We start from the raw sequence: 72089 nt of genomic DNA, 5'->3' as shown, positions 1-72089 counted from the left end.
AGCCAATCAGAATCGAGTATTCACACAGACCGTGGTATAATTTGTGTTAATCTATCTAATGTAACTACTGTGGCTGACATTTATTGTTTCTGTGTTGCTGTTTCTGTTGCAGTTTCACTAAAGTACTTCAACTATAGATACCTAAATTATCCTTATTGCGTCGGGGTCTTTATTGGAGTGTTTAGCTCACTGTCTGACTGAGGACATTTTGAGTTTGTACAGAATGCATTAAACACACCATCGGTAATCTCAAGGATTTTCTATAAACAAGTTATGATTTTTTTTCTGAGGGTGGGTAACTTTAGCCCTTCACACTTTTGTTTTGACATATTGAGATGTTTTATCTGAATGTTTCTGGCTGTCAAGAGCCATTGATAACAGAAAATGCTTAACATAGCACTCAGACATAAAACGTCATTGTTTCACTGCGAACATGACAGACGGCACTTGACTTGAACTGAAAAAGGATTTGTCCGGTCAGCAAACAACAGGATCTAAGTCTTTTTCTCTTTCCTTACAGAAAGTCCTCACCACTTCACCAGGTCTGAAGGTCCAAAAGAGGATTACTGAAGAGAAGCCGTACAGCTGTGAACAGTGTGGGTTAGCTTTTACCAAACCAAGTATTTTAAAGTGTCATCAGCGTATCCACACTGGAGAAAAGCCGTACAAATGTGATCAGTGTGGGATAGCTTTTACCCGAAAAGGGGATCTAAGGAGTCATCAGCGTATTCACACTGGAGAGAAGCCTTACAGATGTGATCAGTGTGGGGCAGCTTTTACCTTTTCAGGTCATCTATGGAGTCATCAGCGTATCCACACTGGAGAAAAGCCACACAAATGTGATCAGTGTGGTGTGGCTTTTACCCGACAACGTGATCTAAGGCGTCATCAGCGTATTCACACTGGAGAAAAGCCGTACAAATGTGATCAGTGTGGGGCAGATTTTAACACGTCAGGTAATCTAAGGAGTCATCAGCGTGTTCACAGTGGGTTTAAGCCTTTCAGATGTGATCAGTGTGAGGCAACTTTTAAAACGTCGGATAATCTAAGGAGTCATCAGCGTATTCACACTAGATAAAAAATTGTCTGTGATCAGTTTGGGGCATATGGGCAGAAATATGTGCCACTAGAAACTGAATTTGAATAATTTATATTTGAATTTGAATTGCTCAACTTGAATAATTTAATCAAAAAACTGAATCTGAATCACATAATCTGTATTTGTATTGTTTAATTTGAATCATTGCATTGGAAAAACTGAATCTACATTCAGTTCTCACAATTCAAATTCAGTTCTTGCAATTCAATTTCAAATTTACTGTGCCAGACATCCGTGTCTTCCGCAGGAACAGCAATCGAGTGCAGATACATAGAACTCCTTTTCACGTAGCCTACTATAACCTATTTTCTTTCAACCATATAAACGACCAATGCGAGCTAGATATTTCGAACCCTTTTGTGTTTTCTCCATTCTGTGTAAAAAGTGTAGATTTATATCTTGCCGTTTTGTAGAAAAAATTCTGCTGAGGAGTGTGTGACCAACTATACCTTTTAAGCAAAACATTAATTATTACTTTATTTGCTGGATATGGGATTTGGCCAAGAAAGTCAGAGAAAACTCAGGGATGTTCCCCTTGCACTGAGGGTGGGAACTTAATAGTGTCAGACTGTATGTGCTGTGTATTGGCAGCAATATTTTGATTCAATACATGTCATGTTACAGGGTTCCTGATTCAATGAGCTGTGGTGCTTTAAACATCAATATATATATATATATATATATATATATATATATATATATATATATATATATATATATATATATTTATTTATTTATTTACAGTTAGGGCTGAGCAAAATATCACTATTACACCAATATTGTGATATGAGAATAGATATGGGCTGTGATGGATATCTTAATGTGATATAGTGTTGTCTTTTCCTGGATTTAAATACTGTATCATAGTAAAGGAATGCAATTTTCTGAACTTAGCAAACTGTTTTCGCTGAAAATTTCCTCAATCAGTTCAGTCATTGTAGCTTCTGTGGCCGACTTAACCTTTAAAAAGCAGAGGTGTCAAGTAACAAAGTACAAATACTCTGTTACCTTACTTAAGTAGAAATTTTTGTTATCTATACTTCACTGGAGTAATTATTTTTCAAATGACTTTTTACTTTTACTCCTTACATTTTCACACAATTATCTGTACTTTTTACTCCTTACATTTTAAAAACAGCCTTGTTACTCTATTTCATTTCGGCCTTTTAAAAAAAACTAGCCAGAGGTTCTTGTCCAGTTTTGTTCTTACATCCGTTCCCTCAGATTCCTGCAACTAAACTTGGATGTACATTCCAATAAAGGTTAGGATAAATGATAACATGTCTCTGAAGTTTGACTTTTTGCACCATTACAATACTTATAGGCAACTAGTCATCATATCTCCTGCTCTCTGAAACACATGTTAATGCTCAATAGTACACATATATGGTTCTTTAATATATTTGCATTATACTAAGATGCATTCATTTTCAATGGCTTTTTTCCCCCTTACATTACTTTTACTTTTATACTTTAAGTAGTTTTGAAACCAGTACTTTTATACTTTTACTCGAGTAAAAAACTTGAGTTTAGGCCTGGGACGATAACAAATTTTGCTGGACGATATATTGTCCCACAAATTATTGACGATAAACGATATTATTGTCGACATTGTCGAGACCAAAATAAGCACTTATGTAATGTTAATATATCATAATAATGCAAGTACACCCTTTCAAATGTAATAATTAAACCTTTATTTGACATTGGAGAACTTTTAAATATGCAAAACAAATAAAACAAGCAAACGGGCCATTCGGGCCTTCATGCCCCCAAGTGCAGACCGTCGGGACGCCCAGTCGCGACGTGCGGGACCCGCCCGGGGACCTCCGCACCCCTCGCAGAAACCGCCACCCCCCCAAACAGCAGCTCTCACCCGCGGGGGTGAGAGGTAAAGGGAGTGCCGTCTCCGTAGAGCCCCCCGCTTGCGCGGTGGGCGCGGCTGCCGGTGGACTCAGGTCTCCACGCTGCCCGCGTACCACTGCGCCTGCGAAGGCCGGCGGAGGCGGACGCACGCTCCCATCCACTTGGGGGATCTTGGCGACGGACGCGTGGGGTGACGGAGCTCGGCTCGTCCCGTCGCCGCGCCCGGCAATCACCCGAGCACTGAGCCGCGGGCTGGAGGGAGAGAGACGGCCGGCCTCCGGGCCGCCACCGCCCCTCTCCTCTCCACCCGCGCTCTCCTTTTTTTTTCGCCTACGACCTCAGATCAGACGAGACAACCCGCTGAATTTAAGCATATTACTAAGCGGAGGAAAAGAAACTGTAAACAGGTGGGGTCCGCGCAGTCTGCCCGGGGGATTCAACTCGGGGGATTCAACCCGAGGTGCCGCCTCCCCCCACAGATACAAAGAGTCTGAATGATTGACAAGATGGTTCACTCCGTTCATTTTTTTCCGCTAAGGAACAAACGCGCCTAAGGGCTAAGACCGATGCACAGAGTGAGCCCTCTTGTCATCCAGTGTGTTTGGAGGCCGGAGACGAAGAAAACAAATATGCGTGCATATGGCCATTTATCGAGGCCGGAAAAATTATCGAGTCCATTTTCATTTATCGTGCGATTAATTGATTTATTGATTATCGTCCTAGGCCTACTTGAGTTGATACTTCAACTTCTACAGGAGTATTTTTTAACTCTAGTATCTATACTTCTACCTGAGTAATGAATGTGAATACTGAAGACACCTCTGTTAAAAAGACACACACACACACACAGAAAAAAACACTGCTTTAATAAGATATTTAAACATGGGATTTCTGATAAACACTTATTAGTAATGTGAATATGATGACAAAGGAGGTAGAGCCAAAAATAGATCAGCGAAAACAGTTGCGGTGCGACCTTGATGCTCCTCCCCCTCCCCCCTCTGTCCCCCTCTCCTCCCTGCGTGCACTCGTCACGTGTCAAGGCTGATTTATGGTTCCGCGTTACACCAACCGTACCGCGCGCGTAGGCTACGCCGTAGCTCTGCGTCGATTTAACGCAGAACCATAATTCCGGCTTCACCCGTTACCGCAAATCTTCACACACTCCTCAGCAGAAATTTTTCTACAAAACGGCTAGATATAAATCTACACTTTTTACACAGAATGGAGAAAACACAATAGGTTTGGAAATATCTAGCTCCCATTGGTCGTTTATATGGTTGAAAGAAAATAGAGGTTATAGTAGGCTACGTGAAAAGGAGTTCTATGTATCTGCACTCGATTGCTGTTCCTGCGGAAGACCCGGATGTCTGGCACAGTAAAATTGAAATTGAATTGCAAGAACTGAATTTGAATTGTGAGAACTGAATGTAGATTCAGTTTTTCAATGCAATGATTCAAATTAAACAATACAAATTCAGATTATGTGATTCAGATTCAGTTTTTTGCAGTTTTTTTATTCAAGTTGAGCCATTAAAATTCAAATATAAATTATTCAAATTCAGTTTCTAGTGGCACATATTTCTGCCCATAGGGGCAACTTTTACTTGGAGAGCTCAGTTAAAGGAACAAATTAGACGTGTTGTTTTGAGAAAAAAAGAAATCTGGAGTTTTGTTTGAAGTTTCAACTGAAAAATGTGTTTATCCTAAATTTGATTTTTCACCAAGTTTATGTTTCATTGTTCTGCGTCTATAATGACTTGGATTTATATAGCGCCCTTCAAGGCACACAGAGCGCTTTACAGAGATCATTATTCATCCATACACATTCTCTCTGGTGGTGGTAGCTACGTTTGTAGCCACAGCTTCCCTGGGGCAGACTGACGAAAGCGTGGCTGCCATGTCACGCCAAACGGCCCCTCCGACCACCACCAACATTCATACACATTCACACAGGGCAAGGTGGGTAAGGTGTCTTGCCCAAGGACACTACGACAGCAACGGGGATGGAGCGGGATTCGAACCGCCGACCTTCCGATCATTGGACGACCCGCTCTGCCACCCGAGCTACTGCCGCCCCTAGAAAAACATTTAAATAAAAAAGTTTGTTTTTTGCCTGCTGGATTTCAGTTTCTTGCTCACTGCAAACTCACAACAAGACATCAGTGTCAGAATATTAGAAAAGAGACACAGTAGTGCGTTCACCGCGTTGCCGCTCTGACGGCCCGACGGCCACGCCCAAACGAACAAAGAAAGATTAGCGCAGATGACGCAACTTACCGGTTGAGGCTCATGGAACAGTCCAGGCAAAGATATTACCGCAAAAATGCTCTGGTTACCTTCACAAAGGTCCATTAGATCCAATCCAGTAAAGTATTTAGTCCAAAATGTCTTATTATACCAGTAAATATCCACAAACAGCCGCTCTTCATCTCGAGCGTTGTGGTCGGACCGCATGTTTACTGTAACTCCGTCCTGCACGTTTTCAGACGGGAGACCGCGATGGTAAAATGGAGCGTACACTCTACATTGATTGACAGCTCATTCATCCATAAAGGAGCAACCCTTGTCCCCTCCACCGACCACATAGCGAACGAGCGCCTGTATTGGGAATGATGCGCACGTCCGGCTTTTGTCATGAGAAAAACTTAAGCAATTGTAGCAATCGTCCAGAAGATGGTGCAATTGTATAGCTAATGAAATGCTGAAAAGAACGATAGGCCTATAGGGTTTGTATTGTATGTTATTGTATGTAAGATTTCTGCCCATGGGACATAATTGTTATAATAAAAGTCTTTGTAAGGCATTGTGGTATTGTTATCAAATTTGAACTTGCACTAGATAAGGCTTCAGGCTGTGGTCTCAATGTGTTTTGCAGCTTAAGGGTTACAGATTCACTCATCTGCAGACATCTGATTACAAAAGAAATTTCCGGCTGAAATAAAAACCTATTTCAGTGTGTTCAAACTGAGATTACTGAATTATAGTAGTAGTTACAGTGATTCTGACAGTTGGGGGAAGAACTTCAGAGTGTTACCTTTTCAAAAGAGACTTAAACCTTCTCTGTACTTCAACGGTTTAAGAATAGCTTTCAATTTACTTTGGGTATGCCTTGGATAGGCGTTTTGGGCAACTTTTACAGGAGTGGAATAAAAAAGTTCCACGTTTGCCTGCTGGATTATAGATAGATAGATAGAACATTATTCATCCCCAAAGGGAAATTCAACTGTCCAGCAGCTCATCAAAACATAAAAAACAACCACACTTAGCTCTCAGTTTGTTCAGTGTGCCCCTCTCCACCACAGATCTTAGCGGGTCCAGACCCCAGCCCAACACTGAGCCCTCTTTTTTGACCAGTCGCTTGGTGTTTTTGTTTGCAAGGCTGCCTCTCCAACACACAGCAGCAGAAAAGAGTGCACTGGCCACCACCGTGTGGTAGAACATGGTCATCATCTCCACACACACATCAAAAGACCTCAGTGTGCGCAGGAAGAACAGGTGGCTCTGCCCCTTCCTGTAGAGGGCGTCGGTGTTGGGGGACCAGTCAAGCTTGTTTTCCAAGAGGACCCCGAGGTATTTGTACCTGACAGGAGAAGTTAGAGCTCAGTTCTCTCACTGAACGACAGAAAGTGGGGGCATAAGATTATAAGAAGGGAAGAAAGAAAAACTGCAAAACTGTTAAATTGTTACGGTGTGTTCATATAAATTTAGTATAAAAATGTGTTGAGACAATTAAAAAAGAAAAGGGGAAATTCAAACTGCTGGTAGAGAAATAAAATAAGCTTTTGAGCTTTTGAAAAATAAAATAAGATGAATTTTTTTTAATTGCAGTCCTTTAACTTAATAAGAGAAAAAAACATGTTCCTGAAGGAATCCACAAGATCCCTGTACTCCTGCTCCTGACCACCCCTGATACAAGCCACAATGGCTGTATCGTTAGAATATTTTTGCATGTGACAGGACTCAGTGTTGTATTGGAAAACAAAATCAAAAAGGACATAAGTCAATAAATAAAACAAACTGGTGTAGTGTAGTGCACAGTGACTGGTTAAAGTGAGTGAGCGAGTTTAAACAGGTGAGTTTTGAGTTGGTATTTGAATGTTGTGATGGAGTCTGTCTGTTTTTTGTGTGGGGGGAGGGAGTTCCAGAGTCTGGGTGCTGAGCAACTGAAGGCTCGGGCACCCATGGGGCACCCATGGTGCTGAGATGTGAAGTGGGAATGATGAGAAGTCCAGCCGAGGTTGAGGAGGGTGTGGGAGGGAGTATATTCATGTAGGAGGTCACAGAGGTCAGTGGGAGCTAGGTTGTGAAGGGCTTTGTAGGTGAGGAGGAGGTTTTTGTAGATGATGCGGTAGGACTGAGTGGACTGGGAGCCAGTGGAGTTGGATAAGAAGGGGGGTGATGTGGTCAGATAACTTGGTGCGGGTAATGATCCGGGCGGCACGAGTTCTGAATGAGTTGTAATCTGTCGGTGAGTTTGGTAGGGAGGCCAGTGAGGAGAGCGTTGCAGTGATCGATACGGGATGTGACGAAAGAGTGGACCAGGATTTCAGTGCTGGACTGGGACAGTGCTGGACGGAGTCTGGAGATGTTGCAGAGGTGGACAAATGCAGTCCGGGTGATGTTGTAAATATGAGGTGCAAATGAAAGGGTGCTCTCCAGGATAATGCCAAGGCTCTTGACTTGGGAGAAGAAGGGTACTGGGAAGCCGTCGATGATGATGGGTGGAGCAGGAGAGAGTTACGACTTGATGAGGGTGGATTTGGAACCGATTAGAAGAGCCTCAGTTTTATTGCCGTTGAGTCTTAGAAAATGTTTGCTAATCCAGGTATTGATTTCATCCAGACAGTTGGTTAGGGAAGTGGGAGGAATAGTACAGTGGGTTTGGAGGAGATATAGATCTGTGTGTCTGCGTAGCAGTGGAAATGGACCCCATGGTGACAGAGGATTGAGCCCAAGGGTAATAGGTAGATGGTGAAAAGAAACGGACCCAATACTGACCCCTGGGGGACACCCAGTGTGACACCCGTGCACCCAGATTTGTGGTTCTTTAGTTATACGAAGGAGTTCTCGCGAGAGGTGCTGAGTTCTCGCGAGATGTGGTAGGAGCACGAGGAAGAACAGAGGCAGCAGCATTCAATGTCGAGCTGAAAAAAAAATTTCGGTTATCAAACAAATACTTTAGCAAAATTAATTAAGAATACATTAGCGAAAACTTATTTGACAGATAGGTTATATAAGTATAAATAATCCGGAGCAGAACGAAACCTTAGAATCTCTGGAGGAGTATATGGAAGAAAACTACAACAGGATTGTCATGGGAAAAAATGACGGAGCTACCTCGAGCGCATCATCGTCCAAAAGATCCCGAGATGAAAAATCACCTGTAGCCATATCACCTCCAGGTAACAGCAATGTCGACGTCTTGCTGTCCATCGACAGCCGTTTGAATGGCTTTGAGTCCCGTCTGTCCCTCCTTGAGGTTCTGGACAGGGATATACAAGCAATCCAAAACTCCCTGGAATTCAGCCAACGGCAGGTAGAATCGCTCGCGGCGGAAAACCGGGATTTAAAGAAGTCGGTAAAATCTCTGACAGAGGGGATGAGCCAGCTTGAAAGGGAAAATAAATCTATGAAAGAGGCCATTTTAGATCTACAGGCCCGCAGCATGAGGGACAACTTACTGTTTTCAGGGATTCCGGAGAAGCCTGATGAAGATCCTGAAGCAACTGTCCAGGAGTTCATCAAAACACACCTGAAACTTCCAGAAGACCTGGCGAATTCCATCACGTTTCACCGCGTCCATCGCCTAGGAGGAAGAAGATCAGAAGCCCACAGACCTAGGCCCCAAGGGCGTAGGTTTGCATAGGGACGGTAGGGACATAACACTACCAACTTTTCAGGGGGCTCAAATTGTCCCCACCAACTTTTAAGCAACCTTATCATGCCGCCCCCTTGAAGAGGAGTGATATTCAGAGTTTTTGTCAGCCAGCAGCAACAGCAGCAGCCACTGTAAGTAATGTAAAAAGACGTCAGAGCAGTGTTGTGGAGGTGGAACACACCACTAATTTTGCCACTGAAAGTCCGACATGCTGCATCAGAGTTAACATAACATTAAACTGTGTGAACTTGCTAACCTGCAAAACTCGAGTAGGAAGCTGCTTAGAGAGAACAGGCCCGGTTCTACGAGGGTGCATAAGCATTGCACCCTTAGTTTATGTGTTTGCATGCTCAGTTGAAAAGACGATAAAAAAACTGACAAGTGCGCGCGTTAAGGCTGATTTATGGTTCTGCGTTATATCGACGCAGAGCCTACGGCGTAGGGTACGCGGCGACGCGCACCTACGCCGTAGGCTCTGCGTTGGTGTAACGCGGAACCATAAATCAGCCTTCAGTGTACGTCACTCATCTGCGTCCAGCGCGCAGTTACAGTGGGGCCTCATGTACTAAGAGTGGGTGGATTTCAACGTGAAACCGTGCGTGGAATTTACAAGTACGCAAAAAAAAATTCAGATGTACAAAACCCTGTGTATGCCCAAATCCATGCAGGTTGCTCTGTACATCCCAATTAGCGTGGATTTGAGTGCACATGCGGGAGCAAAACACTCCGCCCTGTCTCCTCCCTAAAATACATGTTTGAATATGATAATGAAGATAATTATCCATTAAAAACCGCTCATCTTAACAAGAAATTTGCAAAAACAGGTAAAACAAATTAAAAAAAAACATCGGCTGTGAGCTGGAGATAGTCCTGTCAAAAGTTGAGGCCTGGAAAAAATAAAAAATTTAGGGCATTTCTTCCGATTTCAGATGCCATGCTTTATGGATAATGTTGATCTTTGCCGCCCAAACGAGCTTTCATTTTTTGTGGAGTTTGGCTGTGCTTGTGGACAAAAGCAGTAGTGTTTAACCTGAAGGAAGGTTCCATTTTTATTTATTTTTGTTTTTTTCAGTTATATTTAATTTATTTATTTAGACAGACAATGTTTGGGTGGTCTTAAGACAAATGTTTATTTTTTGCATTCTGGATAGTTAAGAGATTATTAATAAGTTTGTATTTATTGTGTATGTTATTATAATTTAAGTTATGTTCAAATATTGCAATTTAAATTGCTAATAAAATCCTGGAATATTCTGGAAGTTTTCAAAATGTTTCTTTAGTAGTTTTTGAAAACAAAGGTTTGAATCGAACCGTGTATCAGGTGAACCAATACACATGAAAGTTAGTTTAAGTCAATACAGATTTATTTTGCATTGATCAATTTAGCCTATCAATTAATTAGGTTCATATTTGTGACAAATGTAGCCCTGACCCCCGTTCACCCAATCTGTTTGGTCTTATTAATGTCCCGTCCCCAGCAAAAAGTGAACATGCAGTTTATGCCGTTATATCGTCCCTACCAATGTTGAGACCAAACCTACGCCCTTGTCTGAACTACAGTCAGAGCTGCAGCCACGACTAACAAAATCACTGGAATATTGTCTGTATCTGATTTTTTTTTGCGTTCTTTTGCTTCAGTGTTATCACATATTAAATCTTTACTGTGGTTGATATAAACACACCTTTTAGTGGCAAATCCTGGGTCTGGGTGGTGACAATGCGGACGGCTGGATCCCAATGAGCAGCTTCCACTTGAGCTGGATCTGTCTGCCCTGGACGTCTCCCAACTAAATTTCTACAATTAAAGTACACAAACAAAGATTTAGAACACAATGCACATTGTGGATAAATTCTCAAATAAATTGTGAATAGACAATAAATCTGATGAGGTGGTGGTAACAGCCAGTACATTATGTCACAGTGTTTGATTTCCCTACAGACGGCAATGAGTAAAAACACACTGCAACAAAGCTGTGTTGGGTTAAAGGGGCCTCTTTGTCGGGCTGTTACCTTGTTGAGCCGAGCGGCAGCTTCAGCTAAGATGCTTGTGAAGATCCTGTCAGGATCGTGATGCAGTGTGGAGAAGGTCATGCAGGTGTGCACAGCATTTCTTAAAGTCACAGTTAAACACTTCAACAAATAAGTGTTCTCAAGAGATGGCTCAAAGGGTTTTTTGAATTTTTGTTGTGGTGGATAGAAGTGGGCAGCGAAAGAGGTGTTAAGTCTTACCACCGTTTTGGGAGATTTATTCAGAAACACAAAGCACAGATGCTTCAAACATCAGCAAACGGAATCCCAGAATCCTTTTCCTGCTTCATTGCTTCATCTAGAGTTCTCACACCTCATCTACTTTTTCTGGGATATTTCTTGTAATGTGTCAGCAAAGCAGGAGGTCAGGGCTCATTTCTGCTTGCCCACCAGCTGCACTCACATTTCTCACAATGTCAGTCAGCAGGGCTGAATCTTTCTTTGGTTCCTCATCAACACACGCTTCTTTCAGTTACTCTCCTATGTGCTTTCCTCTGTGGGATTCACTTGGTCTGTAAAAAGGGACTCTTTAACGCCCCAGTCTGGAGAAATGTGGAGGAAACGTCATCGTCACACATAAATCTGTTGCCTGTGACATCCAGGCATCAGTTGCTAATGCTGGTCACTCTGTATTTTTATAGCTGTTTCTTACAGTTTTTCTCAGTCGCTTTGGTACATTTCTCAGATCAGAATTGAAATTCTCAAAACTACTTGTTCAATCTTCACATCATTGTGTCACTTGTGCACATCAAAAAAGCAGTTTCTCATTTCTTTGAACAAGTTGCAAATGCATTTGTCATCCATGCAAATGATAATGTACAATTTTCTGCTGTTTCCTACATTATCAGTTGTTTATGTCATGTTGATCAAAATGTATTATAATTGGTCTCTGTTGAATAGTCTCACCCCCCACAACATTTAGGCATTAGTTCATCACATAAGTCTTTACATGCAAAATGGTTGAACAAGTTGTCATAATATGTCAGCATATTTCTATACATTTCCATTAGACTTTGTTTCTAAATCTGGCCTAAATTGGTAAATTGATCCCAGGTGAATCTTGACTTTCTGTAATGAAGGGAAATATGTCAAGCATTAGATCAACCAATGATCAACCAGTTTTCTGAAATAGCTCAAAGGTGCATCTCATGAACTATCAGCTGGCAAGTATACATATAGCCGGAGCACAACACAATGTTACGATGTCTGACAATGGAAGGACAAGGAATTGGACGGGGTCAACAGCCAGAGAGAAGAAGAAGAGGAAGAGGAGTGAGGCTGCGTGGCGGAGGAGGAGTTGGGAGGCAAAACAGAGGAAGAGGCAGAAGAGGCCGAGGACATATGCACGTTCCTGATGAGATAAGAGCTACACTTGTAGACCATGTTCTCAATCATGGGCTTACAATGGCCGAGGCTGGTCGAAGGGTGCAGCCAAATGTTGGGAGAACAACTGTGTCCTCAATCGTTCAGACTTTTCGTCGACAGAACAGGTATGTAATCTAACAATAGGCACTGTACTGTAATACTGTATACTTTCTGTAATGCTTCATACAATATGACAGCATTCTACTTTCATTTTACAATATACAGTAAGTATACTATGTACAGTGACATTTTATCTTACTCAATTTTGTGTTTTGCATTACTATATTTTTTCTACATACAGTAGGACTGCAAGACAACTTCACAGGGGTGCCAGAGGGCCCATTTTCACACCTGAACAGGAGGAGGATATTTTCACCATGGTTGTACAAAACAATGCCATAAGACTAAGGGAGATAAAGAGTGCCATTATAGAGGACAACAACATCTTTGCAAACATCCAAACAGTCAGCATCTCAACTATTGACAGGGTGCTGAAAAGACATCAAATGAATATGAAGCAGCTGTACACTGTTCCTTTTGAAAGAAATGGTGAAAGAGTGAAGGAGCTGCGCTACCAATATGTACAGGTAAAACATGTATGAACATCTTTGCAAACATGACTAAGCAATTTGACTGTCTTATCCGTACACAATGACACAAGCACTTGTGATTCTGATGCACTGACACGTTCATTGACACAGATATTTAATTTTGAGGGATGAACTAAGGATTTTGAGCAAGAGACTGGCTTTTGCAGGTAATCCATGGTGTTTTGCTATTTGTACGAACTGTTTTGAGAAATGCACTTACTGTTTTGCAAATGTCGAGGATGATCTGAGAAATGTACCAAAGCGACTGAGAAAAACTGTAACATCATATTTTATTTTGTTGTACAACTCTGGTAAACAAATGCTGTTGTTTTGGTATCTCCTACCTTTGCTCCAACATCTTTATCTTGTCCCGATAGAGAAGCTATTGGCCTTTGCTGAGTTGTGGCCAAGATGAGGCTGGAACATTTTCTTTCTACTTTTGCATTTTCTGTTTCCTTACTTGTGCTAGCTGAAGCTTCCAAAGCCTCCTCATGTCCCGTGCAGTGTTTGTCATGCCGGCTCAGGGAGTGATGAAATTTGTAGTTTCATCAAAATACTTTGTAGCAGTTCTCCAGACCATTGAAAAGGACAAAGTTTTCTCCAGTTTTCCATTCATGTTGAAAAATCCAAATTGCTTCAGAGAGTCAAATTAAAGGTTAGTGCTGCTCTGTGGTATGAAGTTTGTAGAATGTAGTGGCTTTCCTGTCCAGAACGGCAGGCTGCGCTCCACAGTCAGCTGATGGGATGTGGATGCAGATATACAACGTCTGCTGCAAACACTGAACTACATGAACTTTGTCAAGCTGAAAAGTCTGCTCTGTCCAGTCTTATACACATCAGATAGATAGATAGATAGATAGATGCTGCTCACATTAACTACAAGATACATCAGTTGAAATAATGTATATCATTGATCAATTATAGAAAACAATAATTTAATTAGTCAAATTGTTTAAAATTGTTTGAAGACAAAGTTTTTTTTGTTGTTTTTTTTTGCAAGAGGGAGAAAAAGTATCGATTTACTTTGTCAAATTGTTTAAAGTATCAAAAAGAAGGATTATTTCAGTACTAAAATTCATACATGACCTGCAGTAAATAACAGCTGGATAGAATATTGTCAGCAGACCCTCCTAAAGCTCTGTATTTTTTTTACTTTAAAGTAATCTACAGTCCTAATCAAATTCATCGACAATCATTCCCTTACCTTCATACAATCACAACATTACTGAAGACGTTTTTTTGTTGTTTTTTTTGAAAGAGAAAGAAACAGTAGTTTAAAAAAGGAAAGAAATCAACATTTGTCCCAGTTTTAAGGAATAAAATGTCTTTAGGAGGGTCAGCCCTCCCTAACCCGCCCTCTGACAATGATCCATCCAGCTATGTTTACTACTGCTCACATTCACTACAAGATACATCAGTTGAAATAATGTATACAATTGTTCAATTATAGAAAACAATAATTTAATTAGTCAAACTGATTAAAGTATCAAAAAGAAGGATTATTTCAGTAGTAAAATTCATACATGAACTGCAGTAAATAACAGCTGGATAGAATATTGTCAGCAGACCCTCCTAAAGCTCTGTATTTTTTTACTTTAAAGTAATCTACAGTCCTAATCAAATTCATCTACAATCATTCCCTAACCTTTAAACAATCTTAACATTACTAAAGGCAAAGTTTTTTTTTTGTTTTTTTGTTTTGAAAGAGAAAGAAAAAGTAGTTTAAAAAAAAATATGTATATATATATATATATGGAAAAAAGCAAAGCACATCTACAATCTAACAAGTTATTATATATATATATTATATATATATAATATTTTTTAACTCTGTAAGATAGAAACTATGTACATACCTAAACAACTTATCAATGGTAGAAGTTTTTTTTTTTTTTTTTTTTTTTTAGAAAGAGCAGAAGAAAGGAAAGTTTTCCACTCCACCAAATAAAGAAGAAAAGACTGAACAACAAATGGAAGACTTACAGGCATTAGCGTGTGTGTTTGTGTGCATGAGTGTGTGTTGGTGTGTTCAGGTGGACAGCTCACATCTCCCGCGTGTACGGAGAGTCAGTAATCCACTGCAATGTTGCTGCCCTCATCTCCTCAACCACAGAAGATGGCATATCACGAAGGCTGTGAAAGACTAGAAGCGAGGACGGATCGGGGTGATGAGGAACCTTCAGGGACAAAGAGGGAAAAAGAGAAAACTTCATCCACGCCGTTCACACTGATGCACTATGATAAGATACACTTGTGTGCGATCAATCAAACAGATGCAGTTTGTGACCAACAGAAGGGCGTGGAGCAGGTGCAAGCTAACATTTACACATCCAGATAGAGAACCCACCAGCACAGGTCCGGTCTGTGTCCCAGACGTGGACGGCTGAGGGTCGTCATCACTCTCGTACACTCTGCTTTCTGAAAGCTCTTGTGAGTCCGTCGAGCTGCTCTCCTCATCCCAGAGTCTCTGGAACAGACACACATTACAAGATCTGATTTAGTTCAGACTGGTTCTCTACCAGAGGTAAATCAAACTGGGATATATTGTTTCTGTTTAACAGGAGAGCATAAAGCAGGTGAAAGGTAACATTTAAACATCCAGATAGAGACGTCACCTCCACAGGTGTGGTCTGTGTACCAGAGGTGGACGGCTGGGGGTCGTCATCACTCTCATAGACTCTGCTGTCTGGAGGCTCCTCTGAGTCTGAGCTGCTCTCCTCATCCAGTCTCTACAACAAACACCAACAAAGGCACAGATTCAAAGATCTGATTCACTTCCTTCATTCAGGGTTCTTTCAGAGAGCTTCTGTGCTCTACAATGTGTGAATTAAATCAAACCGGGAATGTTTTGTTTCTGCCCAACAGGAGAATGTGAAGCTGCTGAAAAGCAGCACCTGCACCTACAAATGGAGCACTCACCACCAGTCCGGCCTGTGGAGCAGAGGTGGACGGCTGGGAGTCATCAACACTCTGAAAAGCAAAGCCAAAACCCAGCGGCACCGCCACCGAGTCAATATCGCTACGTGACGTCTGATGCGGGTCGTAAAAGTAGAAATGCAGCTCTGGCAGATCCACATCAGGGTCAGTGGTAGCCTTAAGAAACAAAGAGGGGAAAAGACAGAATAACAGAACGGTTCAGCTACACCATTAGACCGATACACTAAACACAATACGCGTGTGAGAGCCGTCACATTGATGCAATGTTTTGGACTAAAAGAAGAGCATGAAGCTGTTGAAAACTACCATTTTCACATAAAGATGGAGCATTCCCCTCCAACTAAATGACTTTGCTGCACTCCTATCACATCTGTCTTTACCTCTACTAATACAATACTCATGGTGGATTTTAACTTTTATATGGACAATACCAACGACATCCTACCTCGTCACTGTGGAAGCCTATCAAATCAGAGGGATGGTAGATGTGGTAAAACATCTCCGGCAGATGAGGGTGGGCAGAAATCTAAAGAAACCAAAAGAGGAAAGGACAGATCATTCAGAATGGTTTAGCTACATCATTTAGGCATTAAGATATGGCAGAATACAACATGTAACTGATCAATGTAATTGATTTGAGAGCAACAGAAGAGCATGAAGCTGCTGAAAACACTCATGGCCGTAGTGATGGAGCACTCACCTCCACTAGTGTGGCATGTGGAGCAGAAGGGGAGGACTCGGGGTCCTCACCACTCTGATAGGGACTCTGCTCTTCATACTCCTCTGACTCTGCAGAGCTGCTGTCCTCATCCCACAATCCCTCCATTGATGCCAGATCAGGGAGGGGGATGAAGGACAAGGTATCACCATCACTCTGACGGGGTCCTTGCTCTTGAGACTCTGACTCTGGGGAGATGATCTCCTGAACCCAGAGTGCCTAGAACAGAGAAGAATAAAGGCACATATTAACAGCTCTACTTCACCTGCTGCATTTAAGCTCCTTTCAGGCGGTTTCTCTGCTGTACATATGTGAGGGTAAACTAACTGGGATATTTTGTTTCTGCTTCTACCATCCGTACAAATAAATGCTGCACTCACACTGCATTCCCCTCCAACTAAATGACTTTGCTGCACTCCTATCGCATCCGTCTACACCCTCTACTAATACAATACTCATGGTGGATTTTAACTTTTATGTGGACAATACCAACGACATCCTACCTCGTCACTGTGGAAGCCTATCAAATCAGAGGGATGGTAGATGTGGTAAAACATCTCCGGCTCTTGCAGATGAGGGTGGGCAGAAGTCTAAAGAAACCAAGAGAGGAAAGGACAGATCATTCAGAATGGTTTAGCTACATCATTTAGGCATTAAGATATGGCAGAATACAACATGTAACTGATCAATGTCATTGATTTGAGAGCAACAGAAGAGCATGAAGCTGCTGAAAACACTCATGGCCGTAGTGATGGAGCACTCACCTCCACTAGTGTGGCATGTGGAGCAGAAGGGGAGGACTCGGGGTCCTCATCACTCTGATAGGGACTCTGCTCTTCATACTCCTCTGACTCTGCAGAGCTGCTGTCCTCATCCCACAATCCCTCCATTGATGCCAGATCAGGGAGGGGGATGAAGGACAAGGTGTCACCATCACTCTGACGGGGTCCTTGCTCTTGAGACTCTGACTCTGGGGAGATGATCTCCTGAACCCAGAGTGCCTAGAACAGAGAAGAATAAAGGCACATATTAACAGCTCTACTTCACCTGCTGCATTTAAGGTCCTTTCAGGCGGTTTCTCTGCTGTACAGATGTGAGGTTAAACTAACTGGGATATTTTGTTTCTGCTTCTACCATCCGTACACATAAATGGTGCACTCACGTCTACTGGTCCAGCCTGTGGAGCAGAGGTGGACGGCTGGGACTGGTCAGCAGTAGCACCCTGGCAGAGTCTTCTCCTTGGAGGCTCCGGAGCGTCGGAGCTGCTCTCCTCCTCCCTGGATCTCTGGAACAGGGACAAATAAAGCACAGTGTCCAAAACTTCACAACTTTTTCAACTAGACATTATGTAACTTAAACTGTATGATAGCTAATTGTACCATTATTTTGATTTAAATTACTTCCAAAAAGAAAGAAAGAACAAATTGAGCACTGCATATATATGTGTGTGTATATAAAAGATTATCTTTAATAATACCCTAATTTGGTTTATGCAAATTAGCATAGCTAATTAAATCAAATGTATCAAGCAGAATGCCTCTCAAGATTAAAGAGCAAAAATCCGGTGTTTTACCTTTCTCTGACTCATACTGGTCTTCACTGGTAAAACGATGTGATCAGACAGGTGAACTGGATTATCACAAATCTGTAATGATGACAAACACACAAATCAGGATGAGAAAACTTCATTCAGAAGACCTTCATTTGACCATTTGATAAATTCAATCATTCTTTATGCATTTCATTTAAATCATCTATCCTTTAGTACATTTTATTTCTTTGCTGTATAAACATTTTTGCTTGAAAGATTTTCATTGACCTCTGATGCAAATAAGTTTTGAAAACTGCAGTCAGTGAGCTCTAATTCAAACAGGAGTCAATCTCCAAACCCTCTTACTTCAAAACACTCAGTTGCAAAACAGAAATAATTATGTTTGCACCTTTACAAATATGCGTGAGCCACCCAGATATATGTGTAGTTATATAATTATTACCATTCAACAGTAGTTAACAGAGAGACAAATTCACTGTAAACATTATGTTAATGCTATTAGCCTACGTGCATGTATAAACTTGAACGTCATCCCGGTTTACCCTCTAACAATCCTAACACTTCCTTTAAAAATATGGTTATGTTGGAACAAATTAAAGTTCTTTGAAAGACATAACATTGTTTCAGGTAAAACTGTGTAGTTTAGCCTTATGTGTCCTTTTTTTCTACAATAGAAAATTAAAAAAAGAGCCAGGATGATGTTAAAAGGCTGTGCACCCACACAGTAGATTTGGATTGTTTCAGTTTTGTTTCTTAGCAACGCTTTCAAAAAAATACACAAACGCACACTCTACACACTTCTATGGCAAAGTACTGAAATGAATAATCCATAAATTAAATGAAAAATAAATGTGCAACACGTTATTGAAAAAAAGCATGTAATACCCTAAACAAGAGTTGTTTGAAAGTTAAATCTTTCATATTAACATCTTTGGATATGTGTAATTGTACTGTACATGTACATGCCAGCTTAGTATCAATGCTGCTAGTTAACGTACTACTTTTTATTAGTTAGCAACAAACTAAAAATTATTTGATAAAAAGTTCAAGTACTTTTATTCTTACATTTGGCGTGATGGACGATCGTGAATAAGTGAATAACAGGTAGTTTTCTCTTGAAACTGTCTCAGGAGTTTTCAGAAACCACAAGTCAAGCACCTTCCTCTTGCACTCATAGAATGAAAAGGGCAGAATGGAGCATTTTCTGAAATATATAGATTCTCCTTAGCAACCGCAAAGGTCAACACAGAGAAAGTTCTACTGCTTCTGATTGGCTGTTTATTTTCCTTTGAATGTAAACAGGAATTTCATATATTTGACTTGATGTTGCATAGTAACATTGTATCTTCCTACAGATACCTAGAATGAACTTAACAGCATTTAAAGGAAAGAAAAGGCTGATATAATTACAATTGTCTCTCTTTAGTTGAGCACATGTATTGGTAATAATTTAGCTTATATTTTGCAATGTCAAATTTAAATAATTTAGATCATTGATTGTAAAAGTGACATTGTTTTACATCATGGAACATGATGACATCACAGCAGTGACCTCATAATAGAGTAAGTTCCATTTTCATTCACAGCATCACTGGTCACACATCAGTCTGGGCACAGAGATCCTGCAAGACAAACTAAAAAACTAGTTGAACTACACAGTTAACAGGTTTCTCTTACAAGCACTGAAGAAACAACCAGACCATATAGTTTGAAACAAAGTCTTGAAACATCCCAATAATGTAATCAGAGGCTCTGGAAATCATTTAGAGGTGTTGTTGTCAAAGTTCATGCATCCACAATAAGAGTTTGCACAAATTTCACCAGCATGGGAGGGTCAATTGCAGTCCTGACAGCCGCAGAAATGTTTTGTTTCCAAATGGGAAGACTGGCTGCGCACATTTACGCACGTGTCTAAGCAGATATTTGATCAATAAACCCTTTAAGAAAGACCATTTAAATATTAAAATATTGAGTTTTGTTTACAGCAGAGTAAGTGAGGACATGTTTAACTTTTTTTTATTTTATTTTTATTTTTATTTCACTTTTATTTAACCAGATAAGACCCATGGAGATCAAGGGTGACCTGGCCAAAGATGCAGCAGCACACGTCCACAAATAACACACAAATAACAGCAATCACAAAATAAACATTATAATGAGAAAGCAAACTGTTTTCAAACTTTTCTTCTTGTTTGTACAGATGTTAATAACATAGTAGTAGAGAAGGGTTATAACTGCACAATATTATTTGAGCTTTTTAGCGTTTATGAATTAGCATCCTTCTTTGTTTAATTATAAATTAAATAATAATAATAATAATAATAAATTAAATAATTAGTGCACAGTAGTATCCCATAAAACAGTCTGTGAGGAGCCATTGGCTTCTTCCTTCCCATCAGGACGGATCTTCAAATGAGCTTTAACGTTGATGAGCTCAACATTGAGGCATTTAAATGGTTTGAGCAAGTCTCAAGTTTCTAAAAACGTTTTTCTTACAGTCATCTCTGATCACCGACGTACACGGTGTATTGTACTCTGTCACTTTTTATGTTATTTTTTCTGTACTTTGATTTTGATTTGCAGTCCTGACAGCTGCAGAAATGTTTTGTTTCCAAATGGGAAGACTGGCTGCGCACATTTACGCACGTGTCTAAGCAGATATTTGATCAATAAACCCTTTAAGAAAGCCAGTTTAAATATTAAAATATAGATTTTTGTTTACAGCAGAGTAAGTGAGGACATGTTTAACTTTTCTTCTTGTTTGTACAGATGTAAATAACATTGCAGTGCGTAAAAGATATCAGCGCTTCATTTGTTCGCGCCCACTTCTTTGCAGTATAAAGGTGTTTTTACATAAACATCATCTCTGATCACAATAAAAGTAGGTTGAAGGTCTGATTGCAGTACAGTTGTGTTCGTTATGTTTTCTATTGTATGTGTATAGGCATTCTTTCTTTTTTTTAGCTGCTATGTGTTCATGTTCATTTACAGCCTTATAGCTGCACACTCCCACTCAATATATTTTCTTTACTGGGAGATTAATTGACATTATAGGCTACCTTCCAACCAGAGATATTATAGTTAAAGAAAACTGAAATGAAGTGAGTTGCTACAGTATAAGGCCACTAGAGGGCATTGTTATTAGAGGCAGAGTTGTAGATGACCATAACTAGAAGATCATGTTCCCCACTCCTAAAAGGCTCCTGGCCATTGTTCTCTGTGGGGGACGCGGGGGCGGCCGATTCGGGGAAATGTCGCCATCTGCTGGACGAATAATTGCACTGCAACAACAAACGGAGGTGAAACGCGTTGGAGATAAAACCATATTAAATGTGTTTCTCTTTCAGATACCTGGACCTGGAGAACAACTAGACGACGTACCTGCCAAGAATTTGTCCTCTCTGAATAGTAAAGCTGTAAAAATAAATAATATATATAAATAAACCGGATCCTGCTTCCACTCAGTCTTCCTGGTTTGGTTTTGTTGCCTTCCTGTTTTGGCTACTTACTCCAGTTCTTCTTGTTATTTATAATTAAAAGGTATTCCCTGAGGTTTTTTTCAATGGGATCTTATCTGTTCCAGTCATATAATGAAAAATCATTTCAAGTGGATAATCAAACTATATATATATATATATATATATATATATATATATATATATATATATATATATATATATATATATATATATATATATATATATATATATTATATATATATATATATATATATAATATATATATATATATATTATATATATATATATATATATATATAATATATATATATATATATATATATATATATATATATATAAGGAGATAAAGCTTCAAAGTTGAAAGAGAAACAAGCCACATTTATTCATTCAAAAATAAAAACAATACACACATGATAAACAAATATATACATGTATATACAAAATAAAAGACTATACAAATTATAAAAAAAAACTATATACCTTTTATATACAAAACCTTATTTCTTTTGTCTTTTCATCTCCTCCTTCCACTCTGCCACAGACTTGCCACCAACAGCAGCTCTCACCACTGGGACAGAGTCCTCTGATTCAGCTCAAAGAGCTAAAAAAATAAATAAATCCATGTCTCTCTAGAGACTCTAGACCTAAGAGACATATTCAGCCACCTACGAGGTTGATTGAGAGTTGCTGAATAAGAATGGACTGTTTAGTATTATAAGTTGCTGAAAAGGAGGAACATGGACTGTTTATAGTTTAATACTTACTGGGAAAAAAGAGACTTTCAGGATTTCTATTCCTACCTCTGTTTTAAATCACAGTCTTGTTTATTAAAAAAAAAAAGAATATTGTTGACACGATTCTAAGTTGTTGTTTTGAATACTTGAAGTTTGCACTTTAATATTTTCTTATGGCAGAATCAAGTATATTTAAAAAAAAAAGTTAAATAGAGTTTAATAAGTAAAGTCACTATGTTAGGGAGAAGCTAGTCAAAACACACTTGTTTTGTTGTAAGGGGTAAATATTATTTTTTTTATAGGGGGAAAGATGGGACGTTACGAATGTGACATGAAAACCACATTTCCCAGCATGCCACAGTAGTCAGGGGCATGCGCAGTAGCCCCGCGGCAGTCGGACGCGGGAGGTCCGCGGACAAATGAATGTTGTGGCTGTTTATTAAAATAAAGGCTTCGGACCAAGATAACGCCTCGTCTGCTGATTAAAAAGACAAAACAGACAACACGCACAGGTCGCCATCTTGGCTACCGGCCCAGTGTTTTCCAATCCTGCTTTACTAGGCTGCGAGTGACGTCAATGCGTTTTCTCAAAACAACGACTCTGATTGGCTGAAACGAAACAACGACTCTGATTGGCTGAAACGAAACGCTCCTCCCGAGAGATGCGGAAGTCGAGCGAGGAAAAAAAATTAAACAGTAAAAGAAGGTGGTTCCGTGAATCCAGTCCATACCGACGCTACCAAGAGGTGAGTTACTGTTAGACTCTATTAAACACTAGAGTGAATACAGCGCTGTCGGGGGGAGAACATTTCCCTCAAAATAGACAATTATGTCTCCGGTACGATAATCCTACATTTACCAGCAGGAAACACTCGAGTGGTGGTCACGTGTTTGGAGGAGATGGACCAGGATCAGAACCAGGATCAGATCCAGGACCGGGGTCAGATCCAGGATCAGATCCAGGATCAGAACCAGGACCAGGACCAGGAGTCCAGCAGGACCAAAGCGGACTCTTCCTCCGCTGGTCTGCAGGTCAGTGTTCAGGTCCACGTTCCTCCTCGGTCTTTCTGTCTTTGATTTGATTTTGCACAAGCATGAAACAAACGGTACATACAACAATATAAAAAAGAGCAAATTACGATGCAGTGCAAGTTCGAGAAGGAGCTGAAGGAAGCAAAGCTTATCTTAAGTTCAGCTCCCCCTTACATCGACACACAGCATACAATACAATTATAGATAAAATACAATTACATAAACATATATATAAATATATAAATACGCACATATATATACATATTACACACACACATATATATGCACATATACATGCACATATATTCACACATTCGTACATATATACATACATACACGCACACACAGTTACAGACACCCATACAAATTTCAATTCCATAAGAATATTTATAATCTATGAGTCAATGCAATACGAATGAATATAAATAAAACCCACATTACAAACATGATAACTAAATAAAGTCCTGTCTAAAAAAAAAAAAATAATAATAAAATTAGCTGTCCAGTCCTTTGTAGCTGGCCAAGAGTGTTTTTTTTATACTTATTTTTAAATTGTTTTGAGTTAATGCACATTTTCATGTCCTCATCTAGTTTGTTCCACAACTTTACACCACAAACAGATATGCACATACTTTGAGTTGAATGGATGGTAAGCTGTTTAAAATTACAATTCCCTCTTAAATTGTATGTTCCCTCTCTAACCACGAACATTATTTGGATGCTGCTTGGTAACAATTTATTCCAGACTTTAAACATAATCTGACCCTTTTTTCATTTTAACTAAGTCCCATAATTTTAAAATACCCAATTTTAAAAACAAGGGATTCGTATGAGTAAGGTACCCAGCATGATGAACAATCCTTATGACTCTTTTTTGTAAAGTGCAAATCTTTTGTAAAGGGCTTTTATATGTATTCCCCCATACCTCAACAGAATAGGACAGATATGGATCAATAAGTGCCTAGTACAATATTTGAAGTGATTTCTGATCTAAAACATGTTTAGCTTTGCCCAGTATCCCAATACTTCTGGATAATTTAGAGCACAAATATTTTACATGAGGCTTCCAGCAGAGCTTATGATCAATTAAAACACCAAGAAACTTAATTTCATAAACTCTTGCAATTTTCAATTTCCAGACATACCTTTTGCTTAATTGGATGATTTCCAAATATCAGGAACGTAGTTTTATTCATGTTTAATGATAATTTGTTTTCATCAAACCAACACTTTAGTTTTAGCAATTCACTTTTGACCATCAATAACAGTTGCTGCAAATCTCCCCGGAGCATACAATATTTGTGTCATCTGCAAAAAATCACAGTTTTTAAAATATTAGACACTTTCAATATATCATTAATGTATGAAATAAATAATTTGGGTCTCAAGATAGATCCCTGTGGGACACCGCAGGCAATGTTCAAGCACATTTATTTGTAAATACCTAATTGGACAAACTGCTTCCTATTACTGATGTAGCTTTGTAACCAAGTGATTGCTACCCCTCTGACACCATACCGCTCCATTTTTTTGAGCAATATTCCATGATCAATTGTGTCAAAAGCCTTTTTTAGGTCAATGAAAACACCCACTGCATATTTTCTTTTATCAATGCATCCTGTTATCTCGTCCACTAGCTCCATTAGAGCCATGGAAGTTGATCTAGATCAGGGGTTTTCAATTCCAGTCCTCAGGCCCCCCTGTCCTGCATGTTTGAGATGCCACCCTGCTTCAGCACACCGTGATACAAGGAGCTGTGTCATCAACAGAGATGTAAAGACCTTGATGACAAGCTAATTAGAATCAGGTGTGTTGATGCAAGGCAACATCTAAAACATGCAGGGCAGGGAGGCCCGAGGACCGGAATTGAAAACCCCTGATCTAGATGATCTAAAACCGTACTGACTGTCATTTAGTAAGTTACCGTATGTTTGTCAATAAAATCATCCAATCTTTGCACAAATAACTTCTCCAGTATCTTTGAGAACTGTGACAGTAAGGAAACGGGTATATAATTTGTGAATAAATGTTTATTGCCAGCTTTGTATAATGGAATCACTTTGGCCAGTTTCATTTTTTCTGGGAAGGTGCCTGTTTTAAATGATAGATTACACATATGAGTAAGTGGATCAGCTATTCCCTCAATTATTTTCTTTATGAGTGACATTTTAGAGTTTAGAGTTTATTTTTATTTATTACAGGGACAATGCATATTAATGAACATATACATGTAAATATGCAAGATTATAGCCAACGGCTAATTTTCATCTTTAGTCCCTTCGGCAGGTTAATGTCAACAACATAAAATAATAAAATCAATAAAACAACAGTAACGACAAGTAGAACAGTTAGCTTCCATGGCCAGTAGGCAGGAGGAGCAATTACAAGAGAGAAAACGTGTCCTTAAAAACACAATAGGACAGAAAAGGAAAAGAAAAGCAAAAACAATGAAAAGTATAGTGGATCATGAAACATACAGGCCAAGGGTCAGGGGACCATACGAATTTCAGTAATATTTAAATGCTAAAATTAGATATCAAAGGGCTGATTAAAGTGCAGAGTGCTGAAGTGTTAAAGTGTTAGGTGCGTAATTATATTTGCAGATTGCCCAATTGCACAGTAAATATAAAGTGCTATTTTAAATGCACAATACTCAATACATATTACATTAATTACCGATAAATACCAGCAATGACAGTTTTATGGTACTGGGAGTACCCATTTTAGGAATATAAAGTGCGTCCTGCCTTGCACATAGCCCTAATACTTAAAAAGTCAATGAAGATATAAAAAATAGCGAAAATATTAATGGAGGAAGAGGGAGTTGTAGTAATGATAATAGAGCAGTGATGTTTATGTATGTACTCAGTAGAAGTTACAGATGGTACCCCAACAATTAGCTGACATTAAACAAATATACATGTTTAGGCACGGTTGTGGCAACAGTGTTGTTCTTCCAATAGCCAAGCTTTAAGATGTTTGGTAAAAGAGAACAGATTCGGGAGTTCACGTATTGTGTTTGGTATTGAATTCCAGGTGTGGGAAGCACGAACAGAAAAAGTGGCTTGGCTAAAGGCACTCTTTCTAAAAGGAACTACACAGTCACCTCTAGAACCAGCTCTTGTTGATCTGTTTGAATTTTTTTTCACAAAATCTTGTAATGGAGGAGGTGCTTTGCCATGGAGGATTTTGTAAATCAGGATAGCGTCGGTGTGTTTAACAGTGTTGTCCCAGCTTAAGCGCTCATGTTTTTTTTAATATCTGACAGTGATGGTACGTTTTTGGTTTTTTATCCAATACTTTCAGAGCTTGTTTATAAACTGTTTGAATCGGCTTTAGTCTCGTCTTACAGGCCGATGCCCAACTTGTTACGCAATAGGACATGTGTGACATGATCATGTCGATGTCATTCCAATCTGTGGAAGTTTTGTTGGTACTTCTACAATAGCAATAATTTCCATTTTATCAACAATTCCCAAAGATATTGAATCTGCATTTCTCTCGCCACATTCCATTTCAGCTAGTTTCTTTCCAGTATCTATTAAAACCATCAACCACCTCCTTCATTGTAACAATTTCCCTTCTCTTATCTGTAAAGTGATCAGACCATGTTTGATTTATTTGTTTATTTCTAATAATACTATTTAATATATTCCATATACCTTTTAATGTTGTTTTTATTCTTTTCTAATAATTTGGTATAATAATCCTTTTTGCATGTTCTCATAATAGTTAATAATTTATTCTTATATTTCATATATTTGAACTCTTCCACTTTCGTTTTATTTTTTATAAACAGTCTATACAAGCTATTCTTTTTTTGACATACATTTTGAAGCCCCTTGGACATCCATGGGTTTCCTGCATATCGGTTCTTGGTGCATAATGTTTCAGAGGGCAGTGCGTAGCATATAGATCTGTGAATGTATCTAAAAATAAGTTATAAGCCGTATCTACCTCCTCTTCATTATATACATTGGTCAAATTGTAATTGATTAGATCATTTTTTAAAGCAGCTATAGATTCTTCAGTCCTTATTCTCTTATATTTAATTTCCTTTTAATTCCCTCTTTTTTTTATATAATTACATTCATAGATAAGAAAGACAGGCAGGTGATCACTGTCATTCATCCAAATTCCACTTATACCTTTTACTTTCCATATTATTTGTAAAAAATATCAATTAGGGAGGCACAATGGGATGTTATTCTGGTTTGTTTAGTTATTGTTGGGAAAAGACTCGTACTATACATTATTTCAATAAATTCATCTATTGATTTATCCTTGTTTGGATTCAGCAAATCAATGTTATAATCCCCACAAATATAAACGTTTTTTTGTTTTGTTGAGATAAACAATCTTTCCATGATTGTGATAAAAGTGTCAATGTTGGAACCTGGTTTTCTGTAGACACAGCTGATGATTACATTTTTCCTTCTCACTAATTCTATTTCAATCGTAATACTTTCCATTGTATCATCAATAGTTACTGACAAGTCATCAAGAACCTTGTAAGAGAGACTTTCTTCAAATGAAACCAAGAGTGGAATAAGCGAAAGTACTTACTACAGCTGTACCAAAGTTTTACAACTTCAACAAAAACAGTAGGAATCCGGGTACAGAAAAAAAGTGGTAATCTTGTTGTTCCTATGTTTAACGCTGGATCCCCGGGGAACAAAGGGATCAGAACACAAAAAAAAAACGGCAATTAAAACTACAGATAACTAACATTAGAAATAAAACCGTGGGACCTAGTCCCTAGCCACTAAAATCAAGCAGCAAAAGTGCACAGTCTAGGTTGGATGTGACTGTGCTTGGAGTGTGCTAAGTATTCAGGCTCCTGCAGGTCCTGATACAGGTCAAACAGCTCCTCATGATAAAATAGCCATCTAAATTACACATCAAATTAAATTCAGTAAGAATATTAATAGTCTTTTATTAGAGTAGCTACTAGTGAGGTAGATATAATAGAAAAACATAATAGAGATAGAAATAGCAACAATATGGCATCAAAACTTGTGGCCACAAGAGGGAGGCAAATATGATCAATTAGGTATGAAGCGGAACATATTCCAATTATGTTTAAAGCACCAGGTGAAATAGAGAATAAACAGGTAACATCAGTATATTAGCCATATATAAGAGTATACGGGTCGCTCGTCATACTCAGTCCACTTACTGTCAGTACAGGTAAGGATACACTCAGTCTTCAGACTCCGTGGATGGTACAACAACCTTCTGAACATACTTCATAGCCTTTTTGGGATCAAGAAACTCCCTGTCCTCATCCTTATGAGAGATCCGGAGTCTGGCTGGGTATAGCAGACCGTAACGGACTCCTTTTCGTCCCCGCAACGCCTTCCGTGCGTCCGTGAATGCGGCTCTGGCTTTGGCAACGCTGGGGGTGTAATCGGGAAATATGGCAATCCGGTTCCCGTTGTAGATCAGGGGGACTCTGTCCCGGGCTGTCCTCAGGATCTCTGCAGCGTCTCCATCGTAGTGTAATTTGTCGATGATCTCTCGTGGCTTCTCCCGGCTTCCTGGGGGCAAGGGTGCTGTGCGAGCGGCCGATCTTAATGTCCTGGTCCATCTGCAGGACTTCGCTGATAACTTTAGAGACCGCTTCAGGGGAACTGGAGTCCGGTCGCTCAGCAATGCCGACTATCCGGATATTACCCCGTCTCATTCTCCCCTCCATGTCCTCGCATCGATCTTTTAGAGTTACCACCTGACTTTGAAGGCTGGTTACCGTGGTTTTTTAGCGAAACCACTTCATCAGACCACGTTGATAATCCACCCTTCATGTCCTGAATGTCTGCCTCCATATGATCCATTTCTCAGATTGCAGTCATATTGTTTGCGATTTCGGACCGCATTGCTTGAAGTTCTGCTTTGAAGGCATTAAAATCCTCGGCCAGTGCGCTTTTAAGTTCCTCCCTTTTATAGTTTTAGAAATCTCTCCCCTCAGGGAGGACAGGATGTCCGCTTTAATTTCTTCAGCGGTCATACCTGAACTTTTGGTCGGGGTGGGCGAGGATTGAGCCGAGTTACCTGGAGTCTGCGTACTCTGCCTCGTGGTTCTGGCAGACCGTGAAGCGTTACGGCCGTATTTATATTTTTGGAGCTTTTCCGCCATTCAGATCGACGTTAATCGCATAATTCACCGTTTGGTATCTTTATGGTGTCGTCAGTGAGCTTTTACGCAGGTCTTCATATAAAAATAGGTGTTTTAATAAGAAAATGTAATTGATTCTGCAGGAGCCCTGGACATGGCGTCTCACTCCATACCTTGCTCACTAGCGCCCCCGTTTATCGCTTTTTTAAGTCTATTAGCATATACATGTGATAAAAGCTTGTAATCCACACAGAGAAGAGTAATGGCCCTTTTCCACTAGTATCTACTCAGCTCGCTTCTACCCGCCACACCCCCGTCTTGTGCTTTTCCACTACGGGCCAAGGCGGGTGGAGCCGTGCCAAGCAGATACTTTTTCTGTAACCATTCTGCCGAGGTTCTAACCGGGCTGAGCCGGCACTATATCTGACGTCATCACCCTCCTCACCACTGATTGGTCGGGGGGCGGGGCCGTCATCACCCTCCTCACCACTGATTGGTCGGAGGGCGGGCCGTCAGACGTTTGAATCAGGAAGCGGGAGTCAGCGCGAGAACGGCTCGCCGCAATTTTATTATACAGCACAAACGTCTGTTTGGTGATCCAACTCTGAGGTGCAGATGTTCATAAACCTGGTGGCTGACGAGAGAATTAAAAAAGGGATCTAGAAAGACGATAAGGAACGATCAGATCCACAGGCGCTCTGTTTTACTCTCAGCCGCTCGTTGATTTATCATCTGCGCCGACACGAACAAAGGGGTTGCGCAATCGAGTACGTCACAGCAGCGTCACCCCAACCCACCCACTTCTCACCTGGCTGTGGAAAAACAAACGGGGACAAAGCGGGTGGAGGCGAGACGAGGCGTGACGAGCCGAGTCGGGCTGAGAAGTTACTAGTGGAAAAGCGCCATAATAGGCCTCCAATTATCTAAAGATAGTTTGTCTTTGTTAGGTTTGGGTATAAGTGTGATTATGCCCCGTTTCATAGTTGGAGACATAGTCGAGTTGCTTATACATTCCTTAAAGGCATCATGAATCAAATCTTTAATTTCAGTCCAAAAATGTTTTAGAAATTCCGTTGTAAGACCATCTGGGCCCGGTGACTTTCCAACAGGCATCTGTGAGAAAGCTGTGTCTAGCTCTGCTAAAGTGATTTCAGGTTCTGTTGTCATTTTCAAGTTATCGTCATTTTTTTTGGGGTCCAGCCTTTTATCGAGTCCAAGAAAGTGTTTGAATCTTGATCAGAAAACTTGGAGCAATATAAATCTGTTTTGCCATTCATCTGGAACTACATTGAAGTCTCCAGCCACAACAACTCTGTCTGTTGAAAAAACACTCTTCCAGTTATCAATCATGGTACCTAAATTTGTAAACAATCTCTTATTTTTGGCCCGGTTGTTAAACCCATATATGTTTACCAACATTTTTTTTATAATTACAGTCATTAAGTTCAATAATAATCATAATCATGAGCCAGTGGCCATCCGTGTCATGAACGTGATCGGAGAGAGAGGGGGGGGAAAGATTGCAGGTCGCGTACCGAGTGACTTGGTGTCAAAAAAGAAAACGACCTCGAACTAACAAAGTCAATAAAAACTGCAATTCTAAAAAAGCTGGAGGCCAAGTATGAATCTGATTCAGTGCGCAAATTAATGCGAAAGTGCACTTTCCTCGACCCTCGTTACCATGAGACTGACGATAATGCACTGGCTGAAATCAAGGCTGAATTACAGGCTGAGATCGTGAGCTTAGAGGGGCAAGCACCTGAAGCAGTGGAATCAGAATCCAAGAGACAGAGGCCCAACCCCAGCCCCCCGAAAAAACATGTCTCTGGGAACCCTCCTGCAAAAACGGCCCGCTGCAGCGGCAGGTCTACTTTTAAACGGTCTACGAGTAAAGCCTGATTTACGGTTCCGTGTTACACCAACGCAGAGCCTACGCCATCGATTTAATGTGTAACCATAAATCAGTTTTTAAGGTAATGTGAAGTGCGCCTGCCAAATCCTGTCGGCGCCGACATGATCTTAATTGATTTGTGCTGTTGTATTTGCACTTTTTTATAAGCTGCATTTTTTTGTTAATAAAAGTTGTTAATATTAAGCATGTTATGTTGCTATTGTTCAGTAATAGTGTTTGGTATACAGTTTCTGAACGGTGAAGGCTCAAGCCAACAGTTTGGTAATACCAATTGAGGCTTACGTCATCATTTTTAATTAGTCACGGTAATACCGTATACCGGGGTAAAATGTGGAGGAAGTTTGACGGTATCAAAATTTGGATACCGCCCAAGCCTACTCTCCATACACCTGGTGAATGTCCGCTCCCTCGCGAACAAGATGGATGAGCTACTTATACTCATCACTAAAACCTGGACTTTAGCAGATCTGCTGCCATTTGTTTCACTGAAACTTGGCTCAGTGATCTCGTCCCGGACAGCGCGGTGCAGCTGCCGGAATTTCAGCTCCTCCGAGCGGATCACAGCAAGGAACTTTCAGGCAAGACAAAGGGCGGTGGAATCTTCTTCTACATAAACAAAGGTTAGTGTAGGGATGTCACAGTGTTAAAAGACTCACTTATGGTGCTTTTTCTACTAGTACCTACTCAGCGCGACTCGACTCGCCGCGCCCCCGTTTTGCGCTTTTACACTACTGGAGGCGTGCCGAGTAGATACTTTTTCTGTATCTATTCTGCCGAGGTTCTAAGCGTGCTGAGTCGGCCCTGTATCTGACATCATAACACTACATGCCACCGATTGGTCGGGGGGCAGGCCCGTCAGACGTTTGAATCAGGAAGCGGGAATCAGAGCGGCTCCCTGCAATTTTATTCAACAGTTAATGGCAGCACAAATGTCTGTTTCCTGATCCAACTATGAGGTGGTTCATAAACCTGGTGGCTGAGGAAAGAATTAAAAAGGGATCTAGACAGGCGATAAGGAACGACCAGATCTACCAGGCATTTGGTCAATCTTCAGCCGCTCGCAGTTACCAGCTGACTTTTCATCAGCGCCGACACAAACAAACAAAAAAAAAAGCATCGCCGCTTGAAGCTTCTTTCACTCTCATTTTTGAACTTGATATCCAACACAAGTCACAGACCAAGCAGCACATATATCTCTTCCAGGTTCTACATCTTTAGTGTTGTGGTCTTCTCTGTTTAGATCACACAATCAAATACGCCACAGCAGCTTCGCTCCAACCCCGCCTACTTCTCATCTGGGTGTCTAGAAACAAACGAGGACAAGGTGAGCGGAGGCGAGACGAGGCGTGTCGAGTCGTGCTGCGCTGAGTAGGTACTAGTATAAAAGCGCCATTAGAGACACTTTTTGTGAACTGCAGGAATTTTCCTCCTTTGTTCTGGTCGCCGTTTACATCCAGCCGCACGCATGTGACTAAAGCCATTCAGCTGCTGGCCGGCCAGATAATGGACTTGGAGAAAAAACTCCCAAACTCACTGTTCATTGTTTTGGGGGATTTCAACAGAGCAAACCTCACCCACGAACTTCCTAAATACAGGCAGCACGCAGACTCTGGACCACTGTTACACTGTAAGTAAGGACGCATACCGCTCTGTTCCCCACACAGCTTTAGGACACTCTGACCCCTGTCTGGTTCATCTGATCCCGACCTACAGGCAGAAACTAAAAATCTCTAAGCTTGTAGTGAGGACTGTAAAGAAGTGACAGAGGATTCAAAGCGGAAACTTCAGGCCTGCTTTGCCTGCACGGACTGGAGTGTTTTTGAAGCTGCTACCACAGACTTGCATGAACTTACGGACACTGTGACGTCCTACATCAGTATTTGTGAGGACATGTGTGTGCAGACTAAGACCTTCTGCACATACAATAACAAGCCCTGGTTCACACCGAGACTCGGGAAGCTGCACCAAGCCAAGGAGGAGGCCTACAGGAGCGGTGATCGAGCCCTGTTAAAGCAGGCCAGGAACACTCTGACGAGGGAGACCAGGAGAGCAAAGAGGCGGTGCGGAGAAAGACTGCAGAGTCGCCTCTCTGCCAACCCTGACCCCTCTTCTGTGTGGAGAGGTCTGCAGAACATCACCGGGTTCAGAAGAACAACTCCACGCCCTGCAGGCAGCCTCAGGCTTGCGAACCAGCATAACAATTTTTACTGCAGGTTCGACGAACAGGACAGCAGCACAGCACTCTGTACACCACCATCACCCCTCACCCCCCCAGCTGCACCACCATCACCCCCTACACCTTCCCCGGCTGCCCGCATATTCACACTTCACCACAGCCAAACCCCCTACCTCAGCCACCCACCCAACCTCATGCCTCAAAAGCTCCACCATCATCCCAGTCCCCAAGAAACCCACGATCACAGGACTAAATGACTACAGGCCTGTCGCCCTGAAATCTGTGGTCATGAAATCCTTTGAGCGGCTGGTGTTGAGCCTCCTGAAGGACATCACAGGCTCCCTGCTCGACCCCCTGCAGTTAGCCTACCGGGCAAACAGGTCGGTGAATGACGCAGTCAACATTCGGACTGCACCACATCCTGCGTCACCTCGACACCCCAGGGACGCATGCGAGGATCCATTTCGTGGACTTCAGCTCGGCGTTCAACACCATCGATCCTGAAATCCTCCACCAGAAGCTCACCCAGCTCACAGTGCCTTCCTCCACCTGTCAGTGGATCACCAGCTTCCTGAGTGAGAGGGGGCAGCAGGTGAGGCTGGGGAGCATCACATCCAGCACCCGGACCATCAGCACTGGCACCCCCCAGGGTTGCGTCCTCTCGCCTCTCTACACCAACGACTGACCTGTCATTGTCTGACCTGACCTGCCCAAATAAACATAATCCTGATTCAGATTACTTTTATTTGCCATTTGTGTTAAACACATAGGAATTTCTCACGGTGGTAACAGTGTGCGCATTCAGAATATTATTTTGACATATAAATAACAGACGCATAACACCACCGTGAAGGAATAAACAAAAAATAAAGTGGAGGCATATACAATAAGTTATAGTCCAGTTGTAGTTTTTTTAAGTGACAGCGTGGCGAGGGGAAGAGGCTGAGTCTATGGCGGGCTTTGACAGCCTTAGATAGCCTCAGCCTCCTTCCAGAGGGGAGGACAGTGAAGATTCTGATTCTCAGGGGCAGAGTTGGATGGTTCCTAGACCCCCCCCACAGGTAAAATGAAGTTGGTATGTCCCACACCCCTGTTAATTAGTTTGAGCTTCCATCTTACTCAGATGACAAAGCAGTGGAGAGTCAAATTGTATCCTCTACCATCCTTCTGATTACACCTTTTGATTTGGCACAGTCTGTGAGTATTGTAATATTGAAATGTTTTTCTATACAGTACACTGATCATTTTGATTAGTATGTTTGTTCGATTGTCACTACATGGTGTATGATGTTGCTGTTTCTGTTGCCGTTTCACAAAAGTACTTCAACTATAGATACCTAAATTATCCTTATTGCGTCGGGGTCTTTATTGGAGTGTGTTTAGCTCGCTGTCTACACTGTGTACCGCACACACAAGGTCAGGGTAGAATAAGTGCTGACTTATGACATTTTGAGTTTGTACAGAATACATTAAACACACTATCAGTCATCTCAAGGAATTTCTATTAAAAAAATGATGATTTTGTTCTGAGGGTGGGTAGCTTTAGCCCTTCACACTTTTGTTTTGACATATTGGGATGTTTTATCTGAATGTTTCTGGCTGTCAAGAGCCGTTGATAACAGAACATGCTTAACATAGCACTCAGACATTAAACTTCATTGTTTCACTGCAAACATGACAGACAGCACTTGATTTGAACTGAAAAAGGATTTGTCCAGTCAGCAAACAGGATCTAAGTATTTTTCTCTTTCCTACAGAAACATAAAGCCAAAGAGACAAGTTACTGCTGTGATAGGAAGGATAAAGTCCTCACCACTTCACCAGGTCTGAAGGTCCAAAAGAGGATTCATACTGAAAAGAAGCTGTACACCTGTGAACAGTGTGGGGCAGCTTTTACCACATCAACTATTTTAAAGGGTCATCAGCGTATCCACACTGGAGAAAAGCCGTACAAATGTGATGAGTGTGGGATAGCTTTTGCCCGACAATGTAATCTAAGGTGTCATCAGCGTATTCACACTGGAGAGAAACCTTACAGATGTGATCAGTGTGGGGCAGCTTTTACCCAACAAGGTCATCTAAGGAGTCATCAGCGTATTCACACTGGAAATAAGCCTTACAGATGTGATCAGTGTGGGGCAGCTTTTACCCAACAAGGTGATCTAAGGAGTCATCAGCGTATTCACACTGGCGAGAAGCCTTACAGATGTGATCAGTGTGGGGCAGCTTTTACCCAACAATGTAATCTAAGGAGTCATCAGCGTATTCACACTGGAGATAAGCATTACAAATGTGATCAGTGTGGGGAAGCTTTTACCCAACAAGGTAGTCTAAGGAGTCATCAGCATATTCACACTGGACTTAAGCCTTTCAGATGTGATCAGTGTGGGGCAGCTTTCACCCGACAAAGTGATCTAAAGAGTCATCAGCGTATTCACACTGGAGAGAAGCCGTACAGATGTGATCAGTGTGGTGCAGCTTTTACCCGACAAGGTGATGTAAGGCGCCATCAGCGTATTCACACTGGATTTAAGCCTTACAGATGTGATCAGTGTGAGTCCTCTTTTACCCAACAATGTGATCTAAGACGTCATCAGCGTATTCACACTGGAGAGAAGCCGTACAGATGTGATCAGTGTGGGGCAGCTTTTACCCGACAAGGTGATCTAAGGCGTCATCAGCGTATTCACACTGGATTTAAGCCTTACAGATGTGATCAGTGTGGGGCAGCTTTTACCCAACAATGTGATCTAAGGCGTCATCAGTGTATTCACACTGGATAAAAAATTGCGATAGCTCAGTTAAAGGAACAAATTAGACATGTTGTGTTGTTCTGAGAAAAAAAGAAATCTGGAGTTTTGTTTTCAGTTTCAACTAAAAAATGTGTTTATCCTAAATTAGATTTTTCACCAGGTTTATGTTTCATGGTTATGCGTCTTGTTGCCGCCCGCAGCCCGCCCGCAGTCCATATTCAGTCCACACTCCACAAATCTTGTACAAACCTTACAAATCTTATTTAGAAAGCTGAGATTCTTGTGATTCCAGCAATATAAACCATTTCAGGATATAATCATAGCAGCTGGTACACATCGACACGACAAACAAACAAAGAAAGATTAGCGCAGATGACGCAACTTACCGGTTGAGACTCATGGAACAGTCCAGGCAAAAATATTCCCTCAAAAATGCTCTGGTTAGCTTCACAAAGGTCCATTAGATCAAATCCAGTAAAGTATTTAGTCCAAAATACCTTTTCTTATACCAGTAAATATCCACAAACAGCCGCTCTTCATCTCGAGCATCGTGGTCGGACCGCATGTTTACATCTGTAACTCCGTCCTGCACGTTTTCAGACAGGAGACCGCGATGGTAAAATGGAGCGTACACTCTACATTGATTGACAGCTCATTCCGCCATAGAGGAGCAGCCCCTGTCCCCTCCACCGACAACATAGCGAATGAGCGCCTGTATTGGGAATGACTCGCACGTCCGGCTTTTGTCATTAGAAAAACTTAGGCAATTGTAGCAATCGTCCAGAAGATGGTGCAATTCTATAGCCAGTGAAATGCTGAAAAGAACGATATAGGGTTTGTATTGTATGTTATTGTATGTAAGATTTCTGCCCATGGGACATAATTGTTATAATAAAAGTCTTTGCAAGACATAGTCTTACATGTGTAAAATACTCATTTTTTGTGGTATTGTTATCAAATTTGAACTTGCACTAGATAAGGCTTCAGGCTGTGGTCTCAATGTGTTTTGCAGCTAAAAGGTCACAGATTCACTCATCTGCAGACATCTGATTACAAAAGAAATTTCCCGGCTGAAATAAAAACCTTCTATTTCAGTGTGTTCAAACTGAGATTACTGAATTATAGTAGTAGTTACAGTGATTCTGACCGGGGGAAGGACTTCAGAGTGTTACCTTCCAAAAGAGACCCAAACCTTCTCTGTACTTCAAACGGTTCAAGAATAGCTTTCAATTTACATTGGGTATGCCTTGGATAGGTGTTTTGGGCGACTTTTACAGGAGTGGGAACAAGTAAAAAAGTTTCTTGTTTGGCTTGCCATTTTTTTTTTTTTTTTTTTTTTTTTATTTATTTATTTATGTATTTTTTTCATCATTACATTACAACTTTTGGTTATTTTTTGTTTATCCCCAAAAAAGGTTTGTTTTGTTGGACACGAGAATAACTGGTGCCATGTTTTTGCCTTTAAATATGTTTAAAGGTATGAAAACATTAAAGTGTTATAATTGCATACATTGTCTATATTTCATTACTTTATATACTATCTATGTATATATATATATATATATATATATGTGTGTGTGTATATATATATATATATATATATATATATACATATACATTTGCAAAAAATGCTAAAAACCAAATGCTCAAAAATTTAAAACCAAAATAGACCGAAAATGGAACAAATAAAAACGGAATGTGGGAAAAAATAAAACCGATTTCATCCGTCTCTGTTTGCTGCCCTGGATCTGTTTGGTAATTCTGCCACACATGATGTTTCTGAAAGCAGTTCTATCAGCATTCTGGGATCTTATTGGTCCTTACAGCATCATTAAAACAAATCTGATGAGTCACAGGATTATTTGTCTCACAAAAAAATGCTTGCTCCCTTGGTCACAATCTGAGACGAGTCTGCAAATGATGTTTGCCCTCGGTCGGCGAGGCAAATCGACGCAGAGCCTACGGCGTAGGTTACGTAGCCTACGGCGTAGGTTACGTAGCCTACGGCGTAACCTAACAGCCTTTACTCAGGCGCGATCTTCGCGAACAACGGACAAAAAAGGGATTATGTACATTCACTGAGTGAATATTATGAAAGTAAAATATATATTTCTCGCTAGAAATGTAATCAAAACGCATTTTTATGCAGAAACTAACTCCAAAATATTGATTTATTCACTAAAAAATAAGAAATGTCCGCCATGTTTTTTTTTTTTTTGATTCAGTCCGCAAATGACGACGAAAAGCATTCTGGGAAATTTTTATAACTCCTCGCTCGCGAAGTCAGCATCTGAAATCCCTCGCTGTGAAGGGGCTATTCTCAGCCCCTAGCCCTCGTTATGCCCACTCCCCCTAGGTGGAAAGAGGAATTGGGACACCATTACCCTTGCGCAAAATTTAGGGGGAGGGATCAAAACGAGGGCGAGGGTATTGGGACGCACCCTAAGAATCGGAATCGAATCGATTCTTGACATCAAGCTACCAGCACCTTCCCCTGACATGACCCACAACGGGTTCAACATAGAAATGGATCCAGTACAATCAAACATTGAATATTTGCTGCCCAGTAATACTAGTGGAAATTAGGCAGAGCCATTCCCCCCACCTGCTTAGGTCTTTGGAGAAACGCTTCTTGTATCTGTGGGTGTTTACCATTCCAAATAGGGACGAAATCAAAAAGGAAGAAAAATCCAAGGCACTCTTCTGCAAATATAAAAAGCCTTTATTTAAATTGGCTATGTAGAAAAAGATTAAAAAAGTGGGTTACAGCCCACACGTTTCGGCCACAGCCTTCCTCAGGGTGTAACACTCAATGCATTGATTCTCCTTAAATGGGATGATTGAAAACACCTGGGCAGGTGGGAGGACAAATACAAAACAGATAATGGCCCGGTTTCCCAGATCAGTTAAGTAGCTCTTAACAGCAAAAGACTTCTTTCAAACCTTCTTAAGGAGCCTGTGAAAGAAAAACGCGTTTCCCAGAGTCGCTCTTAGCTTAAGTATCTCTTTCATTAAGAAGGAAATGTAAGATGCTGCTGACCCAGTCTTTACAACCATCTTAGTGAACAAAGACTCACAGATCCAGGCGCGTCAGGCAAATCAATATCACACCAAGGAATGAGATATTAAAACAATGCACACCGCACAAACTTTGATCTATTTTATACTTTAGATTTATATTGTTTAGCATTCATTGGTGACAACAAAGGAAAAAAAAAGAAAAATAAGGAATAACAAGTGTGTTCCTGTATATGCTTTATGCATTACGCACAAATAAAACAATTATCATGACTATCATTTATCACACGTGTGAGATACCATGGCTGCTATACAGCATATTCTTGCTGCAAATCAACCGCGTCGCCGTGCGCGAAGCAGAGCGGTTTATATGTGCGTCAGCACTTCAATCCCCTGGACGTGCTGTCGGACCGGGCTGTCCAGATGAGGTACCGGCTTCCACGGGCTGAGATACAACGCCTCATCACGTTGGTGTCTCCACATATCCGGAGGGAAACCCGGTGCAATTTGGCTCTGAGCCCGGAGGTCCAGTTACTGGCTGCACTGCGTTTTTACGCAGTGGGGAGCTTCCTGGAGGTGGTGGGGGACGGCACTGGACTGAGCAAGGCATCGGTGTCACGGAGTGTGGCAGCCGTGACACCGATCCTCCTGCCATGCCCGAGCGCACCTACATGTGTGATGACAGGGAATTAGTGCATTGACGAGCAGCGCTGCGTGTCTCCACCAGTGTTGTGCTAGTTACTGAGAAATAGTAACTAGTTACCATTACTAGTTACTTCATTAAAAAGTAACTCAGTTACTTAGACCAAAAAGTAATGCGTTACTATGAAAAGTAACTTTTTAGTTACTTTAAATAAAAACATTATTTTAAATGCTCCCATTTCATGGCTCTCTAGCCTTCATTTCAGCAGGTACTGTATAGATTTGCATTGTGCATCGTGTTCTGCATTTTAAACAGTCTCCCCGCTTCTTCACTTCCTGTGTCAATAACGTTGGTTGCTTAGCAACAAGCTGAGAACGGCCAATGAGCTTCAGCAGCAGCAGCTCAAGAACAGGAGCCTTTGATGAAACGTTCATTACAGTCTCAAATATAACCAATGGTGGCATGTCGGTTTATAAGAATCTTTTTGCCCAGAAGAAAAAAGAGAGAAAACAACGACCCATAACTATTTTCTTCTCTCGAAAAAACACACCTGCACCGCGGCTTTAGGAGAAAAAGACGCTGCAGAGTAGAGATGCAGCGGCTCAGAAGAGCAGTGGAATACGTGCGAGGCGGTGCTGATCTCTGCTATTTGAAGCCTTCTATAATAATTGTAAAAAGAATTTCACTTATCACGGGTTCTTTTTGGAACATAACCCCTGCGAAAAACCAGGGATTGCTGTAAATCCACATTGTGAAACTTGCCTTCTCTTGGCTCATGACCAGGGGCGGAGCAGGGGTCCCAGCCTAGGGGGGGCGAAGCATTCTAGATGGGCCCTTGTGGCCTAAACATCCCTGTTAGAACATAATCGCTAAAAATGCCACAGATCAGGCCCAACCAACCACAATTCCAACAGCAGCAGCGACACGGTCAGAACCATTCAAATGAGGTTTCAGCACCATGGATTTACCAGTCATTATGTCAAACCTAATTATAAGCCTAATGCAGACTTTAAGATATAACTATCAAACTGGAGATAAAAATCTAATGACATCCAGTGATGTCTATGGAAGCTCATTTCCGCCAGTAAAACAAAAAAATAAGATGAAATCTTAGCCTTAAAAATAAAAATATCCCCACGGTAAGTCATAATTATGAGAAAAAGTCATCATTTCGACTTTCTATCTCATAATTTCGACTTTTTCATCTCATCAGCCGGTTCTTCACCTTATTTGCACTTATCAACGGCGAAGTCCCTCTGGATTGAGAGCAAGGTGAGGTTGCCAGGTTGGGCAGGTTTCAGCCCAATTGGGCTAAAAAAATATATATTTGGGCTGCTTTTCCTGGGTTTTACTAAATATTTAGGAGAAATTATTAACAAAAAAAAGTTTCCATTATGGCAGAGAAAAGTAGAAACTTACACAATAAACTCACTGATATATTTGCTTTAATCTGCTCCATTTTATTGTAGTTTTTGTTTGGAGCCTGAACTTTTTTTGGGGTTATTTAGTAATGTGAAGATGAAATGTAGGTATTACGAATTTAATAATTTATGGTTTTAACAAGAGAATGTAAGATTCGGGCTGGTTTTTCATTATTTCGGTGGGTTTTACGTTGCATTTGGGCTGGAACCTGTCAGATGTGGCAACCTCAACCGCAGCACTGGATTTAATGACTCGTCTTTTTGGTCACAATAAACTTGCTCTCATCAACGGCGATGTCCCTCTGGATTGAGAGGAAGGTGAGGTTTGGTAGTCTGGCCCCATCCATGCAGCCCGGAGAGAGTTTTTAATCAACTTCAGCTGCTGAAACTCAGCATGAGTTTAGGCTCTGATGCGACAACTGGCTCGACGCATTGCTACGGCGTAGGGTACGCGACGACGCGCACCCTACGCCGTAGGTTCTGTGTTGTTGTAACGCGGAACCATAAATCAGCCTTAAACAGATGCGTCTGCGAACCCGTGCATGACAGGCAGACACACACGGGGAGAAGGGACTATTTGTTTCATTTTTATTTTTTAAACAACTTTATCCTTATGAACGCAAGTGTTATACAGTCCAACTTTCCTTATTTTATTCAGAACACTTTTTTTTTTTTTTCCTCTTCGGAGTGGGCCCCCCCGGAGCAGTGGGCCCGGGGCGGCCGCCCCCCCTGCCCCCCCGCCTGCTCCGCTACAGCTCATGACCATCATGTTTTTGAACGCACACACACTACGTTTCCACCGGTCTCCGCATGCGGGGGGAAAAAAAGCTTCACTGTAGCCAGAAATAACGCACCGTTTGGTAACGGTAATTGCGTGACTGAATTTAAAAAGTAATGCGTTAGAGTATTAGTTACCGCAAAGCTAACGGCGTTACTGTAACCCGTTACTAAATAACGTGTTAGTCCCAACACTGGTCTCCACACCCGCTGTGTCTCCAAACATCCGCAAATACAACGTTGATGAATGCAAGATTCTAGTCAGATACTAGTCAGGAGGCTACAATGTGGTCCTATATGCTGAATGATCGTTAAGTTAATTTCTCCTTTTTTCCGTCTTTGACATTTAATAAAAACAATACATTTCCTCATTATTCTCTTACCAAGACTACTTCTTATTTAGTTGCAGTCTTGTTTTCATCATGAAAAAGGGTCATTGAAGTATATTTATCATCTTAGTTTTTCATTATAACACACATAACGCGCAGGCAGCAGGGAATTAGTGCGTTAGGTAGCAGTGCTGCGTGTGAAAATGCGCTGATGGTGATCGGTGATCGATTTGCCTGGCATCGATTGATTTGGTTTCAGAACCGTGGTGGTGGACAGCTCCTCCAAAGAGCTTCTAAAAGAGCGAAACTAAAGAGCTGTCCTGAGAACGGTGTTAAGAAGTCATCTGGGAAACACCCGTATCTTAGGGTCCCTTCTTAGTTAAAACCTTCTTTGAACCTTAAATCCTTAAAGGGGACATATTATGGCATTAAGGGCCTGATTTACTAAAGGTTTTCGTGTGTAAAATCGTGTGCAAACTTGACAGCACCCGCAAACCAAAGTGCGAGCTGATCTACTAACAGCGTGCAAAGAGGACTGCGCCTCTCAAATGCGCAAAATAGCACACGCAATTCATTTAGTACTTTTGCCCTGATGAATAATCAATATGGGGCGTACCCGCCAGAAATCGCTAAATACTGGGAGGGGAAAATGCAAATAGGTCCATTTACCACACGCAATGAGATTTACCAAGCCTGAAAGTAATTGCGGGGATTGTGATTGCGTCTGTATTTAATACGTTCGAAAGGAAGGTGCTAATCTCCACATGCAAAAGGAGAAATATTTTATTTGAATGTTAAATCGAGTATTATTCAGCAAAAGGTTGCCACAGGAGGCACATTCATTTTTTTATTTGTGATAATAAATAAATCGCGTGTTTTCATGGAGAAAAAAGTGTTTCTCATTGTGCGCCTATACTTGTTCTGCAGTTGTCAGACCCCGGTGTTGTGCCGTATTCAGCACCCCTGCCATGAAAAGCACCCCCTCGTCTGACAAAAATGATATTCACATTCCGTGTCACGTTCTGTTTAGCGTCCAGTTTTGTGTTAATGATTCATGTTTAAATGCGCTCATGGATTCCACAATAGTCATACTTTCCCACAATCACAGTCACAGATAACAAAAATCGGGTAAATGTATATTGATGTCATTAATTAATAGCCTGCTTACTGTGTTGTCTTCCATAATATTTGTAAATATATATAATATAAACTCCTAAGTATGTGTTTGTGTGAGTGTGTATATATAAATATATTGAAGTGTCAGTGTGTTGTTTTTTTTCTTGGTCTACTTATCATTGAATATACGAGGGGGTGCTTTTCACGGCAGGGGTGCTGAATACGGCACAATAATTTGCCTCTTCCACTAATATCTCTAACTCCAACTCGTCAAATTTCATTTTGCGCTTGCGACTATATCCTGCTTTCCATCCAGATTCTCCATGGCGCAAAGTTTGCGCCGCAAACCGTAAGACACGCAACACCTCATTTAAATACTGAGGTTTGCACCTGTTATCAATTGCGCACGCAATCTTAGTTGATCACCCGCAAAACACACAACAGCAGCACGCGCAAACTTTTTCAGTGCACACGCAATTTAGTACTCTTTATTTAGGATCTTAGTAAATCGGGCCCTAAATGTATATTTTAAACAGGCCTTGAATGTCTTAAAAACAATCTAAAGCTTGTTTTTTCTACATAAATCAGAAATTCAGTCTCTGGGCCATGTTTTTATTTTTTCCGCTTCTAAAGCCTTTTTCTGTGCTTCATTTTCAGGGCGGGGGGGGCTATGATAATGAGTCTCTGCGCTGATTGGCTGCTTGAATGACGTGTAGGAGGGGAGGAGAATAAGCCTTGCTCCGGCCAGAGCCGGCCATGGTACACAAAATGTGTCCCATGCGAGAAGCTTCTGCGACAAAATCAATTCCATGGCTTTATTTTTTTTGTATTAGACTGTCCTAACTGGCCGCGAGTTTAACAGTTTCAGTGTGGACAGAGAGCGTCCGATGTCACGCAGCTCGACCTGATAGTCGGATGCTCTCATTCAGTTACACGCTGTAAACGGATCTTAAAGCCTGATTTACGGTTCTGCGTTCTGTAGGGCGGGGGTCATAGACCTTGCAGAAATTCATGGGATTTTGTCTCCCCTCTGCTGGCAGGGTGAGGGGAGACCACTTTATATATGTTAAAACAAGAAAAAACGTGTTTTTCATAATATGTCCCCTTTAAGAGAGGTTGGATCTGGGAAACCCGGCCAATGTCCTGAGTGCTACGCGCGGACTAGTGGTGTGAAGGCTGTATTGCTACTGTAGCCTGGCGTGAGCCTGTGAGCCTGAGCTCAGGGCAAAGGAAACGTGATGATACAGACAAACCTTTTTACCCACAGATCCATTTACAGATTTGCCACGGCAGAAGTGTGTCAAAATCCACGTGTACAAAGACAGCCAATCGAGAGCTCCCGCCTGAGTTGTAACTGTAGACAGACATTTACAGATCTCAGTACGCATTTTTTTACACACACATAAATGTGAATACAGACACACAAATCTTTTTACACACACACAAATGTGAATACAGACACACAAATCTTTTTACACTCACACAAATGTGAATACAGACACACAAATCTTTTTACGCACACACAAATGTGAATACACACAAATCTTTTTACGCACACACAAATGTGAATACAGACAAATGTGAATACACACAAATCTTATTACACACACACAGATTGAGATACGCACACACAAATAATATTGGAACAATAATACCCCCATAGCGTAATTCCAGAAGGCATTGTGGGAAGGGCAAAAAGATACCTTTTACAAATATTACTGACAGCTGCACTTAAATGCATTACAATCAAATGGTTAAATTCAGACCCCCCAACATATAGCATGTGGATCTTGAAGGTCTGGGAAATTGATCAGATGGAACAAATAACCTATTCTCTGAGACTTTGAAAAGATACATTTATTAAGAGGTGGAGCCCTGCTGTGCCGGTACTGATGCAGTGAGGTGTTTGAAAGGCACATTCTGAATCTCACATACAGTACTCTTGTTCCTCTACCTTCCACCTCATAGATCCATACACGTTAACATCCGCATCATTACATATATCCACACTACTCCCTTCCCTGACTCTATTCCCTCCCCTAACACTTAGTTATGTAACTATCTTTATTTTCATATCTTAGCTTATTACTTGCTTTTTTCGGCTCCTATATTTTTTTTTTCTATTTCGTTAATTACCATTTATTCTGATTATTTAACACTTTTTTCTAGCATTTTTTTTTTTTAATCAAGCTGTGTATAACATGGTTACAGATGTAAAACTGAAAACAGTAAGCAAACGATATATTTGATTGTATTATGTTGCCGATACTGAAATAAAAACTAAGTTAAAAAAAAATAAAATAAACCCACAACCCTTTTCACTGAAAGCAACACAAAGCAAAGAACAACAATACCCATAATGCAAAGCAGCTTAAATCGGAAGAAATTCTCCCAAATAAATAATTTTTTCCAGGCCTCAACTTCTGACAGGAGTGGTTTTTTTTATTTGTTTTACTTGTTTTTGCAAGTTCCTTGTTAAGATGAGCGGTTTTTAATGGATAATTATCCTCATTATCATATTCAAATATATCTATTGAGGGAGGAGATAGCGGGTAGTGTTATGCTCAGCTTGTTAACAGAAGTCACGGGACAGACCATTTCCTGAGGGTATTTAGGGGGGGTTGTCCGCTCTGTTAAAACAGTTGACTATTGTCCAGTTGTCCAATAGTTCCTGTTGTCCAGAGGGGGCCTCATTTGACCCCTTTGACCTTCGTGGTTCTTAAGACTTTACCCTGACTGTTGGTTATCACATGTTAACAGATGAAAGGGCAGCCCTTCCTGATTTTGGGCTGTCCAAACAACTATCCCATTGTTAGTTGACCATCTGATGACAACAATAACACCTTGACCATTTAAGGATTCTTAAAAGGATGTCTGTTGCTCTGCACAACACAGATAAGTTACTTACTAACTGAAAAGTCATAAGGTGTGACTTTTCAACGATCATCTGATCTGTGTGACCATCTGTTTCCTGTTTTTGTTCATTGTCCATCTATACATTCACTGTTCCAAATATGGTAATTTTCCTGTTTTAAATCTCAATAAAAGGGCAAATGCACTGAGGGAATGTCGAAGCACTATCAGCAGCATTCACTAGAGAGTCTTCGTTGCTCTGAAGGCTGTGACTTTGCTTCCCTCTTGCAAGAGCGCATTTTAAAAACTCATTTCCAAGTCTTTGGTGTTTTTCTTTGTTAAAAGCTGGGTTTGATGTTGATTAAGACCTAACACATTCAAAATCATTTAACTTCTTTTCACATATGCCTATCAATACTGGAACAAATGAATAATATAATAAATAATCAAGTCCTGCGAAAACACATTCATTAATATAGTAGATGATTCAGATCATTAATCAAATAAAGGCAAAAAATCCAAAAAGGGTCCCCAGATAAGGTCAAAGTTTCTAGGTTTTTTTCTAACGGAATACAGTGTTTTTTCAATTCAATTTTTCAATTCAATTTTATTCATATAGCGTCTAATACAACAGATGTTGTCTCTAGACGCTTTCCAGAGATCCAGAACATGAACATAAACATAAACCCCCGAGCAATTATTACATAAACAATGGCAGGAAAAAACTCCCATAGTGGGAGAAAAGCCTTAAGCCAAACAGTGGCAAGGAAAAACTCCCCTTTAGGAGGGAAGAATCGTTGAGCAGGACCAGGCTCATAAGGGGGGACCCTCCTGCCGACGGCCAGACTGGGGGAGTCGGGGACGTCAGCAGCACACAGCAGGCATGTGGAAGCAGCAGCGGGATGACCAGAGGTGGGGGGGCGCAGGCAGGTGGAAGCAGCAACGGGATGATCAGAGGGGGGGGGGGGGGCGTCAGCAGCAGACAGCAGACATCCACGTAGGCAGGTGGAAGCAGCAATGGGATGACTGGGGACGGGGGACTGGGACCGCAGCTCCCGAGGCTCCGGCCTGCAAACATGCACAAAAGAGAAAAAGGCGGGGCCGGCACAAGAAACTACAGGAGCGATGGACAAAAACGATAGCTATGAGATATTTATAATAAATAAAAATGGAAATGGAGAAGAGAGAAAGGGAAAAGGAGAGGAGAAGAAGGGTGAGAGGCACCGCCCAGCGGATCATGTCGGTGCCCCCCTGCAGCATAGGCCTATAGCAGCATATCTACCACGCAGCTATATTTGAGACTAACTATTATAGTCTTGTACGTGTTTCACGTGATCAGTTCAGGTAAAAACGGCAGTCAAACCAGCAAAATCTCATTTTGCTGGATGAAATATATTAATTCCTGATAAAATAAGTTTGTTAGTGCACAGCTCTGCTCCTGTATGCATGTGAATCAGTGTACGTGTCTACATGAAAGTACAATTGAGAGTTCTCGCTTCGGGGAATCCCGGTGTGTGATTGGACGACGCCTCGGCGTCGCCGCTGCTCATTTGCATAAAGTTCAGATTTTTCAACTTTAAATTGACGCGCCGCGCCCGCCGCTCCGCCGCCTCTCGACGCCCGTTTTTCATAGACAATGAATGGCAGCCAGACGCCTATGACGCCTGTGACGCTTTCAGTGTGAACGCAGGGTAACACACTAGAGTTTTTTGTTTTTTTCTGGAGTACTATATGATGCAAGTTCATTGATCCACTGTTTGGGTGCTGGGGTTTTTTCTGATTTCCAGTTTTTTAGAATACAATTTTTTGTAACGGTGCGTGATTGTGTGTCTGTGTCGGTGAGAATGCGGTATGGAAGGGTCCTGCCATGGAGGATTCGGGCCTCCATTGGCAGGACATCAAAACTTAATAATTTATCATTATTATATTATACAAAGATGGTTATTATTATTATTATTATTATTATTATTATTATTATTATTGGTAGTAGTAGTGTTAGTATTATTAGTATTATTATTATGTATAGTATATCATATTATTATTAGTATAGATATCGGATAGGTGAATGGATGAATGAATGGGATGCCTGGGTCTGGGGCCCTCCGTTGTCGGGCCTGCACGGGTTCCCTCTCTCCGGGCCCGTCTCCGGTCCCCCCCGCTGCCTCTGCGGCGGGGCGCCCCTCTGGTCTTGGAGGGCCACTTCATGGGGGGCGGGTGCGGCTCTGTCTCTCCGGGCAGGCTGGCCCCCTGCCGGGTGGGGGTCGTTGGCCTGAAGGTTGAGGGCCTCCTGGCCGCGTGTCCGGCCCGGACCGGGTGGCCGGGGATTGCCTGGGTCGCGATCCGCTGCCGCGGGATCCCTGGCTGCTTCTTCCCGCGCCGTGGGGACCCCCCCCCCCCCCCCCTCGGCCGCCGCTGGGGGGGGGTCCTCGCAGGCGGTGGGTTGCCTCCCTCCTACTTCTCCCCTCTGTGGGGTTGCCGGTGGCCTGGGTTCCGGGCTCTTCCGTGTCGGCCTCTGGTCTCGCGGGTGGCGGGGGTTGCTCCCCCCCCTCCCCCACTGTAGATACACTTCAGGTGGAACTTTGTTTGGTTTATTACACACACACACACACACACACACACACACACACACACACACATAGTCACTTAGTCACACGCATATACACAAACACACACACACACACACACACACACACACATGATCATATACATACACACACACACACATAGACATACACACTGGCTTGTTCACCTGCATGCTGGCTCTCTAGTTTTTGGGTTTAGGTAGCGGTAGTGATAGCTTAGCTCAGACTGCAATCAGATCTCAAGATTTAGGTCGATTGCTGTTATTGTTCTGGTTGGCTCCGTGCCGGTTTCGTGCTTTGTTTGTGTTTTTTGTTGCAGATTTCCAGTGCTTGACGTGTGTTTCCGTGTGTTCCTGCTTCCTGGATTGGCAGTGGATGTCGTCCTGAAAATCACATTGTATGATTTTTAAGTAATTCATTTGCATTTTAATGCATGACATAAGTATTTGATACATCAGAAAAACAGAACTTAATATTTGGTACAGAAACCTTTGTTTGCAATTACAGAGATCAGACGTTTCCTGTAGTTCTTGACCAGGTTTGCACACACTGCAGCAGGGATTTTGGCCCACTCCTCCATACAGATCTTCTCCAGATCCTTCAGGTTTCGGGGCTGTCGCTGGGCAAGACGGACTTTCAGCTCCCTCCAAAGATTTTCTATTGGGTTCAGGTCTGGAGACTGGCTAGGCCACTCCAGGACCTTGAAATGCTTCTTACGGAGCCACTCCTTAGTTGCCCTGGCTGTGTGTTTCGGGTCGTTGTCATGCTGGAAGACCCAGCCACGACCCATCTTCAATGCTCTTACTGAGGGAAGGAGGTTGTTGGCCAAGATCTCGCGATACATGGCCCCATCCATCCTCCCCTCAATACGGTGCAGTCGTCCTGTCCCCTTTGCAGAAAAGCATCCCCAAAGAATGATGTTTCCACCTCCATGCTTCACGGTTGGGATGGTGTTCTTGGGGTTGTACTCATTCTTCTTCTTCCTCCAAACACGGCGAATGGAGTTTAGACCAAAAAGCTCTATTTTAGTCTCATCAGACCACATGACCTTCTCCCATTCCTCCTCTGGATCATCCAGATGGTCATTGGCAAACTTCAGACGGGCCTTGACATGCACTGGCTTGAGCAGGGGGACCTTGCGTGCGCTGCAGGATTTTAATCCATGACGGCGTAGTGTGTTACTAATGGTTTTCTTTGAGACTGTGGTCCCAGCTCTCTTCAGGTCATTGACCAGGTCCTGCCGTGTAGTTCTGGGCTGATCCCTCACCTTCCTCATGATCATTGATGCCCCACGAGGTGAGATTTTGCATGGAGCCCCAGACCGAGGGAGATGGACCGTCATCTTGAACTTCTTCCATTTTCTAATAATTGCGCCAACAGTTGTTGCCTTCTCAACAAGCTGCTTGCCTATTGTCCTGTAGCCCATCCCAGCCTTGTGCAGGTCTACAATTTTTTCCCGTATGTCCTTACACAGCTCTCTGGTCTTGGCCATTGTGGAGAGGTTGGAGTTTGTTTGATTGAGTGTGTGGACAGGTGTCTTTTATACAGGTAACGAGTTCAAACAGGTGCAGTTAATACAGGTAATGAGTGGAGAACAGGAGGGCTTCTTAAAGAAGAACTAACAGGTCTGTGAGAGCCGGAAGTCTTACTGGTTGACAGGTGATCAAATACTTATGTCATGCAATAAAATGCAAATTAATTACTTAAAAATCATACAATGTGATTTTCTGGATTTTTTTTTTTAGATTCCATCACTCACAGTTGAAGAGTACCTATGATAAAAATTACAGACTTCTACATGCTTTTCAAGTGGGAAAACCTGCAAAATCGGCAGTGTATCAAATACTTGTTCTCCCCACTGTAGATGTAATTTTGTTATCAAGCAAATGCTTTTCCAATGGAGATGTTACAGGTTTATTGGGGAACATGTCAAGCGATTGATTTTTGATCCAGTCTCTTATTTGAAAATACTTGAATAAATGATGTGTTGATAAGTCAAATAGTTCAGATAGTTGAGAAAAACTGGCTAATAAACCATTAATATATAAATCATCAATTGTTTTAATACCTTTCTCAGTCCAACTTTGTAAAGTTCTATCAGCTATATGAGTTCGAAATGTTAGGATTGTTGATAAGAGGAGTATTCAAAAGTAAACATGTATTTAAGTTCAATAATGTGTGAGAGTCCTGCCAGGCGCAAAATGTGGTTCAATAGCAAGTTCAAACAACCCAGGTGAGTTCGAACATCCCTGCCTACATCCTCGAAAAGGCGTCTGACAGAAATCCATTGGTTGCAATCTGAGCGTTAGGGGGATTGAAAAGTGTTTTTATATATTATATAAATCTATCACCAAAATGCTTAGTCCTAAGGGTCAGCAAAAGGAAATATGGTTCTATTCTGTCGAACGCCTTCTCAGCATCCATAGACACAATTACCATGGGCTGTTGTCGTTTCTGTGCAGCATCTATTATGTGAAACAATCTGCGCACATCTGCTCCCTGTCTGTTTTTGACAAATCCAGTTTGATCTGGATGGATTATTTTAGGAATTACTCTCTCTAGTCTTAAAGAGATTATTTTAGATAAGATTTTATAATCAGAATTAAGCAAGCTAAGAGGTCTGTAGGAGCCACATTTCTGCTTGTCTTTACCTGGTTTAGGCAGTAATATTATTGTCGCAACCTCCAGTGACTGTGGCAGCACTTGATTATCTAATGCTTCCTTAATCATATTAGTAAGAGGGGCCAGGAGTTTTTTTGAAAATGTTTTGTAATATTCAATCGGGAATACATCCGGTCCAGGTGCCTTGTTGTTCTGTAATGAGTTAATACCACAAAGCAAATCAAGAGTCATTGATAACAGAACATGCTTAACATAGCACTCAGACATAAAACTCTTCATTGTTTCACTGCGAACATGACAGACAGCACTTGACTTGAACTGAAAAAGGATTTGTCCGGTCAGCCAACAACAGGATCTAAGTCTTTTTCTCTTTCCTTACAGAAACATAAAGCCAAAGAGAGAACCACAAGTTACTGCTGTGATAGGAGGGTTAAAGTCCTCACCACTTCACCAGGTCTGAAGGTCCTAAAGAGGATTCATACTGAAGAGAAGCTGTACAGCTGTGCACAGTGTGGGAAAGCTTTTACCACATCAAGTATTTTCAAGTGTCATCAGCGTATCCACACTGGAGAAAAGCCGTACAAATGTGATCAGTGTGATGCAGCTTTTACCCATCAAGGTAGTCTAAAGCATCATCAGCGTATTCACACTGGAGAAAAGCCGTACAAATGTGATCAGTGTGGGGCAGCTTTTGCCCAACAAGGTCATCTAAGGAGTCATCAGCGTATTCACACTGGAGAGAAACCTTACAGATGTGATCAGTGTGGGGCAGCTTTTACCCGACAAGGTAATCTAAGGCGTCATCAGAGTATTCACACTGGATTTAAGCCTTACAGATGTGATCAGTGTGAGGCAGCTTTTACCCGACAAGGTGACCTAAGGAGTCATCAGCGTATTCACACTGGAGAAAAGCCATACAAATGTGATCAGTGTGGGGCAGCTTTTACCCGACAAGGTGACCTAAGGAGTCATCAGCGTATTCACACTGGAGAAAAGCCGTACAAATGTGATCAGTGTGGGGCAGCTTTTACCCGACAAGGTGACCTAAGGAGTCATCAGCGTATTCACACTGGAGAAAAGCCATACAAATGTGATCAGTGTGGGGCAGCTTTTACCCGACAAGGCGTTCTAAGGAGTCATCAGCGTATTCACACTGGAGAAAAGCCGTATAAATGTGATCAGTGTGGGGCAGCTTTTACCCGACAAGGTGATCTAAGGAGTCATCAGCGTATTCACACTGGATTTAAGTCTTACAGATGTGATCAGTGTGAGGCAGCTTTTACCCAACAAGGTAGTCTAAGGAATCATCAGCGTATTCACACTGGATAAAAAATTGTCTGTGATGCACAAGTTCCCACATATGGCATGAGTTTGGGTGGAAATGTCTGATACGATTCTTTATCACACCAAAACAAAAAAGCATATATGGATGAGAGTAATACCAGATGTTGGAGACAGTGCGGGCTTCAGGGAGCTAACCACTGGCATGTTTTCTGGGAATGCCCAGTGATACAACCCTTTTGGAAAGAGCTTCACAGGACACTAAAACATATACTTAATGCTGATCTGACTCACAAGTTCTCTGTAAGTTTTTTAGGAAGGACTGATTTCCCGATAGGACGGTCAGATGAATATCAATTCGATATTTTGATAACTGCTGCTAAAAAAGCGCTCACGAGACATTGGTGGCCACAATACAGGAGTGGATAATTAATGATATATATATGATGGAAAAGATTACATTTGCCTCCGTCTCCAGAAAGATATATTTGTGAAATTGTGGACGAAATGGGTTGTATATGTGAAGCCTTTGCGCCCAGAATTTGTGGAGGTATTGAACAGGTAAAACTGGTTTTGTTTTTCTCCTCCTTCTCCTTCACATTTTTGAATGATCTGAAGACAGACACCAATACTATCGTATCGTTATCATTATTTTCTCATTGTCCACCCAACTGAGAATCATGTTATTTTTCTTCTGTATGGAGGTTTTATGTTTATAGTCTGTCTCTCCCCGATTGTATGTATTGTAAACTTCCCTCCTAAAGGGGAGTTTTTCCTTGCCACTGTTTGGCTTAAGGCTTTTCTCCCACTATGGGAGTTTTTACCTGCCATTGTTTATATAATAATTGCTCGGGGGTTTATGTTTATGTTTGGGTTCATGTTCATGTTGTGGATCTCTGGAAAGCGTCTAGAGACAACATCTGTTGTATTAGACGCTATATAAATAAAATTGAATTGAATTGTATAGAGTTCTGTGTAGTTTTTGTTTTTTCTTTCTTTTCCTTTTTCTTTTCTTTTTCCTTTTTTTAATATGTTTACTTAAAATGAAAAAACTGGAATACGGATAAGAATATTACTGCTTTTACTTTGTACTATGTACTGCCATACCTAAATAAAGAATTCAAAAAGAATTGTGATCAGTGTGGGGCAGCTTTTGCTCTGAGAGCTCAGTTAAAGGTACCAATTTAAACATGTTGTGTTCTGAGAAAAAAAGAAATCTGGAGTTCAGTTTCAACTGAAAAATGTGTTTATCTTAAAGCGACACTACGTAACTTTTCCACCTTAATATCATATTTCCAGAGTCATTGTGATGGTATATCAACTTCCAACAGGTTTAATGACACCTCTGTCATGGTCTGAGGGCTCTGTATCGCCTTCACTGGCACTATGTAATTTTGAGGAGCATGGTAGGAACCCTGCCACACTAAAAAACTACAAATCTTTACGACTTTGACTGCTTTACGGCATACGTCACTTCCCCCTCCTTCCCGATTCGCAGTCGAGACGAAAATGGGCGGGGCTTGGAGCGCAGCTCCGCAGAAGCTGCGTTGTGGCTGCAGCAGCTCCACACAACAGACGTAGGGAAAAGATCCTAATGGTTTAACTTTTCACCGCTTTCCTGCTCGGAGGCAGAACCACGGAGGCCAAGTATCTGATATAACAAAGTAAAAGAGTGAAAGAGGCTCGCTTGGATCGCGGCTGTAACGACCAAACACCTTCCACACAGTAAAGCCTGAATTATGGTTCTGCGTTAAATCGACGCAGACCTACGGCGTAGGGTACGTGGCGACGCACAACGTACGGTGCGTGTCGACGCGTACCCTACGCCGTAGGCTCTGCGTCGATTTAACGCAGAACCATAAATCAGCCTTAAAACACAAACACTCACACAGACCGGGTCGGATCAAAACACGGGTTTTATTCCCCACTTCGCCAGCTAAACGCAGTTGCTGGCCAGCTCTCTGCGGTGCAATTAACCCCAATCTTCAGATAAAACTAGTTTGTTGAGGAAAAAATATTAACTCTTATTTGTAGCTGCAGAGGAAAAAAATAATCTCACGAGGAAAACAAAAATATTGCTCACGCCTCGGAGCCTCTTCAACATAATATAGCAGTCAAAAAAAAAGAAAAGAGAAGTAAGAGGGATACAAAACATGTACTGTATGTTGTACTATTATACAAATTTATTGAAACACATGGCTCTTCAGTAGGGATTTCATATGGATCCAGACCGTTAATAATCATTATTTTCTCCATATACCGCTCCCTGGCTTCCTTGTTTAAGATATCCCGGTAAATTCCAGTTCCTTTCCAGCAGTTTAACATCTTTTTTTTTGCGTTCCGTCTGTTCACTTGGTGAAACAGAAAAGCGTCCCGTCTTCTATCAAAACAAATGCAGCGATGGGACAGGAGTTTTCCGGCAGTACGCGCTGGTACTCATGGGAAACGTAGTGTTCTTTTTGGTAAAGCACTACCACTTTTGTCCAAAAGATGCCGCCAAACTCAGAAAAGCTGAAAGTTACGTTGTGCTGCTTTAAATTAGATTTTTCACCAGTTTGTTTCATTGTTCTGCGTCTAGAATAACATTTAAATAAAAAAGTTTGCCTGCTGGATTTCAGTTTCCTGCTCACTGCAAACTTACAACAAGATATCAGTGTCAGAATATTAGAAAAGAGTCACACAGTAGTGCGCTTTTCATGTGGTTTTTTTATCACCATATGTACTATTCGTACTGGATTTAAATTACCTCTGGGCCGACTTTTTAAATGTTTTAATGTGTTTCTGAAGGTTCAGCTCTGAGTCCATGACTACACCCAGATTCCGGGTCTTATCAGGGGTTTGTAGCTGTGTGGTGACTCTTGTTCAACTGAAGAAAATCATGGCACATCCCCTCATTGATTTGTCATTGCTTGTATAATGATGTTCAGGAGCTCTTGGGGGGCCCAGACGCTTAGTTTGTTTATGCCTTTGGCCAGCTCTGGTTCCAACTGACATCCACGCTGACACAAGAGTGGATGAGTGTCTTTTTTTTTTTTTTTCTTCCGGCTCTTGGCGAAGGCGGACGCTTTTCTGCTCCTCTCCCTCCCTATCTGCCCTGCTGCTGCTTTTTGTCCTGTCTTGTCTTTCAGAGCCTCTCTTTTTCACTCCTCCGAAATTCTACAATCATGGAATTGGTTAACTGGTCTCTCAGCACAATTGACCAAATTTTTGCGACGAGAAGTCAGCGGACAAGGGAGCCCTCCTGCCCCGGTGGGACATTTTTTGACGGATACATTATGGACTCCTGGAAGCATTGGAGGCCTTTGTGTCTGGCGATCCTGTCTGTCGAGGACGTTGAAGATGCCTTCATAATTGGATTTATGATAGCAGGATTTCTGCTAATTGGAGTGGGGGGATTCCTGGTCTATCGACAAACGCGTAAGTCGTCGACAGCTGTTCTGGCACTTTCTGAGCTGCCCGACGTGGCTGAGGGGATAAGCTCTGCGACCAACACTCAGACTTTAACGTTTGGAGGGCAAAACCGCAAGCTGGATGCGATTCTCGAACAGACTCACAGGCTAGCGGCGGTCTTTGAGCTCATTGGCAAGATGGATAAGACCTTGGAGAAGTTGGAAGCTCGGCTTGGCAGGAATTGATCACAAATTCATCTGTTTGGAGTCGCCATTTATGAACCAGAGACTTAAGGCAGACCGAAAATTACTGGAGCCTGCCTGTTCTTTTCAATACAATTGTTGATTCTATAATCTGACCTTGACAGAGCAGCTTGGCCGGCTGCTCCAGTCACAATCTCCCTGGAGGAATGAAAACAAGGGGCTCTGCCCCCACTAGCCCTCCCCTCTCCCAGGAACATCTGTGGACCTGTTTCAGAACTGTACCGAGCCGTCTGATAACATCAAGGACATTGGCTGAGGAGTAGTTCAGAGACTTACCGCTCACACACACACTTGCTGATAACCACACCTCCTTCATCGTCTTGTGATAATGATTTTAAATGTGTCATGTTGCTTTCTGTGCTGAGGTGTTTTTTTGCACTTTCACACTGTATTTATACACAGTGTGAAGATGCCTTTTTTCTCCCTCCTCCCTCCCCAATGTCATCCTTTCTCTGTTCTGTTCCGGTTCCGGGTCGCTGCTCGTTGTGGTCGACCGGCCGGCAGCTGAGCAGATTTACTGTATTGCTGCTTAGTTGTCCTTGCAATTGCCCCTCGGGGATGAAAAACGTTTATCTGAATCTGAATTTAAAAACACATAGTTGCCTGACTGTTGTTATCTAGAGTCGTGTTTAAACCCCCAATATTTCAAACAGAGTGAAAGCTGAACACTAAACACATTTCTGGTGTCATCATACTGGAGTACATCTGACACTTGGTGGAAATACCTGGATGATCAAATAAGGGCCTGATGGAACTGAATTTAATCTGTTTTGATCTGTGCTGTGTACAGGGCCGGGCCAAGCATACATGGGGCTCTAAGCAAAATTTGATTTTGGGACTCTCTATTACTGCCAATAATACTGATTATTGAGCATTTACACATCCACTATAAACTTATTTTATGTTCTTCCCTGTCATTACAAATTAGGGGTGTAACAATATATCGTGCCACGAAATTTTGCGATACAAAAACGTCACATTACGTGTCGTGGAGTTGACAAAGTGTATCGTGATATTGGGTTATTAATATTAAACTATTGTGTTGACTAGTAACACACATCTGACCGTGCCTCGACCCGCTCGACCAAAATCTTACTCCGCTCAGAAGAAATTAGTACCGTTTTGCAGTCCCGATCACGGGACTCTTGGGGGGTTTTGAGCTCTTAACCTTTAAGTCTGGTGTAGAGTTAAGCCTTACCTTATTAAATTACGGTAAACGTTTTTTCGGGTCGTGAGTAGGATAACAGAGTTGAACCTCGGATTCAGGAGGAACAATGCGGTTTTCGTCCCGGTCGTGGAACACTGGACCAGCTCTACACCCTCCGCAGGGTGCTCGAGGGTTCATGGGAATTTGCCCAACCACTCTACATGTGGTTTGTGGATCTGGAGAAGGCATTTGACCGTGTCCCTAGTGCCATTCTGTGGGGGGTCAGTGAGTATGGAGTCCGGGGCCTCTATTAAGGGCTGTCCGGTCTCTGTATGATCGGAGCAGGAGTCTGGTTCGCATTGCCGGCAGTAAGTCAGACTTGTTCCCGGTGCATGTTGGACTCCGGCAGGGCTGCCCTTTGTCACCGGTCCTGTTCATAATTTTTATGGTCAGGATTTCTAGGCGTAGCCAGGTGCCGGAGGGGATCCGGTTTGGGAACCTCAGGATTTCATCTCTGCTTTTTGCAGATGATGTTGTCCTGTTGGCTTCATCGGACCGAGACCTTCAGCATGTGCTGCGGCGGTTTGAGGCTGAGTGCGACGCGGCAGGGATGAGAATCAGCACCTCCAAAACCGAGGCCATGGTTCTCCATCGGGAAAGGGTGGCGTGCCATCTCCGGGTGGGTGGAGAAGTCCTGCCTCAGGTGGATGAGTTCAAGTATCTCGGGATCTTGTTCACGAGGGAGGGAACGATGGAGCGTGAGATTGACAGACGGATCGGTGCAGCGTCCGCAGTTGTGCGGTCGATGTACCGGACCGTCGTGGTGAAGAGGGAGCTGAGTCAAAAGGCGAAGCTCTCGATTTACCGGTCAATCTACGCACCTACCCTCACCTATGGTCATGAACTTTGGGTAGTGACCGAAAGGACAAGATCGCGGATACAAGCGGCCGAGATGAGTTTCCTCCGCAGGGTGGCTGGACGCTCCCTTAGAGATAGGGTGAGGAGTTCGGACACCCGGGAGGAGCTCGGAGTCGAGCCGCTGCTACGACACGGGACAGATCTCTGTTTCTTCCACCAACGGTTCGGCGCCAAGGCGAGACGCTGCGTCCCTCCGTGTCAGTTGGAGCCACCAGTGGCAGCGATCGGCGGTCAGGAGCTGCTGTTTATTGCAGACTCTGCATCAGGGAAACGTTTCCTGGTAGATTCAGGCTCACAGCTGAGCCTCCTCCCGCCGACCGCCACGGACCGGTCGACCGGAGGTAACGGACCGCCGTTAAGCACCGCCAACGGCTCCTCCATCACCACTTTCGGGACCCGGTCAGTGACTGTTTGTTTCAACGGACGCCGGTTTGAGAGTGACTTTGTCATCGCCAGTGTTGCTGTTCCTATCATCGGTGCTGATTTTCTGTGTGCTAACGGTTTGCTGGTGGACGTTGCAAACCGCAGATTGATCGATGCAGTGACTTTTATGACTTTCCCGTGTGAGACTGGGGGATCTGGACCGCTAGCACACGCTAGTTTTTTAGCAGCAGGTAACGTGTTCCAACGTCTGCTGGCAGAATTCCCGCGGCTGATTAAACCTGTTTTTTCCACCGCGACAACCAGGCACGGCGTCAAGCATTACGTCACCACCACGGGGGTGTTTGCGCGTGCTCGTCGGTTAGACACACAGAAATTAGCCATTGCTAAAGAGGAGTTTGCCTCTATGGAGCGTTTAGGCATAGTTAGACGCTCCAAGAGCCCCTGGGCCTCACCGCTCCACATGGTGCCCAAGGCAGACGGTTCGTGGCGCCCGTGTGGGGATTTTCGCCGTCTTAACAACGTCACAGTGCACGACCGCTATCCAGTCCCGCACATCCAGGATTTTTCCGCGCATTTAGCAGGGACAACCATCTTTTCAAAAGGTGGATTTAGTACGCGGTTACCACCAGGTTCCCATGAGAGCAGAGGATGTGCCTAAGACCGCTGTAATTACCCCGTTTGGGCTTTTTGAATTTCTGCGCATGCCCTTTGGCCTGAAGGGGGCAGCGCAGACCTTTCAGAGGTTGATGGACTCTGTATTACGAGACCTCACGTTCGTGTTCATTTACCTCGATGACATTTTGGTGGCCAGTTCCTCAACAGAAGAGCATTTGGCACACCTCAAACTGGTCTTCCAGAGGCTAGATGAACACGGCCTTATTGTCAACCCGGCTAAGTGCCAGTTCGGCCTGCCGGTTATTGATTTTTTAGGGCACCGGATTTCAGCTCAGGGTGCAGTTCCACTGCCGTCTAAGGTTCAAGCGGTGGCAGAGTTTCCCCGCCCGGCCTCGGTTAAGGCACTGCAGGAGTTTTTGGGTATGATTAATTTTTATAACCGTTTCCTCCCTCGCGCCGCCCACCTCCTGCAGCCGCTTTATGGAGCCTTGCAAAAAAAGAAAGGCTGTGACCCAGTGGACTGGACACCTGACCGCATCAGTGCCTTTGAGGATGCTAAGTCTGCCCTGGCCAATGCAGTACTTTTAGCTCACCCATCACCTTCGGCCCCCATTTCTTTGACAACCGACGCTTCGGACATAGCAGTAGGGGGAGTCGTAGAGCAGTGGGTGGCAGGAGTTTGGCAACCTCTTGCATTTTTCAGCCGCAAACTACGTGACAGTGAGCGAAAGTATAGTGTTTTTGACCGTGAGTTGTTGGCGCTGTACCTCGCCACCCGTCATTTTCGTTTTTTTCTAGAAGGCCGTTCATTCACGGCATATGTAGACCATAAGCCGTTGATATTTGCAATGTCTAAAGTGACAGAGCCGTGGTCCGCTCGCCAGCAGCGCCATCTAGCGTCCATCTCAGAGTTTACCACGGACATTCGGCATGTCGCGGGTAAAACAAACCTGGTGGCCGATTGCCTGTCACGCACGCTGGTGTGCCCTGTAAACCTGGGAGTTGATTTTTCTGCTATGGCTGCTGACCAGGCTGATGACCAGGACATCGCGACTCTTAGGTCTGCTGGTACCGGTCTCAGACTAGAGAACTTGGCGGTAGAGGTCGGAGGTCCAGCTCTTCTCTGTGACATCTCCACTGGTCGGCCCCGTCCGGTGGTCCCAGTTTCCTGGCGCCGGCGGGTTTTCGATTCCGTACACTCCCTCTCACACCCTGGCATCCGGGCGTCAGTGAAACTGGTTGGGGCCAAGTTTGTCTGGCCCGGCCTCCGCAGGGAGGTTAAGGAGTGGGCAGCTGCATGTGTAACATGCCAGCGGGCTAAAGTTCACCAGCACACAAAGGCGCCCCTGGAACCGTTCCCCATTCCAGCCAGGCGGTTTGACCATGTCCACATCGACCTGGTGGGCCCTCTTCCTCCATCGCAGGGTTACACGCACCTCCTCACCATGGTGGACGTACCACCAGGTGGCCCGAGGCAGTGCCCCTTTCCTCTACAGGGTCAAAAGATGTGGCGCCTGCTTTCCTGGGTACCTGGGTCTCACGTTTTGGTGTCCCGTCTGACATCACGTCTGACAGAGGCCCCCAGTTCATTTCAGAACTTTGGTCGTCGTTGGCAGAAGCTTTGGGAGTGCAGGTACACCGTACTACTGCATACCACCCACAAGCTAATGGCCTTTGTGAACGTTTTCACAGGTCCCTCAAAGCAGCACTGCGTGCTGCGCTCTCGGATGGTAACTGGGTGGACCGCTTATCGTGGGTCATGCTCGGTTTGCGCACGACCCCGAAGGAAGATTTAAATGCGTCGCCCGCAGAGCTCGTGTTCGGTCAGCCACTCCGTGTGCCTGGAGAATTTTTGCCTGAAAGCTCGGCTCTGCAAATTCACCCAGCAAGCGATCCCTTCGCATCAAATCGTTTTTTGACCCCGGGGCCCATTCACCACTGTTTTCCGCGAACATTCATTCCATCGGAGCTCAAGTCGGCTCAGTTTGTCTTCGTGCGGCATGATGCTCATCGCTCTCCTCTACGACCTCCATACGACGGCCCCTTTAGAGTCCTCGAGAGAGGCCCTAAGGTTTTTTGTTAGACCTAGGTGGCCGCAAAGAGCATGTGGCACTAGATAGGCTTAAACCCGCACACACTGTAGCGGATGAAGCTGTGGTCCCGGCCCAGGTCCCCCGTCGTGGACGCCCTCCACTGAGACCTCCTGTCGATGCTGCAAAGGATGGATGTTCTAATTTACCACCGAAGACTGTTATGTTTTCTCCGCAGCATCCTGCTCACACTGATGCTCCTGTGGTGGTACAGGAAGGACGGCGCAGCCGTTATGGTCGGCTGATTAAGCCACCAGTGAGGGACTGATGGGCCCTTCCAAGGACAACCTTCTGGGTGTTCTGGGGGGGGCTGTGTGGCGGACACAATTATGGACCTCGCACCCATCAGGACTGTATGGAAGGGGGCGTGGTCACAAGCATTTATTTGGTTGCTTAGCAACGTGTGTTAGTTTACAGTTGTCAACTGACAGTTCTTTTGGTCAGTTGGATTCCGCTGTCACGGAATAAAGACGTGTTTTACCAACCTCTGGAGTCGAGCCTCATCCTGCCACAAGAGCAACATTTTTTAACATTTTTCCTTTAACAACCTGTAGGAGTAGTAGTATGATTAAATGTTGAATAATGATATTATAATACGTTTTTAAGTTTTTCTATACGCAAACTGGAGGGGGTCCAGTTTGTCGGCCAACATGTCAGACAGCTGGTCACCCACTACTCTCTTTATGCACTTGCAAAGCACTGAGGTCAGGACCACCGGTCTGTAGTCCTTCAAGTCCTTTGCGTGTGCTTGCGTGTGCTTGCGTGTGCTTTTTTGGGGATGGTGATTACTGTGGACTCTTTCCACTGGTTGGGGATACAGCCAGAATCCAGGAGAAGCTGAAACAGCCTGGTGAGAACTCCACCTAACTGGGTGGAGCAGTCCTTGAGCACCCTGCCTCTGAGCCTGTCAGGGCCAGGGGCTTTGTGTGGGTTGACTCTGTGCAGGATGGAGGTCACCAGCTGTTCGTCTATGACAGGGGTCGGCAACCCGCGGCTCTAGAGCCGCATGCGGCTCTTTAGCGCTGTCCTAGTGGCTCCTGGAGCTTTTTCAAAAATATTTGACCTTTTTTTCCTTTTTTTCTTCTTTTTTTTCTTTTTTTCTTCTTTATTTCTTATTTTTTCTTCTTTTTTTCTTCCTTTTTCCTTTCCTTTTTAATCTCGACATTTAGACTTTTTTCTCAAGATTGTACTTCAACATTAATCTCGACATTTCCACTTTTTTCTGGAAATTTTGACTTTTTTCTCGACATTTCGACTTTTTTTCTCGACATTTCGGCTTTTTTCTCGACATTTCAACTTTTTTCTCAAGATTGTACTTCAACATTAATCTCGACATTTCCACTTTTTTCTGGAAATTTTGACATTTTCTTAACATTTAGACTTTTTTCTCGACATTGCGACTTTTTTCTAGAAATTTTGACTTTTTTTTCGACATTTCGACTTTTTTCCTCAACATTTCAACTTTTTTCTCGACATTTCGCCTTTCGCCATTTGCCTTCATTCTAAGGCTTATACAAGACTTTTCATTTTTTGCGGCCCTAGACATATTTTGTTTTTGTGTTTTTGGTCCAATATGGCTCTTTCAACATTTTGGGTTGTCAACCCCTGATCTATGATGACGGTTGAAGGAGAGCGCGGGGTTGGACAAGTCCAGTTGCTTGGTCTGCTGTTGTTGTTGAAACGGGCGAAGAAGCTGTTGAGATGTTTTGCAAATGAGATCGGGTCTGAGCAGCTGACCACTGCAGGTTTGGTGGGTCGGCCCATCATGGTGTTTAATCCCTGCCATGCTTCCCCCTCTTCTCCACTTTGTCCTTAAAGTTGATCTTGGCCAGTTTGGCCTTCTTCCTGGACTCCTTTTCTAGTTCCCTCACCCTAAGCTTGTCTCCTTGTAGGAAGGCCTTCTTCTTTAGAGCAAGACAGCGTTTCATGTCCTTTGTAATCTGTTTTTTATTGTTTGGGTGAATAGTTATTTGTCTGGTGGGAGTGACAGTCTCCTCACAGAATAAAATAGATGAGGTCAGTGTGTCTGTCAGTGCATGGAGATCACCACCACAATCATTAAAAAATAAATCCCAGTCTGTGAGGTCGAAGCAGCCCTTCAGTGTTTCAGTTGCTCATTATTCCAGACTTTGATGGTTTTTATTAGGGGTTCTCCGGTTTTTAGTTGTGACCTGTATTTGGGCAGTAGCAGGATGACGTTATGATCTGAACGGCCAAGTGGTGGGCGTGGCTTTGAGATGTATGCATTAGGGATGTTACCATAACACAAGTCCAGCGTGTTCTGCATTCTGGTGGGAGTTGTGACATATTGCTCCAAGCTGGGGAGATGTGTGGTGATGTCACATCTGTTAAAATCCCCTAACAGAAACACAGGTTGCTCTCCAGTCTTATTGACAGCTCTGTTGTAGCTGTCAGCTTTGTGCTCAGCAGCCAGATTGAAGTCAGGCCCTGGTACATAAATTAAATTAAATTTGTATAGCGTCTAATACAACAGATGTTGTCTCTAGATGCTTTCCAGAGACCCAGAACATAAACCCCCAAGCAATTATTATATAAACAATGGAAGGTAAAAACTCCCCTAGTGGGAGAAAAGCCTTAAGCCAAAAAGTGGCAAGAAAAACCTTGAAGAAACCTTGAGCAGGACCTGGATCATAAGGGGGGACCCTCCTGCCGAGGGCAGGTTCATGCATCCATAAACTAGGATGACGGTGATTTGGGAAAACTCCCGGGGTAAATAGTGCGGTTTAAGTCAACAGTTCAACAGTCAACAGTTCATAGTGTTTACAGCTCATGGTCTCTCACTGTAAAGTTGGTTGCCCACTTACTGTTGACAGCTATGCAGAGCCCGCCCCCAATCCACTTCCGTGTTTTGGCTGCATCTCTGTCAAAGCGGATGATGTTAAAACCGTCCAATTCAAAGTCTGTGCCCTCAGAGAGCCATGTCTCTGTAAAACAGAAGAGACTGGTTTGCCGGTGTCGTGCCAAAAAGTGATTGCCTGCCAGAATCTGATTTCTCCCCTGAAAATGGGTATTTTTACCTGCCAAAAATTGATTGAAGGCCAAATACAGGAATGAAAGGTTGTTTCTACCTAAATATGATTTGATCAAATTTCTTGAGCTTCATAATATAAACACTAGAGCTCACAGGATTGCTTTTAACTCTTTTAAAGGACCATTACAACACAAAATAGGCATTTTCACCTGCCAAAAATTGATTGAAGGCCAAATACAGTTAAAGAAAAGTTGTTTCTGCCTAAATATGACTTGATCTCATTCTTGCGCTTCATAATCTGAAAATCTGACGTTTTAGTGTTCTCGCTCAACGGGCTGCTGTGCACGCTCCTGCGGCCAGAAATCAGAAGAAATAAGATTCTGGCAGGCAATCACTTTTTGGCACAACACCGGTAATCTGTGTCAAACTTTGTGAGTGTGGAAAGCTCCTCCGTCTTCTTCCGGAGCGATCGCACATTTGACAGCGTTATGGCAGGTAGCGGTAGCCTGCTGCCTCTCCTCCTCAAGAAGTAACTCACAGGGTATATTGTTTAAGAGGAGGGAAGTTGCTGGCTCCGATTGAAGGCGGCCAAGCTCCAACAGGTAGCTCCGTGAATAGGTGAGCATACCTGGGTTGTTGGTGAGAGGCTGCGCCGGCCGTGAACAAAGTCCATTTACGTGCCATGGACTCGCGATTGTTGTCTAAAGGCAGGCCAGATAAAGTGCTGTTGATATTAACATCCCGATATAAAGGACAAAACAATCAAACACACCGTAAAAACAAATAAAAACGTCATAAAACCGCACACACACGAGCCGTGTCAGGAGTCGCTCTGGCACAGCAGCGCCCCCATGTATTTCATTATTACTGCAGAAAAATCTTTCAATGAATATTTTGCAAAGTCAGCAACTGCCCCTACTGGCCACACAGAGAAGCAATAGATAAAATGTCAAAGAGCTGCACAGTTGCAGTTGTGTTGTTTACATCACCTATTGTCAGCCTGGCATGTTTTTACCCATCTGTTTTTTAATCTGAAATGGGAGCAAATTCAGCTACAAGAGCGGCCTGGGGTTGATTTACACTTAATATTTAAAGTGATATAGTAATTATACTGATGCTGTTGGGTTTTCTTTTCATAGCATCATATGTGAGTGATTGTCCTTAACAAGAGGACATAGTAATGTATTTATAGTTCTATTAGCAATTGGATATTTGTGAAATACACCTGATAGTTAGAATTTGAAGTATTGAGTATATTTACTGCGTATTACAGTAATTCATTCTGTATTGTTCCATATTATGGTGATTCTGTGGTCATGATGATGGGGCTATGAATATTGTTGTCCAGGGTACAGCGAAGTGTTAATATGGCCCTGACTGCAGCAGACCCCCATGACCCTGTGTTGTACTAAGCGGGTATGGAAAATTAATGGATGGAATATATAATTGCAATTTTTGCAATTATAAGGAATGGGATTTTGTATAGCTTAATATACAGGCTATCCTTGTAACAGGTTGTTTTTTTATATAGTCATTTTTATACTTTCAAGTCCATCCTGTAGCGTTCACGTTAAAGTGTTTTCCAGACTTTTCTCTGTACATATGACACAGAAAATACACACCCACTTTTTTAGACAGTAAATAACATAGACACTTTAAATAAGACATTTGTGGGACGTCTTTTGACAGCAGTACATGCTTCCTTAAAATAAGTGTGGACGTATTTTTCCTGAGTAAAATATGATTATGGTGATGTTCTTCAGGTCTTGAAGGTAACAGTAAGAGGGAATATGAATGTTCAAGATAACATGAGAACCTGCAGATGGAAGTTGACTGAAAACCGTTGGAGGTGCAGAGTTCAGTAAGGCCCTGTCCCAATACTCCCCCTACCCCTCGTTTTCATCCCTTCCACTAAATTTTGCGCGTTCCCGTGAGGGTAGTGGTGTCCCAATTCCTCTTTTCACCTAGGGGGAGTGCACATATCGAGGGCGAGTGGTTATGAATCTGGCCCTTCAGAGCGAGGGTTTTCAGATGCACCCTAGATGACCGAGGGCTAGAAAAACTTCCCAGAATGCTTTTCGTCGTCATTTGCGGACTGAATCAAAAAAAAAAAACATGGCAGACATTTCTTATTTTTTAGTGAATAAAATCAATATTTTGAGTTAGTTTCTGCATAAAAATATTAAAACTTAATAAAGTGGCATATTAACAGCGCTACAGCTGAAATTAAAACAGCTTTTGGCTCTCAGCTTCCTGATTAGGGGTAGGGATGAAAACGAGGGGTAGGGGCAGTATTGGGACAGGCCCCTGGGAAGATTTCAAGTGCCCTAAAATCTGTCCCTTCTTTTTTAGGGGTAGTGAAGAAAAGAAGGGCGAGTGAAAGAAAGTAGGGCTAGTGAAGAAAAGTAGGGAGTGTATTGGGATTGGGCCTAAGACTACAGCTGTGGTAGTACATGCAGGAATCCCGGATGGAAGATCTGGAGGAGACCTTACATGCCACTACATGATTTCCCGTATCAAGATAAGGTAAAATCAAGATAAGGTAAGATCAAGATCAGATAACTTCCCGTACCAAAACACACTCGAGGCGGCCCAGTATTTGTGCAGCAACCCCTCCCTGCTCCAGTCCGAGCTGGAGATGTTCACTCCATAGACATGTACACTTAGATGCCACATTCGGGCCAGTCACGCACGTCAACGCGGCTGCCATCTTGGTCCAGGGTTTCTGACAAGCAGTTAGACCAGTCAGATCGCTTCTCGTGTCCGAATGTGCGTCTGACACCAAAATGCGAGATGTTTGTGCCACATATGGATGTTATTGTGAAAGAAACACAGAAACCAAGAAACAGGGAATACAATTTCACAAGTGAGAAGTTGTTTTATACTATTTAACTGTTATAAACGTGTTCAGTGTGATGTATCTATAAAACTAACGTAAATCAAATTAGCTTATGTTAGGATAAGAAAACAAAATGTGTTAATAATCATTATTTTCTCCATATACCGCTCCCTGGCTCCCTTGTTTAAGGTATCCCGGTAAATTCTGATTGGACAAGAACCTCAAGATGCAGGAAGGAGCATGGACTTCCTGGGCGCAGCTATAAAAGAGAAGGCCCCCCTCTCTCTGGCCTCTCTTCTCTCTTTTTCTGCTTTTCTTCTCATCTACAGGCAGGCCCGGTGCATAAGCATTGCACCCTCAGTTTATGTGTTTGCATGCTCAGTTGAAAAGACGAAAAGAAAACTGACAAATGCGCGCGTCAAGCCTGATTTATGGTTCCGCGTTAAATCGACGGCATAGCCTACGGCGTAGGGTACGCGGCGACGCGCACCGTACGTTCGCGTCCCCGCATATCCTACGCCGTAAGCTCTGCGTTGGTGCAACGCGGAACCATAAATCAGCCAGTGTACGTCACTCATCTGCTTCCAGCTCGCAGTTTCCTGCACCAGCAAGACGCTGCTCTCTGCTGCTCCGTTAACACAAAGCAAGCACAACGACGCAACCAAGTTTACAGGACTGTCTCAGAAAATTTGAATATTGTGATAAAGTCCTTTATTTTTTTCAAGGTTGGTTGCCGGAGCTTGCGCTCGAATTTCACCCTTCAATTATACTATGCATAATAATTAATCTTGAGACTGATGTCTCAAGACTGACTTGTTGTTAAAGTTATCATTTTCCTGGAAAACAGGTGGTGCCCCGAGGATTACGTCATTTTGATAATTCAATTTGATAATCTACTTTATTAGTTATTAATAATGGTTAAAGGACAATTATTAATAACTTTTTGTTGCACAACACTATTCTCGTGTTGGTGACTATTTTGTCAACCGAGCAGCTGAATAGGGAAAACTGTAGCTGTAGGCTGTGGAGATTGCTTTGCTTTATTTCATGATCATTATATCCAAGCATAAAAAACATTTGTGAACCATTTCATAAATATCCACAATCCATAAACAGCGTAAAATCCAGATCCAAGTAATAATCCATCAACGAACATTCAAAAAAGGTGTTAAGCGGTCAGCAAAAAGTAGGCTTCCCCCATCACCCACTCACTACCAATCTATCATTCCTGTGAGTGAACAAGTGCTACTAAATCTGAGAGGAGTTGCTGTTTCTCTCCCATCTTGGCCTTGCTGCCTGGTTTCCAGTTAGTCTCAGGAATCACTCTGAGATCTTGATTTTACAGCTCTTCATGGTCAGCCACCCGAGGACATGTCTGAATTCCTTTGCCCTCATGTCATCAGCAGGTCTCTCAGGTCTGCCAACCAGGGTCTTCTGGTTGTGCCCCGAACCGGGTGAATAATCACTGTATTCCATCACACCAATGGAATACAGTACCACAATCAGTCAGAGAATCTCCATCATATCACTCTTTTAAAGTTAATGCAAAGGACTGGCTTGTTGACTCACAAAGATGTGAGCACTAGTAGTACTACTACTAGTAGTAGTAGTACTACTAGTAGTAATGCTAGTGGCTCTCTTTAATACAAGCCATTATTTTACCTGTATCAGGTAGTGAATAAATGTAATTTAAAACTGTATGCTAGCCAATTTGGCTGGTTTTAAGATGATTGTACTGTACTTTTATTCATTTGTTTTATTCTATTCTATTTTTGCACTGTATCTATCTTTGTTGTGATATGTCATGCATGCTGTATTTGTGTTTGTCTATTGTGCATTTTTTATTTATTTATTTTTAAATGTGTATTAACATGTGGCAAAGGGACTGCCGATGAAAATTAGCCTTTCGGCTAACTCGGGTACATTTACTTACTGCAAGGAAACGTTGATTAATGTACACTGTCCCTTTTTAAAAATAAAGAATTATTATTATAAAAATAAAGAATTATTAATAGTCAGAGCCTTCCAGTCCATATCACCCCACCTTTAGCGTATTCTTCCTCAGGACCTGAGAGACTCAGCTACTGTGGACATGTTTATAAAACATCTTAAAACATACATCAAGCTTTTAGTAAGAGGTCATAGTGATTTTCTGACTGTTCCTGTCTGTTGGTGTTTGGTTTTGAGCTTTTACGGATAATATTTAGATGTATCCCCTTGCTGATTTGTTTAACTTGTCTCTGTCCACCTGTTTAATTCCTATGATTTGGAAATCTTTTTGGAAAATCTTTTTGCGTTCTATTACCTCTTTTCATTGTTTTAAGTTGGCATTATATTCTCATTTTAAAACAAATTGCCTATGTTTTTAATTTATTTATGTATTTTTTGTGTGTCCTTTTTTCTATTTATTTATCTTTATTTATTTATTTTTATTTCCCTTTCTCTCTGTTATGTTATATTTATCTCATTGTTTAGGTTATTTAATTAGCCTACTTTGTAACTAGACTTATGTGGTAGGGGTTGTGTGTGGGAGGGTGAGCAAGATGTCTGTGTTTGTTTTATATCATGTATGTCTGTACTGTAATGTGATATATTGTAATGTTGTATGTTTTATGGGACCCCCTTGAAAATGAGACGTTACATCTCAAGGGGCTATCCTTTAATAAATTCTAAATGTATTAAAATTGTATTTGTTTTATGGTTTTAATTTGTTCCTTTTGTGTTATGTAAAGCACTTTGTTAGTGTTCTCTGTGAAAAGTGAATAAATACATACATTTTATTTACTTACCAACAATTTTTAATTTTCCTGACCATCTTTGCAAAATGACAAATGACAAATTTCTCCAAAAATCATGAGACTTCTCACCTTTATTTAATGTGCACATGATGACACTATTTCTCTATCAGCTGTGGACTTGTGGTCTGTGGTACCAGCTTAGGACTCTGACATTGCATCCTCTCCATTTTGAGAATGTCGCTAGCGTGGTGTTGGACCACAGCTATCTCCCAATTAGCTTTGGGCAACAAACCAAGAATGTGTTGGTTTACAGATGACGGGAGCGCGAGCGGTGACGTCTCCGTGCTCCTCGTTTCAGATTCCTTCCCGCCTGCGGCTTCACGAGTGTCCCGCCGCACCGACCTGCACGTGGCGTATCGAGGGGCATGAACGGGGCTGAAACGGCCCAGTGACTTTCACATCAACGGTGATTCTGTACAACACTTACAAGATTTCAAAACAGTGTTCAAAAGTAAAAATGTGAGTATAAAGCACCATGATGGGAAAAGTAAAATAAAACTCAGCTCCAAGCTGCTTTAACAACATTCTGACATACTCGGTATGTAAACATACGAAACCTGTGGAAGAAAAACACAAAATAACTTGTATAATAATTAATAATAAGCAGAAACTGATTGATGCGACCATGAATCCTCTAAACCGGGCTGGTTCTCCTGGAACGCTCCACACGTCTGCGGGCTGACAGACACGGGGCCCCCGTCACGTCTGCCCAGACCCAGATCCGGACCCAGATCCAGACCCAGACCCAGATCCAGATCTGGACCTGGACCCGGATCCAGACCCAGATCCAGACCCAGACCCAGAGAGGCTGCAGCGGAACATTTCGGAGGACAGAACTAAACCGCCTGTTATCCTGAAGTGTCAGGGGACGTGAGATCAACTGCAGACCTGAAGCGCTGCCGATACCGATCCGGACCGCTGGGAACCAACTACTAGTGTTTCACCAAGTCCCGGCTGCAGGACATTTCCTGGACTCCAACAGCTCCAAGCTGCAGAGTCCTAACCTCAGACTGAACATCTCATTTCTAAGGTATTTTTGTTGACGCGTTATTGGATGGTGCCTAAATTTGTCCCGTTTATTAATCTCACAAAGGAAAATGTTATTTGGCACAGTGGAGATGTGTACCACGGCAGTTACTGGTGATTGTTCTGGGACTTCATTTTTATTATATACATGTAAACAAGTTTAGAGAGAAGCCTGAATACCCATCCGTCTCCTCCCTCTCTCGTCTGCAGTCTCCAGCGTGCGCTGCAGGGCCGCTAGGGTCTGGGAGCACATCTGCCAGAAAACTAACCTTTACAGAGGATGTACCTGATGTCTGGATGTACCTGCTCTTTGTCAGACAACCTGCTGCGTGGGGACAGTTCCCGCTACGTGTCGTCCCGAATGTCTCCACCTGAGGGCGGAAGAGAGCCCAGAACTGAAGACAAGGAGGAAGTCACGGCTGTGACGGCAGAGAAAACACCTCCCGTGACGTGGGTGGCGGTCAGTCAGGACGTTAAATCACGTGACTGTGGTCACTTTGGATTAAAGTCTTATATTTTATGTCAAAATCAACGCGTTAGGATGAAGAACTTGTTTTTCTGGTTTTGCTGATGTGGAACACTAATGAGGAACATGGGGGGAGGTGGGTGGGTGGTAGTTGTGCCCAACAACGTGGTTTTGACGCCTGCAGTGGAGCCCCTCGCCTGCAGTGGAGCCCCCATCAGCAGCGGAGCCCCCCGCCTGCAGGGGAGCCCCCCGTCTGCAGGGGAGCCCCTCGCCTGCAGGGGA

At 42.5% G+C, this 72089-nt stretch overlaps 2 protein-coding genes across 4 annotated transcripts in view; both read left to right on the top strand.

Annotated features, from left to right (window-relative positions):
* The window catches only part of LOC133422207 (zinc finger protein 239-like), a 16331-nt gene extending 13520 nt beyond the window's left edge, over positions 1–2811 (top strand). The window contains exon 3 of the mRNA XM_061712150.1: positions 521–2811. Coding sequence (XP_061568134.1) covers positions 521–1078 — 558 coding nt within the window. The 3' untranslated portion in view covers positions 1079–2811. The remainder of the gene's footprint in view (positions 1–520) is intronic.
* A 20093-nt stretch (positions 2812–22904) lies between these two features.
* Positions 22905–53977, top strand: LOC133422187 (zinc finger protein 239-like). 3 transcript variants are annotated; one of them, XM_061712131.1, is made up of 3 exons: positions 22905–22995; positions 23115–23281; positions 51980–53977. In XM_061712131.1, exons 2-3 carry the CDS (start codon positions 23150–23152, stop codon positions 52925–52927), a joined length of 1080 nt encoding a protein of 359 aa, XP_061568115.1. In that variant the 5' UTR covers positions 22905–22995; positions 23115–23149; the 3' UTR covers positions 52928–53977. The 3 variants fall into 3 exon arrangements, with proteins under 3 accessions (XP_061568115.1, XP_061568113.1, XP_061568114.1); XM_061712129.1 differs by lacking the exon at positions 51980–53977 and adding an exon at positions 35242–37547; XM_061712130.1 differs by lacking the exon at positions 51980–53977 and adding an exon at positions 35242–37547 and having other exon boundaries at positions 22913–22995; positions 23112–23281.
* The last annotated feature ends 18112 nt before the right edge of the window (positions 53978–72089 follow it).

Source organism: Cololabis saira, chromosome 21 (assembly GCF_033807715.1).
Source record: "Cololabis saira isolate AMF1-May2022 chromosome 21, fColSai1.1, whole genome shotgun sequence".
In the NCBI taxonomy this organism is placed as follows: Eukaryota; Metazoa; Chordata; class Actinopteri; order Beloniformes; family Belonidae; genus Cololabis; species Cololabis saira.
Note: the sequence above shows the minus strand (reverse complement) of the source record. Positions and strands in the feature narration are given on the sequence as shown.

What these genes read in the sequence shown, in the direction of transcription:
- LOC133422187 (XM_061712129.1), top strand. Translation starts at nt 23,150, where the DNA reads ATGGACCAGGATCAGAACCAGGATCAGATCCAGGACCGGGGTCAGATC. An exon ending in CTTCCTCCGCTGGTCTGCAG is followed by an intron (nt 23,282 to 35,241) that starts GTCAGTGTTCAG and finishes TCTTTCCTACAG; the next exon opens with AAACATAAAGCCAAAGAGAC.